Genomic DNA, 72089 nt, shown 5'->3' with positions numbered 1-72089 from the left:
ATTTCCCAGACGATCAAGGACAAGTCATGTTTGAAAATCTTACTGACACAGTCCTCATTTTACCAAATAAGGATGCATAAATTGAAAATTTAAAAAATATATGAGAACTGGCTTCATTACTACTATTTACACTAGGGCACTGAATGAGCTGTATGGTGTCTCTGAATGAAATATTCCATTTCAGATGTAGATGAATAGAAATATCTATCTCCGAGTTAACTGAGGATCACGTTAGATAATATCCACCTCTAAAGTTGGAGAGGTAATTTTATCTAGCATACCTAAGCATTTAATTAACAGTATTGTTGCTACCTCTTCAGATGATCCTATTTAAAAAAAAATGGTGAATTAAAATCTGCCTCTGTCCGTTTGAGATTGACAAGTTGGTCCTTCAGTGAATTACTTAAGGAGATCTTCCGTCCTTCCTCCAGGTTAGCTTGTGCACAGGCTTAACTTGGGCATCATTCAAATGAAAGTATTATCCCGTAAGAGTATGAGTTTGTTAGAACAAATATTCTGATGCTATATTTTCTATATACCCTCAAAAACTGGCACAGAAGGTTGTGAAATTTTTCAATGAATATAATCTCTTAATCTTCTTGAAACTTGTCGATGTCATGGTGTCTGTTAACCCAGTTTGAAGGTCAAACATTTCGCTGATTCTTTCCTGATTTTGTATCATCACACAGAGATTCCTTCCTCATCACAGAACTACACGGATGGCAACTAGTATTCCAGTTTCTAAAAATTCAGGCACTATCACATAGATTTTAAAAATATGCACTATTTCTTTTCATCTTCACAGCTTTTATACTAAATAGTATTACTTCCTTCTTAAAGAAAAAAGAAGACAGATTTTATGTAACAGCTTGCAAAGCACACAGCAATATTTACGCCAAGGTGAATTATTGCTAAAAAGTGATTCCGACCACCTCTTTTATGGAGGCCTGTATTAACATTTTGAAGAATGGTTTCACTACATTGGCTAATTTCTTAGCTCTCTTCTGGTATACCTTTTCTCATTTCTCTATACTTACAAGTCCCTCTACAATCTCAACAGACTATTATTATGAACATTTCTACATATTAGCTTCAATTAACTTATCCTTTCCTCATAAAGCAACATAAGAATGACAGTTTCTTTAACGTTCCTGGATGCGAGAGGTGCATCTGATCTCTCCCAACTGACATGGGTCTGTCATATTCCATCTAACTGCATCTCAAGATCCCCCTTTTTCCCTCTCAAGGGACATACCATCAATTTATCCAGAAATTTCAAGACTGTCTTTGTTCCATCTCTGAAAAATATCACTGGCATAATCTCAAAGACTAATCAAATGCATTACTACAATTTCTAGTTAGAAAATCTGGTTAAAATTTTTAAGAAGCAGGCAGCCAATTGATGTGGAGAGATGGAGTGAATCCAGAAAAGGCAATGGAACTATAATGAAGATAACTGGAGATAAACTCAATCTCATCCTTTCTATTATTGATGGGCTTCCAAGTTGGTACTATAATCTCTCATACTAAAATTTCATGTATCTAAAAATGATGTTGAAGACTGAATGTGGTAATTAAAATGGGAGTGCTAACTGATGAAAATTATTGCATATGTAATCTTACATAGAATTTAATACTTCAAAATAAATATATTGAGGAAGATGGATGACTTTTAAGGTAATATCATAGCCAAAGTACAAGTTTTTTTCAAGAGAATGAAAAACTTTTGCTAGAATGGAAAAAATATTAGAAATTCCTGGTATATTTGCTAAATTTTCAAAATATATATATTTCTACTGTAGATTCAAAAGCATTATGAGGAGAATTACACTAAATTTAATCTAAAATTCATTTTGGAGATTATATAGTGATGATTATGTTATTCTAAAAAATAAATAAGTAAGAAGAATAATTACCTCAAGGGATACCAAAAATGTGTCAGAATTATAACAAATAAAATAATATTTTCATTTCAGAATATAGCAATAAAGAAGGAAAATAAAATACAGAAAGCAAAGAATTTCAAAATTTTCAAAAGCTAACATTTGAGCATAGCACAATCTAGAAATACAAGGCTAGTTCAATTAACCATTAAAAAATGAAATGATTCAATTGTGATCATCACATTTTTTCAGTTGAAAGAAAAATTTGTATACTCTATCTTCATTTGACTTGCAATATTAAATGTATTTTAGAAATTTGTGACTCCATCAATTACTTCAGTCTTATTGCGTTATACTTTATTTCGAGTACTTAGTTAAAATTAAAAACAAATGTCTCTCAGCTCAGGTCGTAGCCATAACCCAACAGCTCTTTCAAAACTCAGATATTACCACCATGGGAATTACCAACGAACCCAAATACCAGTCACTATAATACATATATCAGTCATTCTCATGTAGTAGTTGGTGATGACATCAACTTTGATGGTAGCCCAAACTCTCACACAAAAACACAAAACATGAAATCTAGATTGCCCAGATGCTGACTAGCACTGCCATTGCCTTCCTGAAGCTTGCTGCCTGTAATGACTCAGGATATCTCAGGTGTGTCTTGTCAGATTCATTCTGTATTAAATATGCTGCACATGGTATCATTTAAAACCACCTCTTCTCCACCTTTGCCAACATGAAAGATTTGTGTTACCTGATCGTATCATTTGCATACAGAGATATTCCACTTCTTCCTTTCCCTTATTTATTCCTCAGACTCTTCTTCTCTAATGCCTTTGGCTAAAACTTACAACACTACACTGAACATAACTGGAGAAAATGACAAAATTACCTGCTTATGTACGTCAATCGAGATTATTCCAATTTTGCCTCATTCAATATGATGCTGGCTTTGGGTTTGACTGTGTTGAGACATGTTGCTTCCATACACGTTTTCCTTAAGGTTTTGATTACGGAAAGATGTTGTATTTTATTTTTTTCTCCTGGGACAGGCTATATTTTAGGGTTCAGTTTAGCCTAATACTCCATCAAGGTTATCCACTGCAAATGTGTATGTTCAGAGCTTACTCTTTAGTTTGTCCAATCAGAATTTGAATATTTCTCTTCTAAGTGCCAGGACTAATCACATGCGTATCAATTATTGCTCTCTTAAAATTTCACCTTTGAAATGTATCTCAAACAGTTCACAAACACAGTAAAAACTACAAGCCAATTTCTGTAACTTTCTTTCTACACAGAATCCCTTCTTCTTAATTCAACCTTATAAATTCTAGGCATTTCAGTCTTCTCAAAGATATGTATTGTGTCTGATATATAGAGCGTGTCACTCCACTCTCAATGCCAGTTCTCAGTTCTTGCATCTGGGACCCACAAAGTGCTTCCAAGTAGAATCTAGGCAACTTGTTAGGCTTGCCTTATTTACTTTCCTTGTCTCAAGGAACATACACTTCTTCCTACATCTTAAAAAATATAGAAAATCCACAGTTTAATGCATTTTTACAGTTTTTCAGTTTTCAGAGTAGGGATTTAAGTTCAGTTTTGGTTTTTCCACTAGGGCAGAAGTAGTTTCTCAGTATTTATTATTTAATTTTTAACTCTCTATTTTTGTTCCTAGTCTCCTCAAGAGAATAGCTGATTCGCAGAGCTGTAATACCTTAAGAGTTGAAATCTGATGTTTTGTGTATGAGTCTCTGGAAAGCAGTCACCCAGTTTCTGTGTAAACATTTCATGCAGTGTTCATCTCATTGCCTCTCAAAAAGTCTTTTTCTTCTTTGAAACTTAAAAGGATTTAAAAGTACCTCCTTATAAATGGCATGATTTCATTTCCCAAAGACAAAAGCTGTACACAATAATCAATCTTAAATGTCAATCTCACGCATACAGAATTTTTCTGTATTCTGTGTTAGTTAGCAGGGGTCAATGAAAACATGATATTTGTCTTTTGATATTGGATTATTTCATTAAACACAGTGTTTTCAGGTGTATCCATTTGGCTTCAAAAGAAAAGATTTCATAATGTTTTAGGGCTAAATAGTATTCCATATATATATATATATGTTCATATGTATATATGTATATATATATGAGCTGTATATATCACATTTTCTGTATCTAGTAACCTGTTCATGCATATCTGAATTGATATCCTATTTCGGTTGTTGTGAACTGAGCTGCAATAAGCATGGGTATGCAAATAGCTGTCTCAGTGGAATAATTTTTGGGGGCAGGGGGATGAATTCCTAACAGTTGGACAGCTGGAATGTTCAGGAGATCTATATTCAGATCTTAAAGGAATCAACAAACCGCCCCCTGTATTGGTTGTACTAATTCATACTCCCACCAATTGTGAATTAGAGTACCATTTTCCCTACATCCTTGTAAGCATTTGTTGTTTTTTGAATTTCAAATAAAAACCATTCTGGGTGGGATGAGGCAAAATTTCATCATGTTTGTTATTTGTTTTTTGTTTTGTTTTGTTTTGTTTTGTTTTTCTAATGGCAGTGATGCTGAGAACTTTTTGATGTGTAGTGACTACTTGTATTTCATCCATGAAAATTGACAATGTATGTTCCTTGCCCACTTATGAATTGGATTCTTATTTTTACTGTTCATTTCTTTCGATCTTATACATCCGTTGTATTAAGTCTCTCTTAGCTGCAAAATTTGCAAGTATTTTCTCCCCTTCTGGTTGATGCATCCTCACTTTTTTGATGGTTTCTTTGCAGAGAAGGAGCGTCTCAGCTTATTGTGATCCCATGGGTGACTATTGTTGACTGTGCATCTGGGATCTTTTCTGAGGTGATTTTGACCAAACACACATCTTGCAAAATGTTGCTAGCATTTTCCTCTAGTAGTTGGATGGCATCAAGTTCTAGGCTTAAATATTTGATCTACTTGAAATCCATTCTTGTAGAAGTAACTTATTTCATACCGCTGCACTTGTAGATCTAATTTTCTCAGCACCAATTGTTCAAAAGATTGCTCCTTCTGACTGGCTTCATTTCAGTTCATTTATCAAATATCAGTTGGCTGGAGATTAGATTCTGCATGGATTAATTTCTGAGATCTCCATCCTGTTTCATCGATCGTCAGGTCTGATTTTCTGTCAGTTTCAGGTTATTTGGATCACAATCTCCCTTTATTGAAGTCAGAATTCTGGTCATGTGATGCTTCCAGCTTTCAGTTTGCTATTTCAATTATCTTAGTTATCCAGGGAATCTTAGATTTCCTTTGGAAATTTAGGATCATATTTTTTAGATCTGAGATAAAATGTCATTGTTTTGTTGATTGGGATGGCATTGAACTTATATATTGTTTTTGATAATATTGATTTCTACCAACCCAAGATAATGGAAGATATTTTCCATTTTTTGTTGCCTTCTATTCACTTATTTAATGCTTTCTAATCTTCATTATATAGATCTCTTGCCTCCTGGCGAGAGATTTATTTATTCTAAAGTACTTCATTTCTTTGCAACTGTTATGAATAGGAATGATCTTACAAGTTCTTTCTAGCCATAGCATTGCTTGTTTATACAACAGTTACTGGGTTTTGTGTGTTGATTCTATATCTTGCAAATTTCCCAAAGTCTCGTGTGCTTACAGCAGTTTCTTAGTGGAGTCTTTTGATCCTGCTACATAAGCAGGTCTTCTGTAAAAAGGAATAGCTTACACTTCTCACTGTCAATTTGTACCCTGCTCCTTTTTGGCAATTTATTAATTTACTATAATTGAAAATACAGATAGATATACCGAGAGGAGAGAGGAACAGATTTCCCACTTGCTGGTTCATTCCCAAGTGGCTGCAGGACCAGAGCTGAGCCTATCAAAAGCCTGGAGCCAGGAGCTAGGAGCCAAGAACCTCTTCTGGGCCTCCCACGTAGACATAGGAACCCATGACCTTGAGCCATCCTCCACCGCCTTTCCAGGCCACAAACATTGCTCAATGGGAAGTGAAACAGCCAGGACATGAACCAGCACCATTATAGGATCCTGGCATTTTCAGAGGTCAAGATTATCCAACTGAACCTTTTGGAAGGTCTTCAATTTGTATCACTTTGAACTATTTTTCTTGCCTAATGGATCTCGCTAGAACTCCCTAAATTATAATGAATGGCAGTGAAGAGACAGAACCTTTGTCCTGTTCTGAGTCTCAGTGGAATATCTCCCAAGTTTCATGCATTCAATATGATATTCGTTATAGTTTTAAATATATTACCAGATTATTTTGAACAATGTTCTTTCTATACTCAACTTACTTAAAGTTTTTTTTTTTTTCATGAACGGATGCTGTATTTTAACAATTGCTTTCTTTGCATCTAACTGACATAATCATATGGATTATTCTTCAGCTTGTTAATGTGATGTTTCAAATTTATTGATTTTATGTATGCAGAATCATATCTGCATACCAGAGATAAATCCCATTGATTCTGGATCAATGATTTTTTTTAATTCGATTGTCAATATCTTGTTGATCAAATAGAGGAATACAAAGTCTCTTAACATTTCTATAAATTTTCTGTGAACCTAAAACCATTCAAAAAATAAATTCCATTAGTTATTATGTGAAATCTTAGATCAAGCCACTTCCATGCAGATCCCTGCCTATAACTGGAAAGGTGGAGGCAGATCAAAGCATTTGGGGCCTGCCATTCAACAGGGAGACTTGGATGCAGTTCTCAGCTCCAGGCTCTAACCGAACACAGCTGTGACTGCTCTGGCCATTTGGGAAGTGAATCTGAGTTTGAAAGATTTCTATTTCTCTCTGTCTCTCTGTACAAATAAATAGATAAAGAATAAGTCCCTTTAAAAAGAGAAAAAACACACAAGTATTGTATGTTTTTAGATGATGTTACTATTAGATGATCCGGGTGAGAAGGATCGAGGGATAGGGAAAAGTGAGTGTGATCCTTGTTTCCAAATTTTCTATTTCTTCTTCCTGCTTCTGCATTGTGGTGATAGGGAAGGGAGGTCGTCTAGTGGAGAAACCATACCAAGCCTCCCAACTGCCCTAGTACCCAGCAATGGGGAATGGCTCCCCAACAGCAACCCAGGGACGCATTGTGGTGTACACTGCAAGGGTTATGCTCAGGTGGTTTCGATAGCTCTGAAATGTTGTAAATCTCACCGATCCAAGGAAAGAGGGAGGGAGGGAAGGAGAAAGAGAAAGAGAGAGAAAGGAAGGGAGGAAGGAGAAAGGAAGAAAGAAAGAAAGAAAGAAAGAAAGAAAGAAAGAAAGAAAGAAAGAAAGAAAGAAAGAAAGAAAGAAAGAAAGAAGAGAAAGAAAGAAAGAAAGGAAAAGAAAAAAGAAAGGAAAACAAAAGAAAAGAAAAGAAAAAAGAAAAGAAAAGAAAAGAAAACAAAACAAAACAAAACAAAACAAAAGTTAGATGTTTAGAAATACAAACTGACATAACCAGAAGCTCAATAAAACTTAGAGGACTAGACAGAAAGGAAATTACATATCAGAGATATGATAGCAAATTCCAGAAGCAGGTATAAAATAATTCTGGAAATTGAAGAACCAGAAAAAAGACAAACTATATATGCAGTATTAAAGTGTGCAGTCTCAGAGGCTTTTTACCTGAAACCCAGACAATAATGGAACAATTTGCATCAGAAAGAGAGAAAGCAACAGGAAGAGAAACAACCCAGAACCCAGCAAGGCACATCTTTTCTTTCAGACACTGAAAGCTGAGAGGATTTTGTCATCAGCTAACTTGATCTAAAAGAAGTTTCAAAGATGTTTTTTAGACAGAGGAAAATGATATGACAAAGCATGGGTCCACACATAGATTGGAGATCACCAGGAATAGCAAATAAATGGGCAAACATGAACAATAAACTTGGGTTCTATTATCAGGTAATGGCACAGTCCATTATACAGGACTGAATGTCCAGATAATAGCAGTGAAAATGTCTGGGAAAAAAATAACCATGAGATGCCACAATGCAGTCAAAATAAACAGAAGCTAGACAGGATTTGTATTTCAAAAGAAAAGACAGAAAAAGAAAAAAAAATCTTAAAAGCAATAAGGGAAAATGAGACTTTACATATAAGAGAATAATAATAAAAATAATGACAACAATGATAATAATAATAAGCTGACATTTTGCTGCAGAAAAAGTAAGCTGAAAGATAACAGAATGCCTGGAAAATCTAAGAGAACGAAAAGCAATGCCAACGTAGCACTCTATTCATAACAAAAACGTATTTCAAAATATGGAGATAAAATGTTTTCAGATAAACAAACAAAAAGTTCTGTAGAAGATGCATGCTATGTGAAGTATTGAAATTTTCAGGTTTCATGGAGATACAAAGTATCTATCAGCAGGCAAAAAGAATCACACTTATGTGATACAAATAGTAATTAACACAAGATATTTTCTCAATTTCACTTACAGTCATTTATCTAAAGCAAAAATAGCATATGACAATAACGAAAGAGAAAACATTGTGCAATACACTATTACATTACATGTAAAGTCACATGTGATTAATTCAAACTACACCATGATGAGTCAAACAAATATTATACTACCAAAAGCAGTGAATAAATGTTATACTTCTACAAGTATGCAAGGAAAGTATTTAAAAGATCGTGGAAAGTATACATTTTCTTTCAATTCAATTATCTCAATGAACTTTTTGCAGTATCCTCACACAACAGAAATAAGAGGATAGGTAAAGTAAATAAGGTGTGTTCATCTCACTGAAAGCAGGAAAAATGGCCTGATAAATGTAAACCACAATCATGCCTTCACCAAAGCAGAACTTGAAATCAAAAGTTTCAGTTTGAGATGGGGTCTGCACAGACGACAGCAACGCCCAGGTGCAATGTTGGACACACACTGCCTGTGGTTGGGAGTGAGGGGAAGCTGATTTCATCACCACCGTTTAAAGTGATATTTGGAATCCAGCACAAGTGACGTAAGAACTGACACCACGGAGCTGCATACCAAGTGGAAGACCAAAGACTTGAACCGCCTCTCGTAGAAGAAACCATTGAGGCAGGAGGTCGTTTAGTCCCTTGCACGACAGCATTGATACCATAAGATGTGACAAAATTCTAGCAACAATTGAGGAAGTAAGTTTAAAATATACTTCATAATTAGCATGAAATAGAAAATATTTAAGAAAATACATAATGAAAATTCCTTAGGACCTCTTCATAAAAACAAAATACAATGTAGAAAGAAAGTTAAAGGCAGTGTAGGAGGCAGAAGGGTTGTTCATAGCCGAAGCTCAGATTGTCTTCAGATTTATAAAAAAAAGGAGCTAGAATAATCAGCACAGCCATAAATAAATCAAAAACATACAGGCTTGGAGGACTTGGGGTCTTAGATGTTTTGATTTACTATAAATCCTCAGTAATCAAGATGATTTTCTATTAGAAACAGAGCAGAAAGGAAGCCTTACAACCACCAGAAACCCATATGGACACTGTTTCTTATCTTGGTTGCTCCACTTCCCATCCAGCTCCCTGCCTGTGGCCTGGGAAAGCAGTCGAGGACGGCCCAAAGCTTTGGAATCTCACCTGCGTGGGAGACCCGGATGAAGCTCCTGGCTCCTGGCTTCGGATTAGCTCAGCTTTGGCCATTACAGCCACTTGGGGAATGAACCAGTGGATACAAGATCTTTCTCGCTGTCTCCTTGTCTCTAAATCTGACTTTCCAATAATAAATAAATCTTTAAAAAAAAATGAAATTCTACCATTTTCAGTAGAGTGGTCCCTACTGGATACCAATATGCTCAGTGAGACATGATACTTCCAAAAGGGCAGATATCATATGTTTTCTCTGATATAAGCCAACCTCTTTGCAAAATACAAGACCAACAGACCTCTCAACATTGTTTTTGCTACATCTCATGGGGTTTGATATTTTTTTTTTCTTTTAGTTGTTTTTAAAATAGTTTTTTCTTCCTCATTAAATTCTTCACTGACTCCATAGGTCACACAGTACCACTGCTTTCTTTAGGAAGGACTTTGACTTTTTTTTTCACTTCTTCAGTGACACATTAGTCATTCAGTGGCATGTTATTTAACTTCATGTCATCGTGCATTTTCTATTTTTTCCTCTTGTCGATTTTCTTTAATGGACTTTCATTTAAGGAAAATATGGTAACTGGAATAAAGAGTATCATAATGTCAAATCAGTGATGGACTCCCAACTAAACTATCAAATATATCTCAGCAATAGGATGCTGGACTCTGTCGTTGTCCATTCCTACAACGTCAGTATTCACTTAAATAGCAGAATGGTGAACTTAAAGCTGCTGATAAAGGACTATACTACTGCAATCACATAGAGGAGATCAATGCGGGAGAAGGAGGGGACTTGAGGAGGGGACAATATAAATCCCAAAATCTGTGGAGCAGTATCATAAAATAATAAAAAGAAATATTTTTTAAAAAATGTGTTATCTCAAAAATTAAAGCATTGACAAAGCAAAGAACAAAAGGAGGTGGAAAGTGTCCTACATTCTTAAAATTATATCTTTGGAACATATCAAATGTGTTTTTAATGTACTAATAAAACTATTTTTAAAATAAGTGAAAAAAAAAGAAAAAAGTAGCAATGCACTGCACAGAATCTCTTATACGTCACTCTGTACTAACTAGAGTGCCTAAAATTCGAAGGACTCAGACTATAAAACATAGATGCAAATTCAAATTTGCTGCACTTCAAATTCTTCCTTGCCGGAACGATAGCATGGCTTCCGTCATTTTGAAATGACTTGGTAACTTCTTGCAAAGTTAAGCATACACTTACATGGCGATTTCATACTTTAGTACTACCCAAGATTGATTAGAAATATATCTGGAACTATCACATAGAACGCCCACTGCAACATCTTTCATAATTGCAAGCCAATCATGGTAACCCAACATAATCAACAACAATCACAAATTTTAACTTATGGATATAACCGAATAGAATGCATCAATAAAACATATCAAGAAGACTGGCACATGCAAAGTCACACATGAATTTTATTATCTTCATATTTAGTTTAAGAAATGTGCCAGACACCAGAGAGAGCACGCTTCATGATACAGTGTGTTCCAAAGGATAAGCCAGAACGTTGCATGAATAGAGAGATCCATGCTTTGTACTGAGTGTGGGGTGACTTCTAAGGGGATACGCAAACTGCTCATCAGGTTGTTGATAACAAAGACTCCATTTCTCTCCATACACAGCAAATGGCACAGTTGATCCTTTTAGGTGAAATTTGTGTCAATTAGTCTGAAAAGTATACAGAATTATTATTTATTTTTAAGAAAAAAAACCTAGAAATACATTTTTCACAGCTCCTTTAGGAAAGCTACATTTCTAATGGAAATAAAGCTATATTTCAAAAGTTATGTTTTTCTCATGGGAGTCATTCCTCATTCTCTAATCCTGCGATTTCAGTAACCCTGGAGATGTTTACCCTCAGCCCCTGCCAACCCTTTGATATGATGCTGGCTTTGATTATATCACATAGAAACAAGAATTGAATCTGAATAGAATGCCATATTTGGTGATAGCAGAATTTTTATTTTATTTTACTGGATTTCACAATATCCAATCTTATTATTCAGGTTTTTTTGGGGGGGAAATGTTCCCACTTTTAAAACTGTATACCTAATATAAGTGCTAAAATACGTAAAGGTATCTTTTTCTATCTTAGTGTCTTGAGTTGAAATCAGATAAATAAAATAAGGAAAATACTGCGATTCATAAATTCAGAAGCTGATTATCCCGATGTCCGTTGTATCATTCTATCAATATTTTATTGATGCATAGAAACTAAACTTTGAAATTCTCTTTAAGATCTTGTTGTACTAATAATTTTGGACCCTTTGGCAATTTATAAAAATGCCTAAGCAATGAATTTCTTTCACCACTGACAGTAGCACAGATAATTTTTCTTCAGAAATAAATGTTAAAATTCCCACTTTACTTCATCATATGTCATATTAGGTTTCCTTTTTAACTGTCACCTCTAGGAAACTCAAATTAGACGTTATGCATCAATTCAGTATTTTCAGCTTCTGCCCCTAAGGTCTCTGGGGATAGGTACTAGAAACAAACAGAGTTTCTAAATTATTCTCTAGCAAAGATTCTGTTACACTTTTCAGAGAAGGAATACTTTTTTCTCTGATAGGGTAATATATATCTTTAGAAGGAAAAAAAAAAAAAAACCCTCCTGTTTAGCACAGGAATTTCCTCCCCATTCATTGGTAAAGAATTAGCAAGTTAAGCCCAGTCCTTCAAAAAACACAGTCCATGGAACATGTTATCTTCTATTCCATGGGGTTGTCTATGCATTTCTTTAAAAATATTTTTGGGTCAAACTAGACAAGTACAAAAGTTTGGACAAAACCAGAAAACTCTAAGACCAGGTGGAACATAACTGAAATCTTTGACCGAACGTCAGGTCATGGAAATCCTGGCTATAATCTCTCCCTGATACTTACACACTGTTACAAAATGTGTTTTTAATGCCTTCAGTCATTTTATCCCTAACAGAATAGAAGCCTTCCAGCTCCAGAGGGTTGTAAGACAAGATTTCTCAGCCTATCCTGGTGAATTATGTGATCAGCGCTTCAGATCACATAAAGCAATCCTTCCTAAGGCCACTCTCCATTGTCACAGGACGCACAGGAAAAGAAGAATGCTCAGCAGCAGATCTACATTCATATGACAACTCTAAGCAAATAGAGATGATATGGCATGGGGTAAGTGGGTAACTAGCTTAAGGTTACACGGTAAAAATCACAGCTTCCCTACTCCATGTGATCCTTGCTGTCCACACGTCAATCCAATGACCCCCTCCTCAGGGTGTATTTCTCTATTCCAGCTCATAAGAAGCCTGAGAATGAGTCTCTCTCTCTCTCTCTCTCTCTCTCTCTCTCTCTCTCTCTCTCTCCCTCCTTCTCTCTCTCTCTTTCCAAACATACACACAGAGGACAGAGTATAGAAACCTCTCATTTGCTTTCCCAACTTGCCCTCCTCTGTTTTTGATCATGGGCCATATGTGTTTGTTATTTACTCATTTGTTTACATAAACACTATTGTTTTGCATGTTGCATTTGTGCCTGTACTTAGAGAACTTTTTTTTTTTAAAGAGGGGAGAGCTAGTAAAGGAGCATAAAGGATAAGGACATTGATAAAGACATATATAAAAAGTCACCATAAATACAGGCAGTCAAAGACAAATAAACATGTGGGAATACTCAAAGAAGAAGTTTCTGTACAGCTAAGGAAATGATCAATGAAACAAAGAAACAACCAAGAAAATGGGAGAACATTTTTGCACATTATAAAACAGATAGGAGACTAATATCCATAACTACAAGCCTCAGTAGCTGAACGACAGCAAAACAAACAAGCCTGTGAAGAAATGGGTGAAGGAAATGAGCAGGAATTCATAAAAAAATGCAAATGGTTAATAGACTTGTGGAACAAATCCTCAGGTGCCCTAGCTGTCAGGGAAAAACCAGTGAGAGCCGCATTGAGGTTCCACTTATTTCCAGTGAGATTGGCCTACGTTCAGAAATCTAATAACACCTGCTGGCGTGGATGTGGATAAACAGATACTCTGTCACAGCTGATGGGAGTGTCACTACAGAAATCAGTATGGAGGATGATCAGACAACTAAAAATGGATCCACTGTATAACCCAGCAATCCCATTCCTGTGAACATATCCAAAGGAAGTGAAATCTGCATATGAGAAAGTATGAGAAAACAATGAGTGTAGCCATTGCAGCACAATCTACAAAAGTGAAGACATGGAAACAACTCAGATGCCCATCCAAAAGGGAATCCCAAAAGGAAAAATCTCTTGTGTTCTCTCTGAAATCAAGCAACCTTCATGCAGAAAATAAGATAAGCAGATGTATAAATAAACAGGTATACACACGTATTCTCATAGGTGAACTGTATAATAGAGATTAGCATACAGGAAAGTGCAGATATGTTGCACTAAGTACCTCTATTACTGGATAAAAGGAGGACTCCCAATAGAATTGTTAAATATATCTTGACTATAAGATACTAGACTTTCTATCATTGTCTATACATTCAATGCCATTATACACTTGAACAGCAGAATGATGTACTTGTGATTGTTACTGAAGGACTATGTTATTCTAATAATACTGGGGGAACATGCAGGTGGAGGGTAGAAGGAAGAACCCCTGTGCCTATGGAACCATATCATGAAAAACGATATATATGTGAAAGCAAGACGGAGAGAGACAGAAAGAAAGAGTGAAGTGGTAAAACAAGACAATACATGATTGAATAACTTTATGAGTCTTATTTTTCTTGCTGTGTTCTACTGAAAATATTATTAATCTTCTATGAAGACAATAAAGTTTTCAGGGCAGCATTTGGTGCAGTGGTTAAAGCAATTATTGATAATGTCCACATTACAATTCAAATTGTTTGGGTTTGAGTCTTTGTTCTTCATCTGACCCAGTTTCCCAGTAAGTTCCTCCTTAGAAAAACGGTAAGTCATGTGTCCTTGCTAATAATGTGGGAGGCTTGAACTGCTGGCTCCTGGATTCAGCCTGCCTTGGCCGTTACTATTACAGGGTCTTTGAGTAGTGAACTGGTTGATAGAAAAATATCTCATTTCTCCTCTATCTCCCTTTCAAACAAAATGTGCATAAGCAGATAAATAGTTTTAAATGAAGAATTTTGACCAGAAGGGTTAACAATTTCTTACTTAGGAAATTAGCTTTATTTTATTCCACACATGCCAGAATTGCAGTTGAAAAATCATGTAACTCAGCAAAATGTAATGTTTGTGTCCTGATTTTCTTTTCCATTAGTTTCCCTGTGTTGTGTTGAAACATTTTCCCAGTTTCCACCCCAATAAAAGCCATTTTCCTCAGCACTGTGTCTGGGCCCAGGTATGTCTGACATCAGATTCTTCTCTCTCCTTGCAAGCGCAGAATGGCAACGTGAACGTGCCAGAAGGAGGATGCCATGAGCACTTTCATCTTTAATCATCATCAGCGCCAGGAGGCATTCGGCTGACCATGGCAAAGCCAGCCTTCAGGAGCAGGACGACTCTCGAGTCGCCAACATACCCAGGGGTGACGTCTTTTGAAAGATGTGCCTGTAGGCATACCGGAGACGAGGCACTGGCACGTTAATCAGAGCTCTGTTAGATAATGCATGTGACTGTGGCACACCGTGCAAAGTGCAAGGGGAAGCAAGATACGGGTTTGTCAAGAGCCAGACATCACTACAATGTGAAAAAAAATGCTTTCGTATGATTCCAAGATAGATAAGTTGGAAAGTTAAACAAAGATAATTGCAGTATATAAAAATGATCCAAGACTCGATGTTGAAGTCAGACATATCTGGATCTAAATCATGATTCTGACACTAGTGACTTGAGAAAAGTAGACCGTTCCTCTGGAGGATCAGGATTCTCGTGCTGTAAAGGGGAAGATCACACATAACCAAATAAGACATGAAAATTAGAACAGCGTGCCAAGTATCCGTGATACAATAATGTTATAAATGATGATAATAATAATAATGATAATTTGGCTCTTTTTTCACACATGCTGGAGAAGCAAAAGTGAATCACACAGTGAACTTGCACCAGCAGAAGTCCAGTATCACTGGAGATAGCCCAGGCAGGTGGTATTCGATTTTGAAAGCAACTGTGGATTAAATAGAAAAAAAAATGCATGAGAAAACGCAGCCAATGTATGACAGCTATTCCTGAGTTACACAGAAACTACACATGTTGAAAAATGCTCATTTCGTGAAGACATTCAAATAATGGGCTTTGGAAAATTAGAGGGAGAACGGTAACTTCCACCTTGAAGAATGAAGAGCGTGAGTAGAATGCAATTTTTTTTTTTTTTTGGTGCAGCATGATGTGGGGAGATGACTTTGTATTTGGGAATTCAGATTTTATGGAGTCACTTTTGTGGCAAGTATCAGCAATGTGCCGGGGGTATTTGGTAGTGGTATAAGTGATTTAAGAGAGAACCCTCTGTCTTAAAAACATCACTACCTTACATATTTATCTGTTTTTCTAAATTAACTTATTTATCAGAAAGACAAATTGACAGAAACAAAGAAAGAGATAAAAGACAGAGAAGAAGAGACCAAGAAAGAGTTTTCCTTTAATTCACTGATTCACTCTCCAAAAGGCCCCATCAGCTAGATCTGGACAGGGAGAAGTCAGAAGCCAGAAACTCAATCCTGGCTTCCCACAGAGATGGGGAGCAGTACTTGAGGAAGCTTTCTGCGACTCCAACGGCTCTTAAAGGGAAAGCCATAGGATAAGCATGGCAACTGGGACTTGAATCAGCACTCAAACCCAGGATGCCAGTGCCGCAAGCTGCAAACTAACCTGCTGGAAAACAATGCCAGTCCATGAATATGCATTTAAAAACACATATGGTTCTAGGCCTGGTGTGATAGCATAGTGGTTAAAGTCCTCACCTTGCACACCCGGGATCCCATATGGTCACAGGCTCTAATCCCAGCAGCCCTGCTTCCCATCCAGCTTCCTGCCTATGGCCAGGGACAGCAGTTGAGGACAGCTTGAAACCTTGGGACATGGCACCCATGTGGGAGACCCAGAAGAGTTCCTGGCTCCTGGCTTTGGATTGGCACAGCTCCAGCCATTGCGGTCACTTGGGGAGTGAACTATCAGATGGAAGACCTTCCTCGCTGTCTCTCCTCCTCTCTGTACATCTGCCTTTCCAATAAAAAAAATAAATCTTAATATATATATGGTTCTTTCACACATGATTATGATAAAATAGTCACAAATTGAACACATTTAGTTTCCAAATTATTTCCATTAGGAATACTAACTTCTAAGTTTATCACTCGCCTTATCAACTGTACTTGGGGCTCTGGTTTATTCTGGGTTTCCAAAGATCAAAGATGATGTAGCCAACTACTCCAATTCCAAATCAGTGGCCAGGGTCCAAAGTATTTGTCTGTCTCTATATTTGCACTTATTTCTTTTGAAATCTGTATACGTATACATATATATGTACACATGTCTGAAATCAAAGACTTAGCAAGAAAGAGAGAGAATGAAAGAGCAAGGCTTCATCCATTGATTCACTTTCTAAATGCCTTCAGTAGCTGAGGCTGGCCAGACTCAAGGCAAAAGGATGAAACTCACCCGTGGTCTCCCATTTGCCCAAGGTGTGAAGGTGGAGTCCTTGAGCACTTGAGCATCAGTATAAAGCAGAATGAGAAATAGGACTGGGACTTAACCACAGGCACTGTGGTATGAAATCGAGACTTCACCGGTGCCACAAAGGTTGTCATCTCTTCTGTTCAGCTTGCATTATGACGACACCTATCTGCTGGTTCTCAATTTCGACCTAGGAAGTTTGCTGGGTGTATTTCTTATAAAGTGATACTCCCCTACTCTAGGAACATAGTGCTACAAGTTAAATATATTAACATTTTTCTTTCCTACAAATTTACTTGATATTTAACAAGTATGAACCCTGACAGCTGTTTGTTGAACAGATAAAACTTTCTGTGAACATTTTCCGTGTCATTAAGTGTTCCTCTACAGCATTATTTTTATAGCTAGAATGTTTAAGCAAACGCAGGCATTAGAACTGTTTAACTGATTCTCAAATGTCGGACAAATGAATCGTTGTATACAAGAGTCAGTTTTGAGATTTTAGCATATTTTTCTATTCGATGGGGGTAAAACGACATGCCACTGTTATTTTATTCATGCCTGTTTCCTTTTGTTTTCCAGTCATTCTAAACATTTTCTAATTACTTTCTCATTTAAATTTCAGTCTTCCATTCCATCAATCTTACTAGCTCTGATTTCAAAATGTGCAATAAATTTCTATGCACTGTTGCACTATTGCTGCCAAGCTAGCTTGGTCACATCACCTTCTAACTGGGTTCCCTGAAATTTGTCTTCTTGCAAGAATTTCACTTCATAACGTTACAAATGTGATAAAGCCTCAATCCAGCTTCATACAACTCAAGGATTTCCCTTTCATTTTGCATTGTGTATACTGTAACCCCAGTTCCACCTGCCTCATGATTTTTTTGTGGCAAAGACCTTCCCTGACTTCTAATCTCACCAAGTGGGAGCTTCCACATCTTCATACTCTGTACTTCAACCAAACAAATGGGCATTCTATTTAAAACAAAACAAAACAGAGCAAAGCAAAACAAGACAAAGAAAAAAAAATCTTTACACTTTCTTTTCTCTCAGCCTGGACCCTTCACACCCTAATATCTTCAGGTGGGTGGTGCACTGCACCTGATTCTCCAAGTTCCTGTTCACAGAGGAATTTCTCTGACACCTAACTAGATCAACATGCACATCTTGAGAGCTGGAGTAACACAGGTAAAGTTCCTACGATACACATTGCTACTTCTTTGAGAATTCTTAGTTTGCCAAGCAAGTGTACACGTATGAGAGGACTGCACAACTAGCCAAATGTATATCAAAGAACATTATAAATCAGCTAATTATCTCAAATGTGGTTCTGTAGAAATCTACGCAAACTTGTCAGATCTCTGTACAGTTCCACTGCTATGATTTATTAATTCACTATGCATATACTCATTCATATTTACTGTGTTCTAGACACTGACGGGTATTAGCGTGTGAAGATTATCCAAACGTTAAGTTTTTGCCTTTAAGAGACTGGCAGTTAATATGAAATATCCAAAATTCTCAGTTTTTCCAAGATAGGCTTTCAGAATATACAAGAAACTTGATACATGCTTCCTTCTATTATCTATCTATCTATCTATCTATCTATCTATCTATCTATCTATCTATCTATCTATCTGTCTTTCTCCCTCAGTAGACTGCTATTCATTATGGAAATACCTCTTAAACAGTTAAGGTACCACAGGATCTTTGCTGAGCTTGCAAGTCCTCTGACCTAAGGACATCTATTTTCTCTCTATCAGAATGAACCTACCCCTGTGCCAAACCATCTTATGGTTTCAGGCTATAAACAATCAGGTTAAAATAATTAGCTTTAGATCCAGTTAAAAATATTACCCAAAGATGTCATCAATATATACTTCAAGTCTTTCTCACCTAAAATCTTTTCCCATCTATGGAAAGAGGTGAGAGGCAAAGAGATGAGAGTCAGCGAGGAGAATGGTTGTCAGCTTTTGTCTTTCTCTCCATGATCAGGGAAGAGGCCCTGTACAGCAACGAGCTTGCCGTCTCACAGAGTATTTCCACTCCGGATGTCTTAGTGATGGGAGATGTCGGTTTCCATCTCTCTGATTCCTCATTGCAGCATGTTTGAAAGGGGGCTGGAGGGCCTCTATGTTTTTCTTTCCCATCTGTTTTAATTACAGTCAACACCGCAAGACATGTTACATCTCCCCCAAAAGCAAGACTCTTTCATGTTATGAAACTATTGGCTTGCTTGCCTAGTGCGGGGATAAACTATGTTTGCCATTTTTGACCCATGAAGGTTAAATATGCCCTTTTTGTTTGTTTGTTTCTCACACACAGTGGTGTATCACAACTCGGAAGACTTACATAAAGCCTAGTAGCCAACTACTGCCTCAGACACCCTCAAAACTAACACTACATGAAAACGCTTCTCTTCTTAACAGAATAAACTCTTCAGCAAGTTCTCCAGATCAGGCATTTTCTTATGCTATGAACATCTGGGACAGTCTAGCAGAGTGTACATAACCCTTATGTAGAAAATTAGACATCCATACCTTCTGTGACTCTGCTGCAGAAAAGAGAAGGGAATTATTTCACTTTCCCTTGACTTGGGTATGTATTTAATGCTTCATTGTAACCAAGAGAAGGAATTAGAGGCGTCCCTGTGTGTCTAAGGTTAGAGGTCACAGAAACAGTATTGTTGTTCCTCAATCTCTTGAAACACTCTCTTCCCTGACTGCTACATCCTGAGTTGTTCCATCTTGGAACGCTTTCATTGTGGATTGAGAAGGATAACTATAGCCCAGTCTGAACTTCCAGGCATCCAGGTGACCCAAGTCAGGTCTCCTGAGGCTGAAGCCACAGCCAATAATGAGCTACGACAGGATAAAACATCACATGAGAACTTTCTCCAGCCAGAATCTTCTCAAATTCCTGACCACATGCTCATGAGAAAATAAGATGTTATTGTAAATTGCCAAACACTAAAATATTTTGTTACTCCACAGTAAAGAACACTTTTTCCGAATGATTTTTGTAACATTATTATTATTATTATTATCATTTTAAAGCAGAATGGCAAAAGGGAGAGACAGATTGAGAAACCTTCTGTCGCCTGTTTCACGCCTCAGTTATTTGCAACAGAAGGAACTGTGTGATGCCAACATCAGGATTCAAGAATTGCATCTGAGACTCCTGAGAGGTCTACAGGGACCCAAGGACTTGGAGAATCACGCTCTGCCTCCCAGACACATGAACAGGAAGCTGAATTGGAAGTGTGAGTGAAGCAGATGAGATTTTGACCAGAACCTCAGTATGAGATACAGGTAATATAAGCTGCAGCTTAACCCACTGAACTGTGATCTCCAGCAAAACACTTTTAATGCATAGAACAACATAGGTATACACAAAGGAAATGTATAAAAATAGTTCTGATATTTTTAGAAGCACACATTTAATCGTGATGCAATAACCTCGTTGTTGACTCATTAAATACTAAGAAGTAGCAGAGGGTCCAGAATTTTGAATGAGAACAGACTATTTATTACAACCAAGACACATCCAGTTGCAACTGGAAATTAAATTTTCTGGTGTCACCAACTCGGCTGCAGTTTTTGGTTGGGAATGAAGAACTGACTGTATTTCCATCAGCTGCCTGAACAGATTTTAGACAAGTTCTGACCAGCTCTTCAGGGTGCAACACAGAACTATGAAAATCAAGTGCAGGGTCTCAGGGAGCAAGTTTTCATTTATGAAAAACATTTCACAAGCCCCAGCTGTCCTGTCTGTTGGGTGAATGCTATGACCAAAGACAGCAATGAGTGCAGGGAGAATTTGCCCCAAGCAGGCCGATCAGAAGTGTTTACCCAGGATAATGGGACCTGAAGATGAAGGCGAAGTGTCTACTTTCCTAGTGATTTGAGGAATGTGGTGATTCCAGGGTCGCTGCTGACTTTGGTCTCTATGAGTTAGAGGGAGACAATGTAATTAGAGGGAGGAGAATGTAAAACAAGTAAAGTGAGAAAACAGACATTGTGATGGTGACTCAGAGCCCACTTCTAATTGTTGTCACTGCCATCAGTGCCTCTCCCTTCCCATCGACGTACAGTTTATATCGGGTAGTTGACATTCCACTGAACCCGCCTTCCGGGCTAAGCGGGTTCAGGCTGTGCTCCAAGTAGGAGGACCAAGAATGTCCTCATGCTGAAATCTCCTTTCTCACATCTCAATCCAACAACCCATTAAAATATGTCCTCCTGTTTTGCTGGTTGGTGTAGAAGCCTAGTCTGTTTTAACAGCTTGAGCCTGTTGTGATACTTAGTGGTCGCAAAATACTGTGTAGCCTTGATCATCTGTACAATACACACTGGCAGATTTATCTGTGCGTTTTGCACTGATTTCTTATTGTCCCAAATTCAACTAATGATATTTTGAGGTTTTATTTAACTGTACCAGTTTATACCTAGAAAGAACATTCGGGCCTTCTAACTGAACTATCCCATTTATACAATAAACAATGACACTTACAGCAAAGTGACTTCCTTTAAAATAACGTGAAATTTCTTAAAGGAAGGGCCTGGTGCAATGGATCAGTGGCTAAAATCCTTACCTTGTAAGTGCCAGGATCCCGTCTGGGTGCTGGTTTGTGTCCTGGCTGCTCCATTTCCCATCCAGCTCCCTGCCTGTGGCCTACAAAAGTAGCAGAAAATCGCCCAAAGTCTTGAGTTCCTGCACTCATGTGGGAGACCCAGAAGAAGGTCCTGGCTCCAGGGTGCTAGCTTGGGCTCAGCTCAGCTTTGGCTGTTGGGGCCACTTCGGGGGGCTGAACAAGCGGACAGAAGATCTTTCCCTCTGTCTCTTTTCTCTCTGTAAATCCACCTTTCCAATTAAACCAAATAAGTCTTTTTTAAAAGTTCAAAACAATTTCTTTTTTAAAAAAATACATACAATTAGAAGGTTTTAATAGATCAGGTTACTGGTTCTTTTTTTAAATGTATTTATTTAATTTCATTTTATGACACCATTTCATAGCTCTGGGATTCCACCAACCCCCCCCCCCAGGCCCGCCCCCCCATGATGGATTCCTCCACATTATTGCAGCAGTACAGTTCTTAAAAGTAAGTTCTAATTGAGCAAAACAGCAGTAAAAAAATGAAACGTTTTTATATATATATATATAAAAAACATGTTATATATATAGACTCATTATATATAACATATAATATATGTGTTATATAACACACATATATAAACTTGTTTTATATATATATTATATATATAACTTGAAAACCACGTTATGAAGAATTACACATTCTACATGTTTTAGCAATTGATATTGCATAGTAAAGCTTGTGAGCAACTCTGTCGAAAATCTTAAGTCACTTCTTAGCTTTTTGGCTACGTGAAAAGTTGCTGAAAATGTCTGAATGTCTTTTGACAAAATTTTGACTGTGGAAACTCTTTTTCTGCAGTCAAAATGCTCTACCACTGAGCTCTACCCCCTCTGGAAACTCTTTTTCTAATACCTATCAATGTGATATTGAACCATTTGCCTGGAAATACACTTTGGTAACCCCATTCTACACAATGTTGACTTTGTCATCTTGTCCTGAATAAAAGAACATGTCAATGATGTTACTGTATGATTTATGAGTCAGTAAAAATTTTAATTAAAAAGCTATTTAGAATAAATGAAAATAAAAGCAAAAATATCAAAACCCATATTTGCAGCAAAAACAGTTTTGAAACAGCTTCTGTTCTTATCATTTGCATGAAGATTGGCTTATATTAGAGAACATGTGATATTTGTCCTTTTCTGATTGATTCATTTCACTGAACATAATGGTCTATAGATGCCTTTTAATAATATAAAACTATGAGTATATAGGAGTAATAGAAACTAGAATAAACAAATCCACCCACCATGGTCATTTGTACCATCAAAGGGAAATGAAAGTAAGAGTTGTCAAAGATAATTTCTTAAAACTATTTATATATAATTTTATAAATATATATATATATAGTACAAAGGTAAGTCTGTGTAAAAATGAAACCAAAAACCATGATTCTTTTGAAACATCCTGGTACACAAGTATAATTGCATTATGTACAGCTACGCTCTAATAAAAGAAGGTCCCTAATAAACTGTAAAATATACCTGGACAACGAATACTTGATTCTCTACCACTGCTTCTACTTGCACTGTAAAGAGCAGCATTTTGGAGTTGTGACTGCAGCTGAAATTGTTGTGAAATACAGAGGACAGTGGGAATGGGATAAGGGGAAAGAACAAAACTGGATTGTAGAAAATAGGATGTAAAGAAAGAACAGAAGCTGTGCAGACCCTGGAGCAGGAGGAACATATATAATAAAAAGGAAACCATCACTTAAAGTACTAATAAAACTTTGCAATAAGAGCATGTCTAAACAATGAATTTTTAACATCATTTTTTCCTAGTTTCCATTGACTCCATTGAAAGCTATAACCTGTCGGGATTTGGTTTTGTCATTGGGCTATTTGGCTTAGTTTCCTTCTCTAGGTGCTACTTTTATATTCCTATTTAAGGATAAAATATAGAAGGATGACCTTGCATTGACCATGTATTCTGAATGAGACACTCTGCTTAGGAATATACTGGCATTACCTCATGTGATGTTTTGTTGTAGCCCCATATAATAGGTATTAGAGTGATTATCATCTTTAGACGAGGAAATGATAAAGTGAGAAACAAATGCATACTGTTGGACTCTACGTATTGTGCACATAGTCTCGGATATTATGTCTCTGTGGGATATAAGCATATATACCATACAGACATATATTCAAATGCTTCATAATTCAGTTGATGCATCCATTTGGCTCAGCCCCAGTTTCTGTCTGTGCCACATGCAGATGTTTTGCCAGAATAATCTTCATCACCTCTTGAGAAATACAAAAATGTGGTCCTGGTATAGTTGACTGCAAAAAGACAACAACTCCTTCTCTCCCTACCACTTCCCTAGGTGATGTTGAAACAATTCCTACCAAAGGTAGAGTCAGCTACGTGCTGTGAGCAATGAATACAGAAGAATGGATGTTGTTCTAAATATTGAGCCTAAGCATTAAGAGAGCTTGAATACTTTTATGCCCTCTGAAATCTCTGTGGTTGCCTGTGAATAACCTAGACTAGCCTGTGGAATGAGAGCTGGGTGGGTCAGCCACCACTGAAGTACCAGCCAAGCTGCAGCCACTGACAATGAGATTTTCTGCAGCCTACAGGAGCCCTGTCACGTCAAGCTGCCAGCTGAACATAGACACACAAGCAGACTCATCTGAGACCCGTCTGTCAGACTCAGATCAGGAGAACCAGTCTCGCAAGCATTAAATGAAGCTTGTTTTAAACTTTAGTTTCCTGAGAGTGATTTCTAATGTGACAACAAAAGCAAGAACAGAATCACGCATTTTATTGTGTGTTATCCAATTTTGTTTCTTTTGTTATTTGCTCATTGAATATCCATCTAATAAATGACTACTCAGAGTCCCTATCTGTAATAAACCATGTAAGAAGCAATGATTTGGAACCCTAAGTAGCTTCTGTTGTAATAACGCATCGGGATCAGCCACAGAGAGCAGGACACAAAGCACTCCTTCAAATAAAGCACCTTTGCTATGTGGCATTAGAAAAATCTCTTACTGAGTTTATCAAGCCTTATTTGCCACTCTGAGTAAAATCCTATTCACGAATTCAATGCCTGGGTGCCTGAACCTTCTTGTCCAGCCATAATTTGGTTCATGATTCTGCAGCCTTTGCACATTTTCCAGTACCTATTTCTATCCTCCTAGACTTAAATCAATACAGCTAACTTTTAAGTCTATCTTCCACCTGATCTATTTAATTTCTGCCCCAGTTCTTCATTCAGATATGCCTGTGCCTTAACTTACCCTGAGACAAGTTCTAGCATGATGAATGGGACCCCATCCCTACCATCACACAGCTTCCTTTGAGGCATAAAATACTAAAAGCGATGGTGGAAAAGAAATTGACAGATATGAAAATGCTATAAATATACCTGCCCACTCATAAATCAATACCAATAGAAAATTGTATTCGAGTACTATTTAATTCTTTGTGGTCATCAATAACGATATAACACGTTCATTCCCAATACCTTTCTTGCGGTTACCCTCTTAGCACCTCCGTGCGACTATCTTCACTGTTACGATTCTGTTCAGGTTTTCTGATGGTCTGTGACATTTATGGAAGCATTTTATAATGGAATACGGTTTGGAGGTGGTTGAAAAAAAGAAGTTGCTTCTCCTACAGCCTGTGAAAAAATCGGTACAGCAAGCACTTGTTCTGGTGAAATTCAGACCTGGGGTGTCTTTTTGTTTGCTGGTATCGTGCATTGTTTAATTCCCCATGCAACTTGTAGGGAGTTCTTGTGGGAGTTTAGCAGGATGAAACCCACCCTCCAACATCTACCTCACTTACTCCTCAACACTCTCATGTCAACATCTCTTGTCTCCTCACCAACCTCTTCTCAGATTCATAATTAGACTCTGCAACCTCAAGGACCAGACAATAAAGTAATGAGTTACTAAAAATACAACTTTACAGGAACCTGCTCAGCTTTTATTTCTGTTATTATTTTTAATACCACTTTCAGATGAACAAAGCTGTTTTTTTTTTTTAAGGGAGACGGACTGTGCTACGATTGTGAATGTGGAATATTGACGACATGTACTTTTATTCATTTTAATTACCTGAAGTCATCATCTAGCAGAAGTCCAAGGATGTCGCAGAGTAAAAGCCATCACAGACCTCCGCTCTTTTGATGGTTTCCATTTAGAGTCTTTTCCAATGATTCTGAACATAAATGCCTTCATTGTAACCTTGAACATCCCATGAAACAGGGACTGCTGCTTTTAAGGTGCGGGGAAGGCTGGATGTAATTGGACCACTCTGCTAATGAGACCTATTTCTATCACTCCGCTGTCTCATGACATTTAAGATAAGCCTTTCAAAACTGGGTTACAGAAATAAGTGTAGAGCTGAAGGATGCTATGTGCAGAATCACCAAATACACTAGAAATTCTCAGCCTTCACAAACAGTACACAAAATCAGGAAGAATAAGTGAGGAGAAAAAGGAAAAAAAATCTTGCTTATGTGAGAAATGCATTTTTCCTACTTATACACTGACACTCAGCAACTATTATTTTAAAAATCCATATGGTGATAATGAACTGGTGGCTCAACATTTTAAAATATCAATGATTTCTTATTTATTAGTAATTATTTAACATTATTTTTGAATTATTTTTATTGGAAAGGAAGATCAGAATTATGGAGAGAAGCAGAGATAGAAAGATATTCCATCATCTGGCTCATTCCCCAAATGGCCGCAGCAGCCAGAGCTGTTGCAATCCAAAGCCAGGAGCCAGGAGCTTCTTCCTGGTCCCCCATATGGGTTAAATGTCTCAAGGCTTTGAGCCATCCTCTGTTATTTTTCCAGGTAATAAGCAGGGAACTGGATGGGATGTGGAGCAGCCTGGACACAAACCAGCACTCATATGAGATTCTGGTACTGACGAGGTTAGGATTCAGCCATTGACCCATTGCGCTGGACCGAATTTAGAATACATTAAAATCAGGCGTGTTGAGGAAAAATTCATGTAAAATAGCATTTGAATCTACACAACATGATTATGAGGAAGTGCTATGTGCCCTCTGTTGTGTAAAGATAAGGTGGTTTGCTTTGACTCAGAGTAGAGTGATGTAAAGAATGTACAAACGAGCCTGGATTTAAAAGTCTAGGACATCATTAACACAGCCCCCAATTGAGGAGTGTAGCCTGTGAAGCTGGACTCAGTCCCTCAAGATGACAAGTCATACATTCATTTCCTTAATGAATATTTTACTTATTTCTATGCAACAGCCAATGTTAGAAAGGAAGTTGACCAGATGAATCAGACACAATGTTGTCCTTTTGCATTGCTAATCAATCTGGGCTTGGGAAATGTGTTTCCATAAAGTATCTGTCATTTGGCATAATATGTAAATATTAGATATATGTGCTCAAAACAAGGGAGTCACAGTAGGAGGGAAAGTGAATTGACTGGCCAGCAGGAAGAAAGAGTATCCTGGGAGGAGGGCTCACTCCCTTTGTTGGTCTGTTGTATCTCTATATTTGTCATAACGACTGTGATCCCAGGTATAAGTTGGTGTTTGGTAAATATTGGTTTAATGTGTTAAAGGTAAATAGTTGACTAATTTAATGAAAGAGTGCACAAATATGATTTTTAAATGTAATTCTTCGGGAAATTTGATCATTCTCCAGGTGGACAAGAGGGAAATTAAGCTTTCAAAATCCAGGAAGTAAGAAAGAGTATGACTCATTTGGAGACAGAAAGAAATCAAGGAAACCCTATTCTAGGAAAATTAAATGGCTATATGGTAGGAAATTAACTGGAAATCATTAGGTACTTTTAACCAATGGAGAGATTTTAATGTGATTTTTTAATGTGATTTTTTTTCCTCCCAGATACTAAATTGTGTTCACCATGTGACACCTCTTGTAATGAAAGAAACTTATTAATGTTCAGCATTTCCATAAACATACCCATGTTGCCATGTGATCTGTGATCATGACAATTAGCCTAATATTTTTTGATCTGTAAAATGACTCCATTGATTTCAACACAAGTATTAAAGTGCAATAACATTTATGATATGATTTAGTAAATCATGAATTGATGATTCCAGTTATTACCATTATAATTACTGTAATTAGTACAAACGTCAATATGAGTAATAAAAGCTGAGGTAGTACTTATGCTAACACTGCTACGGTGGGTTTCTACCTTAACAGTCTGGTAAAAAATAACAATCCCTATTCTTTTGTTTCTGCGGACCGCTCAGGGATCTCAGCTGTTGTTCCAATGACATTAGATCCTGTGGGGAAGGACCTGGGCTTCTTCCATCCCGTGGGGGAGATCCAAAAGGGAGTGGTTGACCTCAGATTTCTTAGCCTATGGGGGCACTCCGATTCCCAGTGGTCTCCTTGGCAGCTGGGATACAGCCCTTGGTGTCCTTGCTGGTAGTCCTAGATGAGGATCCAGGAGTCTCCAGGGTGGGGATACAAGCCTCCTCCTGTCCTCCTATTCCACTCTGAGGTTCCTTGCCCTCCCGCCTTGTGCGTATGACCTCCTGTTAAGAGGTTGTCAGAATTGCTCTTGATTCCTACCGTATGTCTTCATAGTTTCGCTAATGTCTAATGCAGATTCGAGTCTGTTGTCTATAAGTTGCCTGCTATTTTCTTGCTAGATTATAGTTAATATCTTCCTCACACATTCTAAGAAGGTGGAAGATTGCTCTCCTCTCTCAACCCACTACAGAATAACATAGGGTATTAAAAGCATATTCGGTTTTACAGTTTTTTGATGTAGATCATAAGCAGTCTGACTCACACTGCTTGTTGATTCAATATCTTATTGCATGTGAGAGGAGCTTTCTCTGGTCCTTAGTTCCAACTCTGGATCCCCACCCTGTCTTGCAATGAGCATCAGGGTCACTCCCGAGGCCCTCACCCCCCACCTCCCCAAAAAAATTAGGCAAATATAACTGTGAGCATTAGTTTTCCTATACCCAGAATTCTGTGACAATAGGCTCTGTTTTTTTCTTAATATATATTTATCTGTTTTTTAGGAGGGTCAGATTTACAGAAAGAAGGAGAAACAGAAAGAAATATCTTCCATCGCTGGTTCAATACCCAAGTGGCCGCAATCTCCAGAGCTGAGCCAATTCAAATCCAAGATCCAGGAGTTTCTTCCAGGTCTCCCACGAGGATGCACGTTCCAAGGCTTTGGGCCATCCTAGACTGCTTTCCAAGGCCACAAGCAGGGAGTTGGAAGTGAAGTAGAGCAGCCGGTATATGAACCAGCACCCACATGGTATCCCCATACATACAAGATGAGGATTTGAATCACTAGGCTATGACGTTGGGTCAGGGTCTTTATCTACAATCATAAAGAAGTTACATATACTTCTTTGTTACCTATCCCCTTTATCCACAGGTCTGAGTTGGTCACTTTGGATCTTCATTTGGCCAGGAGAGTATAACAGGATTAATATTTTGTCAGCTATAACTTTCAACCCTTGAAGATTGGTAAGTACGTTTCCATTCTTTCTCTGAAAACTTAAAACCACCATACAAATAAGTAGAGACTGCCTTGCTCATGATAAATGTTATGTAGATTTATCACCATTGTCACTCTATACAATATGCAGAAAATTACAGAGGCAGGGAACCTAGCTGAGGAATTGCATCAAGGATCCCAGGCAACACTTTTACATTCATCTGATTTAGTTCATTCTAAATTTCCAACCAACAGAACATTTGCAAGTCACTATCCTGGTAGTACATAGAGAACCATGGGGAAGTACCAGGCTCACTCTCCTTGTGTGTGCTGGACTTTGTAAAAAAATCATCTGATTTGCATTCATAGCAGAATATGTAGTATCTAATTCATAAGGCCTGGAGCAGGCATTTGGCCTGGTGGCCAGGATGCCCACACCCTACATTAGAATGTCTGGGTTTAATACCCAGCTCTGGCTTCTGACTCTAGTTTGCTACTAATTCTGATAAGACATCTAGAAGTTATCATCTCCATCTTAACCAGAGTTAACAAGCGAGTTAGACAATGAACGAAGATGAAGGTGCTTCAATTGCAGAATATACAAGAAAGATTTTGAAATCCATGCTTTAAACATTCCAAGGCTGCCTACACCCTCATTACATTTCACTATAACACCAGTCCAGGAGGCTAATGTTTTTTTTTTATAATCTTTTGTCAAATTTCACACATTTTTTTCTGTGTATGCTACTGTTCTCTATTGACCATACCTGTTATGGTCATCTACTGTAGTCAGCTGACTCTTCATAAATTCTGATGCTATACAAATGCAGAAGATTGCCATCCCCCAAGGGACTCATGACTTAGCAGAGAGTATTTTAGAAAATGTTTGCAATGTATTAACAAAACTATCCAGGTGGAGTTTGTTTTATTCAGTAGGTGTTTATATTCTTGGAACCAAGACAGTCAATAGAATTTTGCAACATAAATCTTACAGAGAATACACCCCCAAAAAGTCATAAATGACATCTATGATTTATTGTAGAAGTGAAGATTCACCTCTTGACTTGATTTGCATCATTTTATTGAATTTTTAAAACCCTGCATGAGGTTGACACTACTGTCAATGCAACTGTGAGAAAACTGAAGTTTAGAGAAGTGAGGTAAAATGCCCCCAAACTGTTTACCCAGAAATAAGAAACCAACTTGTTTCTTACAGAATCCAAAGCTTTCTCTTCTTGTAACTTCCTTATGCGTCACATTTTACTGAGGTCCCAGGTGCCTTCAGATGTCACTTTTGTGCATAATCACTTCAGTCTTCAAAGGACAAGGTATGGAGATTTTAAACATCCATGCCATAGACATCATCAGATATGGTGGTTTCTCCACATTACTAGGAAGTGCCAGGTCTTTTCCTTTCCTTGCTGTTCCTTGTGGGTGTTGCCTTCTGCTCCCTCAAGTGGCAGTTTAGAGAATATTTTCTCATTTTGTTTTGTGCTGCCTTCCTGATCTATAATGCATGCAAAAAGAATCATAAGTCAGGATTATATATGGGTAAATGATTTTGTCAAGGAACCAGATAATAAAGAGATTTATTCTACAATGCAAACATAAGCACACAAATTTTAAAACATTCCTCTGTTTTTGAAAAGCACTACCCATGCTGTTTAACTTGTTGATAAGTCTCTCCCAAAGTCTTTCTGGCTTCCCTTTTCTCAATCCTTAAACTCATCCTCCTATCTTTTCATTTTTCATTTCTTCATAATCCCATAATTACTGTGTAGGAGCATTTAGTAATTCACATGTTTCAAAAATTCTGTAACCATTTTACCTTTAGAATCCTACTGATAAACCTAGGAAGATTTTTAATCACCTCTTTCTCCTAACAGGATTTCTGAAACTACTTTTTATAAGTATCACTTCAACCCAGTGGTAATTTCCCAAAGAAGCGCATTAAATAGCATAGCATCTGACATGTGAAGGCAGGTGGGAAAATGATTCCTTGTTAAAATGAAACAGACTTTGTGGTTCAAATCCAGTTATTCAGTTGAGTATGGTGTTTCCAGTGATACTTGTAATTATTGTTATTTTTATTGGAACTTCAGATCTACAGAGAGGAGGAGAGACAGAAAAAAAAATATATATATATTCTCACTTTGCATTTTCTAAGACTCAAGTTCAGGTTCATAGCCTGGTAACTATAGAGTATGATTCATCTCAAAGCCAGCTATATTGGGAGTGCTCCCAGGCAAGGTTCACTGGTCCGGTACAGCCATCAGGGTAGGGAAATCATGCCAAGGGATTGTGGGGAAAAGATACCAGAAATATAGGCAGTGGGAGAAGAAAGAGAGAATCTGATATTCTACTTCCTGGTGGAAGACAGCCTGGGGCCACTTCCATATGGCAGAATGACAGTGTAAGGGACACAGCCACATAGGCTACACAGCACTTGGCTTTTATACATTTTAGCTGTGGGGATGGAGTCAGGCAGCAGCTCCTTGGTTGGCACGCGCTCGTGACTGTGACATGTTATCATGGTGAGTGTTGACCTGTGAAGACTCGACATTTGAAGCATTTCTGGACGGGAGTTTCTGCTAGATCCCAGCAAAGGTAGCGCCGAGGCCAGCGAAGCTTTCTTCTGGTACTGGAGGCCAGAGGGAGGCAGGAAAGAGAGATGGCACTGGGATTCGGTCTGCTGCTTGGTGTTCCAAGGCTACCGGTATGCTTGGCTTCTGATGAGGTTCCTCGTCTTTAGATAACACTCCGTTCCTTCAGGAGTTGCTTCTGCTCAGCCTAATGCATATACTATTGCTATGATGCAGAGACTGAACAGCTGGAGAAGGCCACACTCTCAGCTGGGAGAGCCAGTGCATGAATCTAGCTCTTCCTCCATGGAGTATGTCTTTTAGGACAAGCCACTTTCTTTGACTGGTTAATTTGCTCATGAGTTTAACTATCAGAACAGTCAAAATCAGTAGTGTCAACCATTGTGGTTTGTACTCAAGAAGCAAAGACTGACACAATATACGGTTAAATCATGGATACAGAAAGTAGCCAGGTGATCTGAGCCAAATAGCCAAATAGCAAGTAAAATAGCAGAGGGGTACCGTGTGCCAAGAGGGTATTAGATCAGGCTGTCTCAGAGGGACAGGTTAGATGCCAAGCAGGACACTCTGAGGTGCTGGTTCTACGTTTCGCAAACTGAGGAAAATGGACCTATTTTTAGCAAGAATATCAGCGTGATGAAAGCTCTTTAAGAAATCCTAGATTTCTAGGCTCCTCAATTATGAAATGTTAACCCAGTACAATGTAAGCAGCGATGCATCTGGCCTCCCTGTGAAGCTGAACGTGTCTCCATTTGTCAAGAGCCACAAGCCATGGAGATGTTGACCTTTCTGCAGAAGTGGACAAGGATTAGAGGTCAGGGATTTTGTTTAAGTGGGTCACTTTTGAAGTCCTCAAGTTTCAGGAGATAAAAAGAGGTGCTTATAGGTCTGTCTTCTGGGCCGTGCCTTTGATTCTGAGACAAGGTTATGAGAAATAAGATCATTGTGTCAGAAGACAAATTCTCGCTTCCTGGAATTTCCAAAAAGCTTAATATCTCTCTATATTTTAAGGCAAAGTAAAGGGGACTTAACCTTTCTCTATCATCTGTTATTTATAGAATTGATTGACAGCAACACACAAAATTCCCTCTACCTCTCTTCTCTCTCATCATCTCTCTGTCTTTCCTCTCACTGTAGTGTGTTAAAATGATTAATGACTTCTGTTTACTTGATATTCACTGCATCGCTATGACTTTGTGCCATAAATTGTACACACACACACACACACACACAAATTAGGTCATTTGATTCCCAAGACAGTTCAGTAAGGGTCAGAGAACGCAAGTAATCAGAAAAGACTGACAGCTGAAAACAACACACGTGCCTGACTCAAGGGATCGCTTCTCTAGACTGAATCATTTCTCATTCCATAATCCTTTTACTCATTGTGAATAAAGTGATGGACTAAAGGGAAATTGGAACACTTTTTTGCTAAAGCATTGCTATTTGAGAAATGTCAGTATCAGTCATACAGAAATATATTTCTGATTAAATTTTACTTGTGTTGGAAATTTCCACTACAAGAACTGTTTCAGTCAGTGCATATTTACATCCACTATGTATATACATTTTGCATTGAAACCTAAAGAGATCAACCATAACCAGTGTAACTCAGCCCATTTTCCAAATTCATGAAGTCATTTGCTGGTTGTTTTGATCTTACAGCAAGCAAAAGGAGTAGATTTGTGATTTGAATACCAGACCCACTTGCTCAAAATCAATGATTTTCCTTAAATCACCAAGTTGGAACAGTCAGAAACTTTATTTTCCCAGAATTAAGAACTAAGAATTCACTAGCGTATTAGTTGAGTTCTGTTTCTAAAGTACCTGATCTAGATGAAAAGTTTGCTAATGGGTGACAATTAGGGACAAAAGTAAAGTTCTCAATTCTTTTCTATAGCTTTCATTTTCCGTGGGGAATTTGAGATCCAAAGAAATTAAGAAACTATGCAAATATGGCAGCTAGCCTGAAACCTTACTTCTTTTGGCTCCAAAAGCAATGTTCCCTCTTTATAATATCCCAACACAAAGGACATACATTGGAACCCCCTTGACACCCAAAGTGCATTTATGTAAACATTAAAAACTGGTATCTGCAGAGCCCACACCAATCCATCTTTTAAATCGTATTTCTCACGGCTTTGTTATGGGAGCAAGCTTCACAAAGAGCTCTCCGTAGATGCTATTACCCAACACAGTAGCTTTGGAAACTGGGCTGAAGATGCGAAGAGTTTGTGCTACAGCACATGTTAACATGAGTTATAATATGTCAGGGGTCCCATGCTAACGATCGGAGAACCCATTCAGCTCCTTTAAGGTTAATCAACTCAGCATTTGTGCCAGGTGTAATGTCTAATTAAAATGATGGATGGACATAGAATGCCTCCAGGCAGAGGTAGGAGATGGCACAAGGAGGGAGCACCCGTGCCATATTGGTTTGGAAAATCAATAAGAGGAGCTCATTTTATTCCAGTGTTATCTGTGCATTTGCCATTCAGTGGCTCATTTGAAAGTATGCCAACTGGCTGATGAGGAGGCTCAGCAGTGCTGTGTTTTCAGCACTTAAGGATGCTTTGGTTGTAAGAAGCTCAGCAGTTGCCCAGGACATCTCTGAAAGGGTCCAGAGAGACGGATGCACTGTGATGAATGTCCAGGACACCATATGGGGTTTCAATTTGAGAAATCACCAGAACTAAGGGAAAGAAACCAGTGAAAAGGGCCAAAGGGTCCAAGCAGGGGAATCAAGCTTCAGCTTCTGTTCTATCACTTCCTAGAATTTTATTGTCAGGAAATTACAAATTTCAGTCCTAAATTGCATCACTTGCAAATGCTCAAAATAATGTTAGATGCCTTGCTACTCACAAAATGTTATTGTCCGGATGGGAAGAATTTGGGGTGTGAAAATATCAGATAATCATACAAAATTTTAAAAACATATTTAACATATACCTGTGCCTTTGTTTATACATTTATATTTGTATGTTCTAATGCGTTTAATAAACATTTATCTTTTAAAACATCTCAAAGTATTTGGCTAGGGTCTAATGGGATAAAATGTACTCATCTCCCCTTTTCTTGGGAAAATCATCTCCAGGTGGATCAAGCTGACAATCTATTTGAATCAAAAGTATCCAGGGCATCAGCAAATGCAGGGGGAAATTTTTACAACCTGATTCATTCAAGAAGGAAACCGGTTATTTCATTAAGTTACAATAGATAAATACACAGTGATACAAATGATTGCTATTGAATATTCTGGTGACAGTAGAATGGCTCACAAAGAAAATAGTATGAGCATCAGTAGGCTGACCAAAAAATGATAAATTAAAGGAAACATGGCAGCACTTAGGAACCACAGCTTCTCTATAATAAGAGTGACACAAAATACACAGCTTCTCCACAACTCTAGCTGTATGAAGTTTTGGGGTATATATATATATATATATATATATGTATATAATATATATGTATGTATATATATAATATATATGGCTGTATATCTTTTAGTGTGTATATATATATTCATATATATATATATATATATAAATGTATGAAATTTCCATCACTGGCAGTAGGCACAGGCAATGAGAAACCTTTACAGACTTACGAAACAAAGTCATCCACAAATTTTATCTTGTGTCAACCTTTAACTTCTTAATATTCAGCATTGGTAGCCCTCATATCTTTTGTGGAAAATAATTCATAAAAGCATCATGAAATAAATGAATATGTTCATCATTCACTTTGAGGTAGTTAACAATGGAAAAATAAATGACATTTTCTTTGGCTCATTTTATGGCCCACCCAAAGTACTTTGGCAGCCCATCAAGAGGATACACTATAATTTCAGAATCAAGTATAATTATACTCTAACAAGGCTTCTTGAAAATTATTCTCTAATTTCAATTTGAGCACCTCCTCATGACACATCATTGTTTCTCAGAATCATCAGTATGACGGCTAGATAGCCACCAAGACATATAAACTACTAAATTTCTGACAGTTTATACAATCCATGAATATATTGGGTATAAAATGTTTGTTTCACACATGTGGCAACTGTTTTGCTAAAGATTAGGAAAAGATAGCATATGGTGTTCCATGGAATAAATTTATTTTAAGTATCACATGACAGACTGTTAGCTGTTTATCTTGTAATATGGGATAAATAACATTTTGACACGATGGCAGAGGAAAAGTGAGTTAGTATGTGAATATACTTACCAATGGATGGCTCCAAAAGTAAGTCACTTGTAGAGGATGTTACTGTCCATTTTGCCTGCCATACCAAAATGTCATCAATGAGATGACATATAAATAGTGGAAACTTACTTCTCACAATGAGGAGTCTCCAAGGGCAAGAAATCTGTTAATTCGGTATTTGCAGAAGGATGAAATCCCACTTGCAAAACAGTGCTTCTTTGCTGTGACCTCATGTGATGGACAGAGCAAAAGACTCTAGGGCCCATTTTATAAGGACATAAATCCTCTCATAGTCCAATTTACAAAGGCTCTGCCATCATAACCTAATTCATGTACTAAAGGCTCTATCTCTTGAACATCACCTCAGGGAATAAAATTTCCTTTTTTTTTTTCAAAAAAAAATCCATTTGGATTTGGGGGAATACAACTTTTAGAATAGAATAGATCCTATATGTGCTGTAAGAATTTTCTGCCATAACAATGATCTTACAATAATATTATGGAAAAACAAAACAAAACAAAAACTAACAATCATATCATTGATCATATTATAGCAAAATCTAAAAGGTAAAGTTTATGCACTAAGACCCAATTCGTCAAGTAAATGCTTCAACTATGAAATCTTATTAATGAATTTCAGAAAAAAAAATAGCTACGGTTTGGCATTTGTTCTTCCTTTTGGTTTCACTATGTGGTTTGGATTTTGTTGATTTGGAGATAGGAATGCAGAAGAACAATTTCAAATTGCGCATGTGTAGACTTACACCCAATAATATTATAATTAAAGCAATTGAAATTATTAAGGGTGGCCCACAGTATTCTTGCTTACCTTTGAACTGGGTACTGTAAGTTCTACTGCTGAAAGCAAACTACTGTCTCATTTGTGACAGAGAAGTAGAGAAAAGAAACACAATTTATATAGATGATCCCTGATCAACCATGGCTCAGATGAACACGTTTTTAACTTTGGAATGGGATGAAAACACTACACACTTAGTACAAATCATGCTTCAAATTTAGAATTATAAATATTCTCCTGGGTTAACAACATGCATGACAGCCCTGCCTTGCGATGCTGGAATGTAACAAAACGTCATAGCTCTTGCTCACCCACAGGTGAATGAGCAGGTACTCCACACAGCAAAGTGCTGCTCAGCTGGGATGTGTGCTGGTCTGTAGCAAACGCAGTATTTCCAACTTCTGATGTTTTTATTGAGTCATAATCCTATTTTAAATTGAAGAACATCTATACTAATCATTCATTATGTGATATATCCATTTAAGGGAAGAGTACACAGCATTCCCAGAAATACAATTTTATGTCTGTTAAAAATTTTGACTAATTAAAAAGAATGAAATATAGCAACTATTCTGCCACCATGGTAATGATGTTTTGAAGAGGAACCAAGAGGTGGGGAAAGAGACCAGATGAAAGAAATCATACTATCTCAGATCGTGGCAATTCGAATATAAAAATTGACAGATTCTAGAAACATTTGATGCATTGTGTTACTTACACTGATGACGAACATCTGGTGGCACAGAAGTTTCACCCATGTGCCAAATATTTTTAAGTTCTATAGATAGCAAACTCAAAATTGGTGAAGCAATGTTTTTGCTGAGCTCATTGTCTTATAGCAGTTTCCCCTCAAATGGCATTTGTTGATTTGTTTTCGTCCCTTTGTGTGGATTACAACTTAGTTCAGTCCAAGGGATGTCTTCACAGATGTATGAACACAATGCAATGAGAACAGTTTTCAAACTCGACTTTATCTGCATAATTCAGAGCAAGAGGCTTGATTCATAAACTTGAGTTTAAAAATGGCAGGAGAAGAGAACTGTAAAGGGCTACGAACATGGCCAGTTAGAACTGTGTTTCTTGTAATGATATCAGATATCAGATATCAGATGTCTAGAGAGAAATAGCCACACGGGGAGATTACTCCCTCTTCACAAATATGGATGACTAAATGGCAACTCTTGCGCATTAGAATTCTATGGAGAGAAAGAATGAAAAATTGTACATAATTAGACAATTTCTCTATTTGCAGAGACTCAGCTGAGCATAAATAAAGAACGGCTCTGTTATCCATGCATGTGGTCATCATCTCCAAATGGAAAAGTCTGCTCATAATCATTACAGACACTTTCATGTCACTGGCTTCGAATCATTAACGTAAAGAAATCTACACTTGGAAAGAAGGATGCTGCTTCTCCCTTCTTCCCTGACTTCAGACTCAGATACAGCACAGAAACAAGGCATGGGTCTGTGAAATCACAGCGATCCTCTGGTGAGATCTCCAAAATGATATCCTCCAAACACCTTGTCCTCACAACTACATCTTAGGACCTCGATAATTCCAAGGTGAAAAGTTAGAGCCTTAGGAACCTCAGTCTAATCTGAAATCTGTGAGATGTCATAAGCATGCTTTAATAAGACCGAAATCAGGCAATTTATTATAAACCAATCTTAAAGAGGAGATCTTGTTACTTCTGCCAGACTCTGCACTCTCTGGATCTTTCTTTATTTGATTTCATAGCCATTATGGATCAAATCTATATATCAAATCTTTAACTATAGCCATGTCAAAATTAGGTATTTTATCTGAACCACCTCTGATGCACCTGACAATTGCAATAATTAGTGTCTGCACACTCAAAGTTCACAGATCAATAGAAGTTACTCACTGTTTATTGCCATTATCAATTTTATTTGGCAAGAGATTGAAAGTATGAGAGGGTTTCTTGTTCTTGGACTCATCTATGATGCAGAGCAGTCCTACTTCAAGAGCTCAAGTGACTAAATCCTTACCTTGAACTTGCCAATATCCCATATGGGTGCCAGTTCATGTCCTGGCTGCTCCACTTCCTATCCAACTCTCTGCTTGTGTCAAGGAAAGCAGAAGAAGATGGGAGATCCAGAGGAGACTCCTGGCTCCTGACTTTGGATCAGCTCAGCTCCAGCCATTACAATCATTTGAGGAGTAAACCAGTGGACAGAAGATCTTTTTCTCTTTCTCTCCTTCTCTCTGTAGACGTGTCTTTCCAATAAAAATAAATGCATCTTTTTTTTCTTTAACAGATTATTTAGAATTTATCTAAGCATAGCCACAGATATATCCAAATTACTATAATCAACCCTTCGGTATGTAGGCAAAATTGTACACCAAAAATCATCCAGAATTTTTATACAACTTCAACAAAAGAGCAAAATAAGGGGTCAGAAATCAAGCACCCAGACATTCAAATGTACAAATTTTTTATTGATTTTTTAAAAGTGCTTTCTATGCAAACTCAAAAAATTCAAGAAAACACAGATAAATATTTCAACATTCTGACAGAGATGTTTGCTGGAGTTGGGAGTGATTAGAACAAATTAAGCAAAAATACTTCAACAGAAATATTCTAAGTGAAGTAAAAAATATGAAAGAGGGGCCCAGCACAGTGGCCCCATATGGGCACTGGTTCTAATCCCAGCAGCTCCACTTCCCATCCAGCTCCCTGCTTGTGGCCTGTCAAAGCAGTCGAGGACGGCCCAAAGCCTTGGGACCCTGCACCCGCGTGGGAGACCCAGAAAGAAGTTCCTGGCTCCTGGCTTTGAATTGGCTCAGGACCAGCCATTTCAGCCACTTGGGGAGTGGATCATCAGATGGAAAATCTTCCTCTCTGTCTGTCCTCCATTCTGGACATCTGCCTTTGCAATAAGATAAATAAATCTTTTTTAAAAGTACCTTTAGGTACTCTTTGTGTCATTGGGCTCTCTTAATATTCTGTGATGCAACAGATTGGAAATGAAATGCCCCACCGTAATAATCAAAGTATTGAAATCTCAAAGTAGTGTTAGGAAGGCTGTGAACTCACACAGTCTACAGGTCCTGGTAAACTAACAATTTTTTTTATATTCTAAGTAGCTGGTACTCTTTGTTCTATATCATTGAGTAATATTGGAAACTTGTTATTGCAAACGCCATAGATTTGGTTGTCAGCTTTTCTTTTATCAAATATTTTTCCACTCTATTATTCAGAAAGTTCAAGAGGTATAATTTTTATGCAAATATCACATTTAATTTATGTATGTCTTAACACTTCTCTTTTCCTTAAGAGGTTATGTATGATGATTAAAGAACACAAGAGAATTCTAGTGTGAAATTAAGATTAAACCATTTAAAATGAATGATGATCATTCAAGTGCTTGTTAAATCAAATCTGAGCACCGCAGTTTGAACAGCCGCACTGCCACTTAGGATAATGCGAAAACAGAGATATTCCAAAATGTGGCTATTCAAGTGAGTTATTTTTTTTCTCGTGGAAAATTCAGAGATCAATAGACTAGAGTTATCATGGCAGCCTTCCAAACGACAATTTACAAATCCAAATATTAACTGAATGAATAAAATCGGCATCATGGTTACTGACACTGAGCGTGTGTTGGACATAGTGCAGTGCTTATCCACATCTATAAAATGTAGACTATATACTATGCGAAGGTGATTAGAGAATTAACTGGAATAACATTAGCAAAATAACATTTATCTTACACAGACTATGCACTTGCTAAAGTTTATTTTGTAGCCCTAGAATTTTTGTTGTCCTAACAAAAGTTGTGATTGTCTTCTTTATTCTTTTTTCCTTTTTCGTTTTCGTTTTAGAGTTTTCAGCACTTAAAACTAAATCGAGAAAATAAACTTCTTTGGATAAGTATTGTAGCATCCGAGACAGAATAAGACAATTAGGTAGGCAAGAAATTATTTACAGTCAACTTTTAACTGGATTTTCTATTATCAGCAATTATCATCCTTCCATAATTAAATAATAGGTACTATTCAATACTCCAGAGTTATAGTAGCTTTAATACTCCATGGGTCAAATTCTGCTATTTTTATTAGACATATCTACAATGGCTCTTCAAAATGTATTTTAAAAATAACTGCATCTCCTAAATCAGCAAGATAAAAAGCACAGACAGCAACATATATGTGTTTGTCAGCTGTGTGTTATTCACTCCAGTAGATGTTCAGGATAAGATCTGCCTTGCTTTTCTAAGCACATCATAAAATCTGTGATTGAAAAAAAAAATCATTTCAGTATCTCTTGTTGTTTGCATAATCTATTCTTCCAGGTGAAATAAATTCTTCTCTCTGCCTACATCACCTTCTCCAGACCTCTTTTCCATCCTTTGCTCTTCTTTTCTTTCTTTTTTTAAAAATATGTGTGTATTTATTTGAAAGGCAGAGCTACAGAGACAGAGAGAAAGACAGAAAGAGAGATTTTCCTTCTGCTGGTTAAACTCTCCAAATGGCCTCAATATCTGTTGCAGGACCAGATGCTCAGCCAGCACATCTGTCAAGGTCTACCAAGTGGGTGTTGCAGCCTGAGGATTTAGATCATCTTCCAACACTTTTCTAGGTGCATGAGCAGAAAGCTGAATCAGAAATGGTGCAGACAACTCCAGCCCGCACTGCTATGGCATACTGGGATCACAGGACATAACCTGACCCGCTTCACTGCAGAGCCTATCCAAATGTTTGTACAGTTAAATCTAACAGCATGCTTTCTTTGAATGAACCTCATCTTTCTCTTTGCTTCATAAAAGGAGTCAGATTCATATAATGATAATAGGGAGTCTGCTTAAAATAACAGCAAATAGATCTATTTGCAAATACTTCTTGGCAATATTAATTAATTCTGGAGTCCAGGAATTCCCAAAGATTCTATTATTGTCCTTCTAAAATGCATATGCTGAAATCTTACCCCTGGTATCCTCAAAGCAATGGTACTAAGCAGTATGGGTTGTGAATCTGACCATGAAAGAGAATCCCACAGTAACGTTAGAGCACTTTCCAAGAATCCCTAAGGGAAAGGCTTTGCTGCTGCACAGTGTGAGAGCAGAGCAAGAACGGAACGTATATGAGCCAGTGTGCAAGCTTCCAGAAGGCAGGACCTACTAGTGACTGAGGTCCTTTTCTCTTTCTCTCTTTTTTTCTTTCTTTCTTTCTTTTTCATGAAACAGTATCAGAGACTTATGGATTTTCCCTTCCACCCTCCCCGTTCTATTCCCCCCAAAATTTGCTATATTATTATAATAGTATATTCCCGTCTTCTTTTTATTTTTTAAACCATTTATTCATTTTTATTGGAAAGTCAGATATACAGATAGGAGGAGAGACAAAGAGGAGGAGAGACAAAGATCTTTCATCCACTGATTCATTCCCCAAGTGCCCACAATGGCCCGCAGCTGAGCCAATCCAAAACCAGGAGAAAAGGAGCCTCTTCTGGGTCTCCCACATGGGTGCAGGGTCCCAAGGCTTTGGGCTGTCCTCCACTGCTTTCCCAGGCCACAAGCAAGGAGCTGGGTGGGAAGTGGGTCTGCTGGGATTTACAGCTCCTATATGGAATACCTACACATGCAAGCAGAGGTCATTAGCCATTAGGCTCCAGGCTCAATTATATAGTACTTCAACAACAGTTACAATTCTGTAATTGTGCTATTTAGTATATTGTGACATTGTAGGTATAGACCCCAGCAACTTACTGTTAGGATATGTTTGATAGTTTCATTGGGAGTCCATCTTTTATCCAATATTGGAGATCTTTATTGTCATGTATCTTCTTGGTGTGCTAGTCTCCAATATACAGTTTTCTAGATGACTGTATGTACATGAATGTTTACCCATGTATCTGTTGATCTTGTATTTTGTTTGAATGTTGCCTTATAGCAAAGAACTTGTCATATTTGTCTTTTGGTTATTGGCTTTTTTCACCAATATTCATAATGGCATCCAGTTAGGATCATTTTGTTGCAACTGGTATAAATTTTTTAGGAAATTTTTATTTATTTGTTTGTTTGTTTGTTTATTACATTATGTGACCAGTTTCATAGGCTCTGGGATTCCCCCAACCCCTCCTTGTGCCTTCCTCCCATGGTGGATTCCTCCAGCTTGTTACAGTATTATAGTTCAAATTCAGTCAAGATTTTTTCTTTGCAAACATATACCAAGCATAGTTTCATTCTTACCTGAGTGGCTTTCCAAACTGAAAACACCTTTTGAGAATTCAATCTTATTGATGATTGTAACTCATGTTACTATGCAATTATTTTCTTCATTGTCCTTAATAAAAGAAGCAATGGCTGTTTTATTTATTGACCTGTCTACAGAAAAGATTCAAGAAGAGAGGTCACACAGCTTTGTTTTATTGAGCATTCTATCCCTAAGCACCTTTCATTGAATCTGCAACGTGGCTGCATTTCAATAAATATTGTGAAGAACTAATGCAGCTTTCCTCTGCCTAGGCGTGGGTGGATGATTTGACCTTGAGGCAAATTACAACAGTAAATAACATTCATCAGATGTATTATATAAGATAATCCCAAGTATCCATTTTATTATTGACAAGGCAGAGGTATTAATAAATAACCAACAAGCTTATAGAATGAGTAAGACAAACCCAGGTATGTAAACAGAGGTTTTAGCTCTATCAATTGTTTACCAACACTTAGCATATGCAGAAATGTGGGAAATGGCTGTAATTCGAAGTCTCTTTTATATCACTGGAATAAAATGCTTGATATACAGGGTGGAGCCAACTCTAATGGCTATCACATGCATTAAACATATACATGAATTATCTTACTGGTTCAATAAAAGCAACCCAACTCAAGATCTAAAACAAACCACCCCTAAAATGAGCAAATGTTACTTAAAATTCATTTTCTGAATCCACAACTTTATTTCCAGGTCCTTGAAAGAAATGATGCATTTACTTTATTCCTTTGGGTTGTCATAATTAGAAATTATTTTGAAGTTGCTTATTTTGGAGTCTCCACATTATGGATGTTTGTGCTCATTGAGATGCAAAGATTCACACAGATAAAGTTCGTTTTTCAAGACTTAAGATTCACTTTTCCAAAACAGTAATTTCTTTGTGATTTTGCTTAAATCAGTGCTGCAGTTAAACCAGCAGACATCTCGACTTCAAAATCATCTCTAGGTACTGTGTCACGCAGACCTGAGGCCTCCGTCTACCTAGCTTCACTGCTTGCATGTATCTGCTGACTTAAATGACTCCAACTTAAGCACTGAATTTCTTATAAAGTTGCCTCCTGTGTAGACGAAATCGCACATTCCTTACCATGTACCGTCCACAGGTCTATGTTGCATGTTGAGTGTATTGTGTCACTCAAATGTCTAGGTCTTGAAATTCCCTAATCTCTATTTGGTTATTATCATTCCATACCAGCATTTTAGTTTTTATTTCCTAAAAAAATCATTTATTTTTATTGGCAAATCAAATTAACAAAGAGGAGAGACAGAGAGAAGGCTCTTCCATCCACTGGTTCACTCTGAAAGTTGCCGCAATGGCTGGAACTGAGGCAATTCAAAGCCAGGGGCTTCTTCAGGGTTTCCTATGAAGGGTCCCACGGCTTTGGGCCATCCCCCACTGTTTTCCCAGGGAGGGAAAGCAGGGAACTACATGCAACCACCAGGTTATGAATCAACGTCCTTATGGGATCCCAGCATGTTCAAGATGGGGACTTTAGACACTAGGCTACCGCACCAGGTCCCACACCAACATTTTATGTCCATAACCAAAATCTCATGGATTGCAATTTCATGGATAAGAAAGCTTTGTCTATTTGGTTTCTTCTTGACTCTAAAATAACTTGATCAGTGGCTAGCACAGAGTAAAACCAGTAAATATTTGTGTAATAGAAAAAAAAATGAAATAATTCTATGACGAAAACTTCCCATAATGGTAATGACCTAACTCTCAATTAATATTCAAACAAGTAGCTTAGTACCACCTTCCCTATCTTTACCAAAGTAGTTGGTAAATCACATTGTAAATCTAGATTATATAGATTTTTGATCTTGCCTTCACTATTATTTGATATGTGAAAGAGATCATGTCAAATAATCCCTCTTGGGCCCTGCACAGTAGCCTAGCAGCTAAAGCTTTCACCTTGCACATCCAAGGGTCCAATATGGGTGCCGCTTCGTATCCCACTAGTTTCCCATCCAGCTCCCTGTTTGTGGCCTGGGAAAGCAGTGGAGGACGGCCCAAAGTCTTGGGACCCTGTACCCACATGGGACACCTGGAAGAAACTCCTGGCTCCTGACTTTGGATTAGTGCAGCTCCAGTATTTGCGGTGATTTCGGGAGTGATTCAGTGGATGGAAGATCTTCCTCTTTGTCTCTCCTCTCTGTCTCTCCTCCTCTCTGTATGTCTGCCTTTCCAATAAAAATAATCTTTAAGAAATGTTTGGCTTTCTGCCACCTATGTGGGGATCTGGATGGATTTCTAGGCTCCTGCATTCAGCCCTCGTGCTTATAGATAATTGAGAATCAGTGGGTACTCTTACAGTGCAAGAACATAACAAAAATAAGCATTTAAAATAAATGCATCTTACATTGATTAATATATACTGTGATATCTGACCACGATCAGTATTACTTCGAATGTGAGAGCACACATAAATCTTTAAAAATAATTATTGTTTTTTTATTGGAAAGTCAGATTTACAGAGAGAAGGAGAGACAGAGAATAATATCCCACGTGGCTGGTGGCTTCCCAAGTGGTCACAACATATGTAGATAAGCCAATCTGAAGCCAGGAGCCAGTAGCCTCGCCCAACGCTCCGACGCTGATGCAGGGTCCCAAGGCCTTGAGCTGTAATCAACTGCCCTCCCAGGCTACAAGCAGGGAACTGGAAAGGAAATGGAACAGCGAAAATCGGAACCAGCATGGCATCCTAGGGCATGCAAGGCAAGGACTGCAGCCATGGGCCCTAGCACACGTAATTGAGAATAAATGATTAAACTTAACCAATTTAGCACTTAACTTCCCTCCCATGTCCCATCAAGCAAGGAAGGGCATCAGTACACACGAATCCTTAGAGAACTGTGTCATTGTTTCCCTCTAACCAATGTGGAGAAGAGAAAGCATTTCTTTGCTGTTCTCTTTTCTTCCCCAAGTTTTCCCTTGTCACAGCACTTGGCTTCTGGTAAACTCTTCAGAAATATATATATATATAAATATATATATATATATAAATATATATATATATATAAAATGCAGTACTAATTGTAGCTACACTTTGATGGATATTCATGACATTGTACATTGATACTCTATATTTTATAATCTTTCTTTCATCAGGTTTACACAATGGTTCTCCAAGATGAGTGCAATTATCAACATTTTAAAAGGCAAAAATTTGGAAGTTCAGTATTTCCCCCATGACCCCTCAGCCACTAAGTGGCATTATTGTGATTTAAACAAGCCTAGTGACCCCAAAACAAGACTCTATTTTATCCAGAATTAAGCAGGAAAGAACATCAAGTTGAATATTGAAGCATCAATCTAATTTGTCAAAGACGCCACAGAAAATGTAACACTCAACATAGCAGGTGTGTAATCAATTTGTGTTCTCTCTCTCTCTTTCCTGACTATGTCTTGCCATGGACAAAATAGAAATAATTGAGTGTCAATAAGTAAAGTTTATTCCTGGCAAACAGCTGATGAGTCTTTTTCAGAGGCTCCTGTTTTTTGACCTTTGCGTGCCCTAGACAATGACGGAATCTTGTTGAAAGCTCTTTAAGCTGAAATTAATTTATGCTCGACAGTGATTAAAAGAGAAAGTGAGAAGGGGATGGAAATTAACAAATCCATCTTTATTGCTGAGATCCCATTATGATTATAAGGAGAAGGGAAAATCAACGTGGCCAGTGCCAGCTGCAGTCTGGTAAAGAGTTTAAGCAGCTTGTCCCGCTTGGGAAGTGTCCTTGGGTGGACAGATGTAGCTGTCACTGAGACACTCAGAGAGAGGAATTTGAATACAGAGGTCCTTGACTTGCTTTTGGTACAAGAGGCTGATGCCAGAAAGAGAGCAACCAAAGGGATAGGCTTCAAAATTGACAGGCAAGGCTTCCTGAGAAAAGATTCTGAGTATGCTTACAAATCACAGTTGACTGAATTGCCGTTTCCTGCCCTGGGTTCCTATTGGATGATCTTTCTCTTTGACTCTGCCTTGGAGAGCTGATGTACATACACCTGCAATATGAAATCTGTGGAAAGGTTAAGAATTTTGTTCGGGATCTTCTGTATCTATTATGCTCATTGGACCATGTACTGAATACATAGGAAGGCAAACTAGCACTGAAGGGCCCGATGCCATTGTCTAGCAGCTAAAGTCCTCACCTTGAAGGTCCGGGGTCCCATATTGTTGCCAGTTCTAATCCTGACAGACTGGCACCCTGTCCTGCTCCCTGCAGTGGCCTTGGAAAGCAGTCGAGGATGACCCAAAGCCTTCGGACCCTGTACCTACCTGTGAGACCCAGAAGTGGCTCCTGGCTTTGGATCGATGCAGATCCAGCCATTGTGGCCACTTGGGGAGTGAATCAATGGACAGAAGATCACATCGTCACTGTCTCTTCTCTCTCTTATATATTATTTTCCAATAAAAATAAATAAATCTTTTTACAAAAAAGTACTGAAGAAAATGTTACCACCATTCCTCAATTCATCCTTCAAAAATAATATGTGTTAAGTGCTTTGTACTTTACCACGGTCAATGTTAGGCAATAGAAGTAAAGAATTCAAGTTATAAAATGCTTCTGTCCTCTGAGAGTCAAGCAGAGAATGCAAGGCCCAGTTCCTTATGTTCTGGAAGCTTGCTATTGCATGAGAAAGCAAAACTAGAAGCAAGCTATTGCATGAAAATTAGCACATACTCAGAGGAGAACATCTGGCATATGATATCTTATTTCATACTGAAAATAATGGAAATATGTATTGTTTCTCTGCTTTTATGGATAAGTGAATGGAGGCTGACAAAGGAGAAGTGACTTCCTTTAGGTTACAGTAGCTAGTACAGTAGGCACAGACCCATTATCCACCAAAGACTGATTTTTCACTGTTGCACTGACCCCGTTGCACATATGAGGGTAAAATAAGGGCATGGATCTATTAAGTCTGACTTAACATTTTGTCTCAAAATCTTACTGGATTCATGTTTCTATAGAATTATTTTACGTTCTATTCCATTGACTCTTTAGTCTTCCAAACAGGATAAGATGTCGTGTCTTGGTCCTTGGGTTAATCTAAGGCTCAGAGAAGAAAATGTGTATAAAGGCTCTTTCTGATTATATGCTATTATCATTATCTGTTATCAGTATCATTTTATCTTTAAGCCTCTACTAAAACACTAACGTTTTCCATAATTGTGCTTAATGTATTCCATAATCACTTGTATTTAAAAAGAATGAAACCAGCAATGTAGAAGAACACGGAAGATGGATATGTAAACTCTACTCCAATTTGTTTAATTATCATTGAAGATGTTCTTCAGACCTGAAACCACTTTATCTCCCAGCAGACATGGATATAATAAGCTGAATATCTAAAAACATTAATGATAAATATAATAATTGTGACATAATCTGTAACTTGATTCTGACTATGTTCTCATGGAAACCAGTACTGAATTAAATGAGGAAAGGAAGAGTTTATTCAGTTCCTTCGGGAAAATCTATTATTTAATCCATATGGAAAGGTATAGTGATTGCCTAGGAATCAGATTTGGGACGGTTGAGTCCCCCAATTTCTGCAATATCCATCTATCCCTCTGAGAATCAGCTCCCTCCCTTGCTGGGAGATTCAAAGTCACCACTACTTCTCTGTTTTACAAGTTGAACAATATAATGAAAATCAATTACTCAAGGTGTTTGTTCCAAGTTTATCATCAAGTTTAATCCATTCTGAGATGAATATGTCAGGCCTCATTCAAACATGATAATTTATGCAAAGGGCTATAGGCACTGAAGTTTCTTTACCTGAAATATAATCTGGACTGCTGAGTCTACAAAGTTCGTGGAAAACAGAGCCCATGTGTCAAATAACCATTAGTAGAAGCAGCTAATATCCTAAAGTGAATTTGATTTGTATTGTACGGTGTGTGAGTCTGAGAAGTAAATCATTTTCCTACATGTTCATTTTGCTACCAAAGTACATAGAATGGAATTCTCTGAAATTCTTGTCAAGAAGACAATCATTCTAACAAGCAAGCATAGCCAAACAAAGATTTTGAAATCTGAATCAGATTACAAAATTAGCCAAGTTAAGATCAAAATGATCATGGGATAAAATTCCAATGCATATAGAGAAGTAACTAAATCTTGCCTCTTGGTAAGGTTATCATTGCTTTCTGTAACTTGTCACTTTCCTTGGGTTCGTGTGCACAAAAGCATATTTCTCCATGTTGTTTGATGTAAACGTGAGCTTCTTAAGAAACCATAGACGCTACTAAAAGGAGATTGTGTAGAGAAAGAAAAGTTTGTGAAACATTACATTAAATCATTTCCATGTTTATTTATTGCAGAATATACCAACATTCCAAATTCCATACCAAATTCCTTTACATATTCATATGTATTAATGAACCTCTAAGAAAAAATGTAATATACAGAACACTTAGACATGTTTAACAGCAGCACCAAAAAGGAAATATTCAGTAAAGAATATTCCTGTTCTTTCAAAGTTATAGAAAATATTGTTTCCAAATTTCTAGTCTGGGCTTAGCACAATGGTTCCATTGGCTAAATATCTACCCTCACCAGTACCTTATGGGCACTGTTCTAATCCCAGGAGCCCCTCTTCCCATTCACCTTCCTGCTTGGGGCCTGAGAAAACAGTAGAGGATGGTCCAAAGTCTTGGGACCCTGAACCCACATGAGAGACCCAGAGGAAGTTCTTGGCTCCTGGTTTCAAATGCCTCAGCCCTGGCCATTATGAAATCTTCAGGATTGAACCAGTGGAATTGAAGTCCTGTTTCTACGTGCAGCTGACTTTTCAATAAAAAATAAGAGATTCTTTAAAAAGAAGCACAGAAAAGAAAAAGAAGGAAGAAAGAAAGAAAGAAAGGAAGGAAGGAAGGAAGGAAGGAAGGAAGGAAGGAAGGAAGGAAGGAAGGAAGGAAGGAAGGAAGGAAGGAAGGAAGGAAGGAAGGAAGGAAGGAAGGAAAAAGAAAGAAAGAAAGAAAGAAAGAAAGAAAGAAAGAAAGAAAGAAAGAAAGAAAGAAAGAAAGAAAGAAAGAAAGAAAGAATGAATTAATTCCCATCCAAATTATAAAAAATCCAAAATTTGGTTTGAATCCTTCATTACCAGTGCTGACACTTCTGGATCATGAAAATTCTTAGTTGGTTCGTTTCCCTGGACATTGTAATGCTAATATATATATATATATATATATATATATATATATATATATATGAACACATGGAATCTATTTAATGCTAGGATCTCTCTCTCTTTCTCTCTTTCTCTCCAGAACTTTATTTGTTGCCACATTGACTGCAAAAAGAAAGGACGTGGCTGGGGAAGGAACCAAGTTATCGCACAGAAAGACCTCAAAGGTGCACATATCATGTCTTGCACATTCCACTGGCCAACAGTCCAGTACCTTGTCCTACGTAGACACAAAGTGGGCTGGAAAATGTATTTTGCTTTCTCTAGAAATAACATGAACTAAACATATTGCTGTCTTACCTTTACTTGTCACTTTGAAGCTGCTTATGCTGTCTCCCAAAGAGTCAACTTCAACTCACTTTTTATTCTGCTCACCTGCTTCTGTTCCTGGCATTTGGATATTGTTCATTTCTACTGCTTTTTCTTTAGTTCTTTATTCCCTAAAGAAAACTTCATTCATCCTAAAATGCTCCGTTGCAATGTTAATTGACCGTGATGATCATTCTGTTATGCAGACTCAGTGTAGGAATCCTCTTTCCTTACCAAATTATTTATGTATCTTTGATTTGAAATATAATGATTGATACTTATTGGGTATTTTCAACACCATTATTACTACTGTTTGGTGGCATATGACCTGATATAGATGGAATAGGAGAGTTTGGGGAATAAAATACATCTGAGTTTAAATCCCAGCTTTTTCATTTTTGTAGACATTACCTTGGGCATGGACCATCGCCCTTTTCCAGTGTTCCTTCTCTTAGAAATTAGAGGTTTAAAATATTTGTAAATCAGTTTGTTGAAAGGTTCACATGACAGCATGTCCAATGGCCCACATCATGGCATGCTTTCCACATAACATGCTGTCTAGGACTTGTTCTGCTTCATTATGGGCATTGCTTTTATCTCAGAGTCAGCAGAACCTGCTCTCCATCTTACCACTTACCAACCTGAATTGGAGAAAGTTACTTCCTCCTTGTGAATCTCAGTTTCTTTATCTCCTGGAAAGAGAAAAGGATGGGCATGAACCTTTCTGAGTGTGTGGTTAGAAAACTGCATATAATGTATCGCAGTATCTGACACACAGCAGAATGGTGTTAATGATTTTATTTTTACAAATACTCATTCTGGACCTCAGGCATAAGAACTCTATGTACACAATCATTCCATCTCAGAAGGGAGAATAAGAGCCTCCTCCATAAAGCCTGCTTTTGTGGCTAAGGACCTACAGCCAGGCAGTTCTTCATTAATTCCCCTCTAACTCTTTGACAGTGTAATCGTAGCCCAGCTCTTTTCTGTCCTGAACTTTCTCACCTTGCTTCTTATACTGTCATCTTAGGCACTTGAAGACTGCTAAGTTAGCCCCTCATCTTTCTTTTTCTATGCTGAGTTCCTTTGATCTCTCATCCCTATTTCCTCTTCCCAACACTTAAAACATTTCTTATTAAATCTCTCCTCTGTTTCTGATCAAAAAGCTCTATGATGCTCTTCACAGAATACTATGAGCTTATGCCACTGACCAATCAATCGAGGGTCAAGTTGATATGCATGGAGGATGAAGTATAATCAACTCAAGAAATTTTACTTCACTCCCTACTAGCAAAACAACCACTAGTATCATTGTCAGAATCAAAAGCAGGTGGTATTTTTCAGGTATTTCTTCATCTATACAGTAAAAAAATGTGTAGCTATGTGTGTCTGGATGTTCAGCTCAATATCAATATGCCAGAAACTCTACGGACAGAGAGCTTCCTGCATGTACTTCTTTTCCTGTGAATACAAAGCAATCAATGTTTAAGCACACTCAGTGAACAACACATAATTTTAAAATGATTACTGTTATTGATATTAGACTGTTTGCAAAGGCATTTAACCGAATGGTTGAGACATCCGAATTCCATATTAGAGTGCCTCAGTTCAGTTTCCACCATCTCAGTTTCCTGCCATGCTGATGGCTCAAGCAATTGGGTTCCTGCCCAAATGTAGTAGATACGGATGGCATTCCAGGATCCTGGCTCAGTCCTGGCACCAACCACCGTTGACTTTTATGAACATTCGTGGTGTGAGCCAGCAGATGCTTCTCTCTCACTCCACCTGACAATACCCTCTTTTACACACCTCCCACAAGCCCTTAACAAAAAAAAAAAAAAAACTTATGCATGAAAAAACTTAACATTTGTCTCACTTGTAATATACATTTCCCACTTACTAGCTGCTGTAAATATTGCATGGCTAGAGCCTTTTTAGCCACAGTTTGTATAATTTGTGGCATTAGATCTGCTAGAAACTTTCTCAGAGCTTTCTTGGAAATTAAGTAAGCAGCAACACAGAGAGCATGTAGAGCATTCACAATCTCTCCTCAGTTTCTTGTCATTGTAAATAAGTATCTTAAAGTAATATTTCATAAGAAAAGCATCTGGGCAGAATGCCTTTTCTAAATATTCTATTTTCATTCGTTGATGAACATCCATTCATAGTAAATCATTTAAGAATGAATTCATATTTTTCTAATGGCAAATGGTATGGAACCCTAACTTATATCAAAATAGCTCTGTTGCACAGCCTCTGCCTTTTCTTCATTCCATGTAAATATCTTTTCTCTCACTCATAATGACCTGTCTGCCCCAATCTCTTATATTTCTTCTTTCCCATCATATAATCTACTTTTGCCATCATGTTCCTCCTTTTTGTCTCGATGTCATTTCTACCCCCTCTGTAACCAAAAGTGATGTTGGAAGAAGTGAGCAAATGTAATTGACTTGATGAAGGCATAGCATGCTGATCAGAGATATGGGCTTTTATGTCCATGAACTCTAGGCTTCCACCTATGTTCTGTTATTTATTAGTGAATAATAATCTACTAGGTGCTAGTTAATAACTTTGACAATGTCACTTAAATTTTGCAAACTCCAGTTCTTGATCAACAAAACCAATATGATAATGTATTCCTCACAGAACAACTTAAAGTTATTCAGCAATAAAATAGTGTGTAAAGCATTTAATTCACAATTCATCCAAAATGAGCACCTACTATTTCTTATATTGTAAATCCAACTCAAAAAATAGTCCATTAAGTGCCAAGTGTTATGGGGATCACAGCGAACAGAAAGCAACTAGGGCCCAAATCCCGGTCTTCAAAGTGTTAAGGTTCACGAACACCTGCATATAAAAAGGCTTAACAACAGTGGAAGCCAAAAAGCAAGATTTTCTGTCAAGTGATTGTATTAAAGATTTATAAACAAGGCTTTGTTTGAAAATTTAACTCTAATATATTGGTCTTAGCTGCCCAGACAATTGTACTCAGAAAAAATTCCAAGGTCTGTATCAGAATGAGCAGAAAATAAATGGTTGTGATCGATTAACAATATCTGCCAAGGATTTAGAGGCAAGATGTCTATCTGAGGGAAGAGTGTTTTAGCAGGCACATTGGAAGAAAGTAAGATGCATTTTCCAGTATTTTTATGAGACTTATATTTCATGAGTGTTATTCACTCTCTGACATGGATATTGTTATATCCATTACAACTGAAACTGAAACTCAGAGAGGTTAAGTAATCTGTCCAGGGCACACAATTAGAAAAGTGGCTTGGAACAAACATAAAATCAAGATGGATTTATGTACTCGCACCCATTGTAGTTCTATGCTGTCTACAAAAATAGGGATGAATTGCCCCTGACGGGAGTGGTGAAGAAGACAGATAGCTCTCAGTCGCTTTCATTTTTACTTATTTACTTTTTTTCCTTTTTGCTTTGCTTCATTTAGTGCATATTTTATATTCTTAGCAATACGAACACATCCAGAATGGCCCCGGCCTGGGGAACAGTTCTTGGCATACAGTAATTACTTAATGGTGAATCAAGTCAGTACAACATCTAGACAGAAGTGGCAAAATGTATTTCATGTGTAGGAGAAGGGACACTTACAAAACACCAGTTGCTGCTGAATATGACGAGTTCTTTCCATTTTCCTGAAACCTTGGTTTGGTTGAGGTTGGGTTACCAGTTCCAGATAATGATCTATGAGGAAAATATGTATGTTACTATCAGTTATGGTTTCTACAATTGCCCATGAAATCTTTGACTCACCTGTGATTATGTTTCATTTATCCTAATTCAATGCATCTCTTGGAAAATATCAAAAATCCCCTAGGGGACAGAGCAGCAGTCCAAAGAGTTTAGAAATTTTGAATACTGTCATGTCTCTTGGAGGGGAGCAGCGCCTGAGAAAGTTCTAGTTTCACAAATGATGAGAAAGAATGACTATTTGTTCGGCCATGTTAATATTATTGCTAAGCTGTATTTTAAAACTGATATTACTTATCTGGACCGGCAGTGCTACCAACATTTATTTAATAAATGAGATTTCCATGGCTACATAATGATATCCAAATGGGTCGTCTAGACAGGGAGTCAATCTCTGTAGAAGTATATGTTATGCAAAATATTCAGGAAACGGGTGTTAAAAATGCAGACAGTGGTTTAGACTGAAACTCAAGTTCTCCCATCTGTGCTTCCCATTTTACTAATGTAAAGCTATCTGGCACTCCAATTATCCATTGCTGTGTAACAAATTATCCAAAATGTAATGACTTAGAATATCAACCCTTTTATTATGTATTAGCGTATATCAAGAGTTTGGGCATGGTTCATTTGGTTGAGACATCTGTTCTACATGACATCAACTAATGATACTTGGTACCATTTGGTTGTCAGATGGCTATTATGAAAGAATCTAGATGGTTTTACTCCTATGCTAATCTAAATGTGACCTCAGCCAGGACTGTCAGTCGGAATTTATACACACAGTTTCCTTTCTTAAAGAAATTACTTATTTTATTGGAAAGGCAGATTTGCAGAGAGAAAGAAAGAGAGAGAAAGATCCTCCATTCATGGGTTTACTTCCCAAGTGGGCACAGCGGCTGGAGCTGAGACAATCCAAAGCAGGGAGCCAGATGATTCTTCAGGGTCTCCCATGTGGGTGCAGGGTTCCATGGCTTTGGGACATCCTCCACCATCTTCTAAGGCCACAAGTTGGGAGCTGGATGAGAAGTGAAGTAGCCAGGACATGAGCTGGCACCCATCTGTTGATCCCAGCACTTGCAAGGTGAGGATTTAGTCACTGAACCATCACACTGGTCCAAATATACGTGCTATTTCTAAAATTTAGACCAAGAGAGAGGTACAAATTGTCGGTCTTGAGACTTACATAGCACAATTTCCTCTCTGCTCTGTTGATCAAGAACAACATCGGTGGTATGAGACTCCACATTTTACTGGTATCAGATTCCCTCTGTCAATGCTTGAATACCAAAGAAGTTAAAACAACTAAGGCTGACACCATGGTGCAGTACATTAGGCTGATGTTTGTGAACAAGTCCATTCTAATACACCTGGGAAAGAAGTGGGTGATGACTCAACTGCTTAGGAACCTACACCACGTGGGAGACCTAGATGGAGTTCTTAGCTCCTGGCTTCAGACCAGACTAGACTTGCGTGCTTGATCACTGCAAGCATTTGTGAGTAAACAAACTGATGGAAATCCCCCTCCTCTGTCTCTTTCCCTTTGTCTGTCTCTGTCTACCCCTCTGCTACCCTGACATTCAACACGTAAGTATGTATTTAAAAATAACGTTCAGCTTCTTCAGTGTCCTCTGTCTAGAATGTGTAGAGCTATGTCTTTAAGGATAATGATCGGCTGAGTCTAAGCACTTATCCCACAGTAACAGAGACATGGACAAGGTTACTGAATTTTGATGAATATAAACTCGTGTTCCCAATGTTCTACTTTCACTTATATCAGGAACCAAAATGGTGGCTGATTAAGAGTTTACATAGATCATGTCCTGAGAGAAAAATCAGTATGAACACAGAGACACACACCAAGTCGTCTTTACAGGATTTAAGGAAGACAGGTGAGAGGCCATCTTGTCTTATTCAGTTATAATTATAAATATCCATGAAAATGGCAAGCAGTTTGGTAGAGAGAGAACAACTATTCCACTGAGAGAGAGAGAGAGAGAGAGAGAGAGAGAGAGAGAAAGAATGAATCAGTGTCAGATCCACTGCAAAAGTATTTCAGGGACCTGAGACACCTGCCTTCGCCTTAGGCCCACCCATGTGGAGTGAGTATTTAGGAAATAGTGATATCTAAAATAAAACTGAAAAAGCAATTAAATATTTAATTTAATATTTAGTTTAATGTTTAATTTTAATTTAATATTTAATTTAATTTAAGTATTTGGAAGATTTATAAGTTGGAAATAGTTACGCAAAATTCAAGCAGAAATTTTTTAACTGAAAAATACGTTGAGTTAAATCAAAAAACAAGGCAGAAAACATCACTAGCAGAATAGCCAAAACAGAAGGAAAAGATTGAACTATAAGCTAGGTTTCTGGGTCCTTAGGCCCACACAATTACTGTGGTGCCAGATTCATGAGCACCCAGAGGTGCAGGCTGTCTGACCTGGGTCCTTGGGCCTGCCTGTGTGGTTGATGCCTGGTCTGTGAATCCCAGGACACCTGGCCCAGTTCCTTAGCCCACCTAAAAGAACTGTTCCCTTTCAGTGGAAAAGATAGGGTTATGAATGGCTGGCCAAGATGCACATGGAGCATACAGCAGCCCATTGAGGCCCTCAGAGAACATCTTGTACCATAACAGAGGAAGAAAAGCAGAACAAAGTGGACAACTAGCCCAGCCATGTGATGACAGCAGAAATCTGGGAGAATGGAGACTCTATGGTTGACTGTGTCAGCCAATGACATGAAAGGCATCAGTGAGTACAACAGCATTTCAGAACTATCACAACTACCTGAACCGAACCCTCAGAGCCTGGGCTAAATTGGGACCCTGGGTTAATATCCATTGGCTAGTCTTAGTCCCCAGGTATTAGGACAGTTGGGAGGCCGCATATGGCTACTCCTCTTTTTTTTTTTTTTTTTGTCCTTCTCCCCAGAAGCAGGAAGAACAAATAGAAAATTCAGAAACAATGATCACACACACTTTTCCATAAGCATTGATCCTTCCCACCCTGATCAACTATGCAAATATCTTCTAAAATTATTTTAAAAAAAATTGGTTCCATGAAAACAGACAGTTGGAAAAATTAAGAGGAATGAAGAAAACTGTGGAGAGTTTGGGCTAGCATGAAAAGTTGAATTTTAGGATTCGACAGAGATTTGAGGTTCCAGTGGGATAGATTGCATATTACAACATAGACTGATGGAAACCAAAAATCTAAAGAAAGATATAAATATCAAGGTATAAAAAGGTCAGACATGAACGACTATATTCAACTCAGTCAAGTCTACCCTAAGCCATGTTAGAGTCAAGATTTCCAATTCACAGACACAAGAGCAAACAATCAAGTTATACATACAAATGCCCTAATCTTCCTGAATATGTACCTAACGAGGCTATCCTTTAGATGTGAGAGATGAGAGAGAAGGTCATTATCAAAAAAGAGTTGTGCTCATTTTTCATCATCATATTTGCTGCCACAAATGTTAAACAGAGCTCTTCACACTGAAATACAGAGAGGATGCGAGAAGGTAGATATGTTTCTGATAGTGTCTATACCAACAAACTCATCAGATTCTAATACTGTAAACATGGTACATAAACTCTATCACGATAACTTAGAAACATAATTACTGCAGTAACAAGTTAAAATAGCAAAAGACAGATAATAGACAAAGGCATCAAGTGCGGCATCAAGGATTAACAATGTAGAGATATATGAGAAGTGCAAATGTACTGTTTTTTGTTTTAACTAGGATTTCTCATCTATTTTTATCTGTCTGTTCTCCTACTCTTATAATCAGTATTAAATTAATACTATTTCCATAGAGTGTGTTATAGCCCAAAGAAATGCTTTTGTAACTTTCATAGTAACTACAGAGCAAAAACCTAGGACAGATATCCAAAATAATAAATAAGGAATGGAGGTATTGCAAGAGAAATCACTCAAACATAAGAGAAGAGAGAAAAAAAGAATCAGCAATAAAGTGCAAAATATGTTTCAAAATTATATTAATAGGACATTGCCTATTAATCATTATTAATGGAATAAACTTTAACTGAAAAGTGCAAAGTGACTGAATGAATTAAAAAAGAATTCCAACTAACGCATCTTTCAAGGCACTTCACCTAAAAGGACACATTCAGACGGAAAGACAGAGTGGAGGAAGATATTCCAGTAGTGCAACCCCTAAATACAGCAGTAGCAGCCATATGTATAACAGATGAAATAGACTTTAAATGAAAAGAAGCAAAATGAAACCAGGAAGGTCATTTTGTAACGACACATGCTTTAATCGAGCAAAAAGAAATAACACTTAGAAATACACATGCATTCAATTTATAACACTTATAAATACATATGTACTGTATATATTTGGAACATTCAAATATATAAAGAAACTTTCAGGAGACATGGAGCAAGGAATGGATTGCAAAAAAATAATAGTAGGGAATTTACCACCCAATTTTCAGAAATAAAGAGAACATCAACATAGAAAAAAAGATCAACTTAGAAAAAAAGTATTAAGTTTTACCTCAAAGTAATTCACTCCAACAGACATCTGTATAATTTTTCGTACAAAGCTTTGGAATATGTGTTCCTCTACACAATATATTGAACATATTTTAGGTTAGGTTACATAGTAAGTCACAAAATGAATATCAACAAACTAGAAAATAGAAATCTTGATGCATAATTATCCAATGCAAGACAAATACCGATACAATACAAAAACCACGCAAATTTGTGGAAATCAACCTACTCATTCCTGCAAAAAAAATTAATCAGGCTAAAATTAACAAGGACATTTCTTTCAAATGTCGTAGACTTGCTGGAAATGGAAAGACAGCATCATCAAGCAGCCTTAAGGGAGAATTGTAGAGCAATCAAAGCCTATACAAAACAAAAACAACAACAACAACAACAACAAATGTAAGCAACTCAAAGAAACAATGTAACAGTACTTCAAAGAAGTAGAAATCATAGAACAAATCAAACTCAAAATTGGTAGGAAGAAGTAAATAATAAAATACAATAATATAGAGATTAAAAGTACAAAAAGGGATTCAGTGAGGTAAAATTGAAAAGGTCCTAGGAGACGAACTGATAAAAAGAAACAATTCGAACAGATAGGATCAGAGATGAAATGGTGGCCACAGAAGTGCAAACATTTTTCAGAGGTGAACTATAAACTACTATGTGGCAACTAAAATGATAATGTGATAAAAGTAGTTGGTCACTTATATTTTAGCAAGATTGAATCACAAGAAAAGAAAACTCCTAGATAGAAAGTTGGCTCAATAATAATAGCCTAAATCTCGCATCCAAGTAAATCCTAGTGCTAATGACATCACTGTTAAATTCTACCAACTTTTCAGGCAGGATCAACAAGGATTCTCCTCAAAGGGTTGAGAAAAATGGACGAGGAGGGACTCTTCCACATTCATTCCATGAAGTCCACACCGTTCTCACACCCAAAGCAAACGAGGAGAAAACAATAAATAAAAGAGCAACAGGTTAGCATTCAAGATGCAAAATCCTCAGCTAAACCCTAACAAAATGAAGGGAAAGTTTGGTGCAACATGCACAAATCCATAGGCGCAATACACTCCATCCACAGAAAGAAGGACACGGTCACATGTTCTCAACACGTAGAAAGAGCACAGGACAAGATTCCAAATTCCTTCATGATAGAAACTTTGAAACTAGGAGTTGTAGAACATTCCTTGGCGTAATATAGGCCACATGTAACAAGCCAGTAGCTACAGTCATATTGACTGGGGAAATGTTTAAATTTAACATCTTAAACTAGTTGAGAATGCTCACTTTCACAACCTTCACTCAACACAGTATGGGAAGTCCTCGTTAGAGCAATTAGGTAAAAATAAAATTAAAAAGGGAAAATATGAAGAAGTCAGATTGTTATTATTTGTCAGTAGCATGGTTTTACATATGGAAAACCACTAAGTCTCCAGCAAAAAGCTGATAGAACCAATAAGTAACTCAGAAAAGTGGTAGGATGCAAAGTCCATGAACAAAAATCAGCAGCATGTTTATACATCAATAGGGAGACGTTTGCAAAAGTAAGTCAAGAAAGCAATTGCATTTGCAGTAATGACAAAAAGCAGCACAAAGGAAGAGTGAGTGACGTTGCATAACAAGCTAAGCTTCTGCCTGTGGCACTAGCATTCCCAGTGGTGCCAGTTTTAGTCCCAGCCATTCCTCTTCCAATCTACTGCCCAACTAATGCCCTGGAAAGGCAGAGGAGAAAGGTTCCAGTTCTTGGGCCTCGGAGCCCACATGTGAGAGACCCAAAAGAAGCTCCTAGCTCTGAACTACAGAATGAGGTGAACTGGTTCTCTCCTCCCTCTGTAAGTGTGCCTTTTAATGAAAAGAAAACAAATTGTTTTTTTAAAAAAGAGAAAGTACCTGAGCATAATCTTAAAAGGATAGATGCTCTCCATAGTAAAAATCCATCATACACTAAGAAATAGAAAAACATCTGTGTTCATGGGTTGTAAGAACCATGTAATTAAAATCTGCATAATATTCAAAGTAATTCAGATCCAAGGTAATGCTTATTAAAATCCCAGTGATAATTTTCAAAGAGCTAGAAAATACAGTACTAAAATGTGTGGGTAGCTACAAAAGACATCAAACAACTAAAGTGATTATGAGTTAAAACAACAAAGCAGGAAGCATTACATTACTTGACTTTAAAATATATTACAAAGACACAGTAATTAAAACAGTGTGGTATTGTAAAAACAGCTACAGGTCAAAGGGATGGAGAAGATATCCTAGAACTAAACCCACAGATTTAAAAAAAAAAAAAGGAAAAGGATAGAGTTTTTCTTAATAAATTACTCAGGAAAATTGAGTATCCACATTAAATGGAACATCTACTTTTCATACTATACAAAAGCTTTCTCAAAATTGGCTTTTTAAGAGCAATACATGATTCCTTAAACTTTGAAACTATGTGAAGATGACATTGGGTCAAAAATTTAGGGTATTGGGATAAGCAAAGTGTTTTAGATCAGACTTGAGAATAGAAGAGAAATAAAAGTAAAAATATACAAGTGGAAATTGTCAATCCAGAGTGCTTGTGCAGCGAAGAAAGTCGTGAGATGAGTAAACAAACAGCCTACACAACTGGAGAACATTTCCAAAATTTCCATATGAGAAGATGTTGACAACCACAACATATAGCGAATTCAACTCAATGGCTAAAAAATAGGCAGGGATGGGCAAGTAGCTGCAAGCAGACACTTTCCAAAGAAAGACCGACAGATTAGATACAGGAAAAGTAGTGCTCAATACTGATCATTGTAAGGGGCATACAAAGCAAAACCTCAATGAGAAATCGCTCCAGTAAGACTGGCTGTTAAGAAAACAAAGCAAACAAAAAACAAATGCAAATGTTGGCAAGGGTTGCAGAAACAAGGAAACTACTTCACAGTGTTGATAGCCATGTGAATTAGTACAGTAGTGGTAAAAGCTCAAGGGGGAAAAAAGGCAAAACTACCGTATGATTGAACATCTCCACCGTGGTGAGCATCCAGGGCAAGTTAGTCCCACTGTCACCGAAACATCTGCATCGCCATGTTTACGGCAACCTCTACATGAGCCAAGAAATGGAAGCAACATGAGTCTGTATCCATCAATGAAGGCATATCATTCATGAGGTGCGTATTATGTGCTAGAAAACTGCCCAGCCATGAAGAGACTGGAATCTTGCCATTTCAATAAAGTGGGAGAGACTGGCGGTCACTGAAATTACATATAAGCCAGATACAGAAAAACAACAAAGATCAAATTATCTTACTCACGTATGGAGTTTAAGATATAAATGACTTTACAGAAGTTAAAAACACTGTGATGCTTACCTGGAATATGGGGACAGACATTAACGACATTGGTTGTGGATAGATAGAAGTAAGCAATCTTAGAGTCTATTAAGAGTAGAGTAAAAGAGATCATTTTAAATTATCATATATTTTTCTATTAAAAATCCTAGAGGATTGTAGTTTGAATGGTTTCACAATAAACCACTATAGTATTTCACAACTATGTGTATTTTTTTTTTAAATTTAGAACATTCTTAGAGAAAAAAACAGAGTGATGTTAAGGTTAAAATACATATTCTCAAAGTGACTCTACTTTGTAGTATAGGTTTTATGATACTAACATATCACTGGAGTGACAACCAAAATTCGTTTAAGAAATTATATAATTTGTGACTAGATGATCCCAACTAGAGATCATTAGACTCAGTGAAATAAGTCAGTCCCCAAAAGACAAATAACGTATGCTCTCTCTAATATAAGGAAACCATCATGCAAATTGGAATGTATAGTGATGGAGTAACAGAGACTGCCATGTCCAGATGTGAAGACACAATGGAACACGCATCGCTGCTTCCAAACAAAAGAGGGACTCCCAGTGAGAGTGTTGGGCAGATCTAGACAGTGGGATGATGCACTATCTCACATGGTCTGTGTCAGGAGTATCGGGCACGTTTAAACAGCAGGCTGATGGAGTTGTAACCCTCATGAAGAAATGTGCTGTTGCGACAATATGGGAAAAATCCGTTGGAAGAGGATTAGAAGTTGGAGGGAGGGAAATCTCAGACTATACAGAATTATATGATAAAACTCAAAAATGAAAAGAGAAACAGCTTCCCTACGCATCCTGGCGGAACTCTGAAAGCAGTTCTCGTTACAATGAAGCATGTATTCTCCCCCCCTGCAGGTCCGAACGAACATCCGCTGGGCAAATGCATGACTTTCAACATGGCGCATGTTCTGTGGCACAGTCTGGATCAACTGTTGAATCCATCTGGATCCATTCATCTCTGTAAAACCAGAGGAGGTCCCTGTCTAGTCTCCCTCACCGTGGGGTTGTGAGCAATTGCTAATAAAACGAACCCTAAGCACTTTGCAAATATAAATGCTAAATAATAACAGAATGAAGAATGAGAGCAATAATGCTGCCTCACATGATGTTTAAAAGCTGGGAATGAGAGGCCTTAGAAGAACTGTTATTATCGCCGCAGATTAAAGTCTCTATCCCTTCTCGTTTTTTACACTCTGTCTCTGAAATGCTTGATTAAAGCTTCTTTCTCAGCTTATTTTACTTTTTTATTGTTTTTCTTTTTTCTATGTTGAGAAACACTTCACTGTAACACTGAAAACAATTTGCCCTTTCATACCATTTGAAGAAAGCAATGGACGCAGGCTTATTTCAAAGAAGGGACAAAAATCTAACGGGGATCAGAGAACGAGGGAGGAAACTCCACTTTGTTTTCAAACAGGGGTATGAAATTAGTCTATAAATTGTACAAGGCATCGGGGGAGGGCGTGAGCAAAAGACAAACGCAAGTTAAAAAAAAAAACAATGCCAGTCGCATGGCGAATGCCCTGGGCTCCAATTCAGATTCGCAGAAGCAGGTGACTTTGGAACACACAGACACCTTAACACAACTCACCATTCCACACAGCCATCATTATTAAAGAGTAGCTATCTTGGAGACTTTAAAAAATAATCCTGTACCCAAGGAGCTCATCAGCTCAGACTAAAGCACTTATGCAGAGATGTTCAAAGGGTACGTCTTGTCTTCCCTAAGTCAGAACCATATTTGTTGCTTTTTCTTGATTGGATTGTCACCGACTTCACCCAGCAAATCATTCACTTCCTTTTCCAGAGAAATTTAGGAGTTTGGGGTTGGTTTAGCATGGGTCACACCCATAAATCCTTCAACGGTTACTCAAATATATATATATACATATATATTTTATGAAACTAGTCTCCCATGAGACTATGAGAATCAGAGAAAATAGAGAAAAATACAAATGAAAAGAAATTTGATTTTCTGACCAAAGCTGGAAAACATCTTAATGGGCGGGGAAACAGGTGATGGCTGGAAAGTGGTTTCCAAGCAGCGGCCCTGAGCTCACAGGAGACACAGCAGGGAACAGAGAGCAGGGCAGCCACAGGCTCAGAGCAGGCAGACCGCTAAGACTGCTGGAGGTCTGGAAGCCAGAGTACAGCGGGGGCAATTAACACAGCTTTCCAGGAGGCCGCAGTAGGTGATTGCTTTCATTATGTGGGTGGGGACAGATTAGAGGAATAATCGAGGAGGAGGGCTCAGTGAGCACTGCAGCTCTGGAAGAGGCTCAGGTAGAGGAGTGAGGAGAACGAAGTAGGAGGTTAATGGATAACATGGGAGAGCAAAGGCAAGCAACAGCTTAGCAGAAAGCTCGAAAATTAAATTCATTACTCAAAAGTCTGTGTGTGTGTTCTGTGACAGTTTCCAGGGAAATCTTCTTCCCTCCCACTCTGTATTTCCTTTATTGGATGTAATTTAACTAAGTTTATGTGGCTTATCTTTCCTCAAATATATATATATATATACTGATTTTATTTTGCTTTCATAACTACTTAATTTAGCTACTAGTCCTTAAGTCTCTAAGTCGTTTATGCAGCAGAGTTGGGAATGGGCCATTCTGGGGGAACAATGGCACATGTTTAAGATTTCTCTCTCAGGAACAGCAAGAGGCTCTGGCTTCAACATTGGTCTAAGAGGTTATTCCTACCATGGCTTGTCAGAAGCTACTCACAAAATGTCATCCAACAAAGAGAAAACACACAGCATAATTCAAGTAAGTACTGCTTGCACTTAAAGCTAAAAGTAGACATAAGTGGTCTCCAGATTGTAGGTAAGAGCAAAGTGAAGAAAAACAATCGGCAAATGATGATTGGAGAATTTATTACCATCTAAAAATAGCCCGTTTAATTACAAAACTTACATAATGTAATTGTTCCTAATGATCTTACTTGATTGGCTTGCAAAATTTCTTAAAACTCACAGGTCTGCTTATGAACCTGCGCCCTCGGGTCCATTTCGTCTGTGTTATCAATATGAGGTTGTGTTTCCTCTCATCAAATTGTGAGCAAAATTTTGGTTTTATATGGCTTAGATAACACGAAGCTCCGGTTGACAGACTTTACAAAGACAAATGAGACATATCTATTTTAAATCAGCATCACTACTCTGTGCTTCTATAGGACAACATTTGTGTTTCTGGTGGTGAACATACATGTAAAGGGTGAATAAGTGTGTATGTCTGTAGGGACACATATGCCTGCTGGACATGTGTATGTGGAATACAATATACACAGGTTGCATATCCCTCATCTGAAATGCTGGAGAAGAGAATCAGTGTTGGCTTCAGTATTCAGATGTTGTAATATTTACATATATGTCATACGGAATCTCAACCTTGGGGTCCAAGTCTAAACACAACATCTATTTGTGTCCCACGTGCACTGGAGAAATATAGCTTGGAGATTTTTAGCTACTGCGGGAGATTGTCCCTGGATCTCTGCCTGCTGAGCCCATGTGCAAGGCTGTAGGCATAGAGCACATCGTGTGCCCAAGGAAACCCCTAACAGAAGTCTCAGCTAACCGAGACCCCAACCTGGCCTGTTCACTGGGTATGCAGCAAGAGCAGCGGACTGCACCCCAGCATCTCTTGTCTGTCCTTGGATAAGCTGTGCTAGGACTTCCCTGATAAACAAGGAAGTCAAATGGTACACTCATCCTGTCTTTCAGCCACATGTAATGAGTTTGCCCAAAGTGTAGCTTCCCGCTTGTGTGCAAAGAATGACCTATGACTTTATTGAGGGACTCAGAGAAATAGACACATCTACCAGTCAGTCACAATGTTGTTGTGAGGTAGGAATGCTTTCGGGACCACCCTACTGCCTGTTCGCTTTAATGCCCTATATAAGCTTGTAACTTCTTCCAAATAAACAGATATCACTCATCAGTTTGTTTCTGGTGGTTGCGTGAATGAAGAGCCCCATTCCCTAACCCATTGGTGTTCTCCAGAACAACTGGACAGAACTCTCAGAATCCACATTTTCATTGGCACTGGATACACAAGGTCAGTTGCAGAATACTCCATTTCTGGTTTCCTATTCGGGTTCAAGGTCATGGATGTTTGGATGACAGGGCACAATCTATAATAGATTTTATATTCACAGGCAGTTTTCATATAAGAGTAGAACTTACATCATTTCCATCTTAGAATAGGATCACTGTTTTAGGGAACATTGTGCTCTTTTTCCCAGAAAAATGCAGATATTGTATGAACAAAAGTGATTCATTTAGAAGTCTGACTCCAGCGCAGAATGGGATCAAATAATTCTTTCGCAAATTGAGCTATGTATTTCAGAACACGAGTGTTTATTAAGTTCCAAAGAAGAAATCACTTCTTGAGCTTCACACAGGGTGAGATGCTTGGCAGTTTTGAGACCAAATCTTTTAAAGATTTATTTATTTTTATTGGAAAGGCAAATATACAGAGAAGAAGAGAGTCAGAAAGAAAAATCTTCCGTCTGATGATTCACGCCCCAAGTGACCAGAATGGCCGGTGCTGCATTGATCCAAAGCCAGGAGCCAGGAATTTCCTCCAGGTCTCCCACGCGGGTGCAGGGTCCCAAGGCTTTGCGTTGTCCTCAACTGCTTTCCCAGACCACAAGCAGGGAGCTGAATGGGAAGCGGAGCTGCCAGGATTAGAACCGGTGCCCATACTGGATTCTGGTGCTTTCAAGGCAAGGACTTTAGCTGCTAGGCCACTTTGCAGTGCCTTAAAGCAAATTTTGAGTTATACTTTGTAAAAGGAAAAAAGAGTTGAAGTCAATTAGAGAGATATAATTGCTATGTACAATGCTCCTGGTAATTTGATATATGCAGTGAAATAGGCTTCTAAATAAACTTAAAGCATACTGTAATGACAATGCTAACATGCATTGCTATTCTGCACTGGACTTTTATGAGCACTTTAAAAAAATACATTTTTTTTTTTACAATTATTCCATGAAAATGCATGAAGCTTTTTTTCCACTTACGTGGAAACTAAGTGACTTGTGACTAAGTGATTGTTACTACATGACTTGCTGAAAGTTATCCAGATGTTGTTTGGCAAAATTGTGCAATGATTTGCAAAGTTCATGTTCTTTGAACGTATTTCTACCTTCCTCCACTATAATATAATTATCACAATGCTGATAACTTACCATATAAACTATCTTTTCACTTTCATGCAAATGCCATCACTGGTTAGAATGGTGAATTGTATATTGTGTGTGTTTTTCTTCCACCCCCTAGCTCAACTTTCCTAAGAAATACTGATACCTATTTACTGGGGCCTTTGTTACTATTCTCACAAATTTGAAGTCTCACCCTAAGGATCTCCTTCTCTTTCCCTTTTTTTCACTTTACAAATTGTCTCAGACCTCTCCACTCCCGATTATTCTTCTTCTTATTTGTGTATTCCATTTATTTTTTTACCTTTCTTTTTTAATTCAGTGTGTTACTGAAGGTTTGCAAGTCGTTGCCAAGCATTTAATGTTTTTCAAATTTTGCTGAAAATACCGTCCTTTCCTTTTTCATATTACCTATTTCATTTAGGAATTGAACATCATATTGCATCACAAACTTCTGCATTCATTTCTTAGTTTATTTTTAAAGAAATGAATTTAATTCCATCTATGTGCCAAACAGACTGTGGAACACCTGGGAGACAGGGATTAAAAATAAAAATAGAACATACTTAGCCTTAAGAAGTTAGTCTCTGAGTTGCCTGCACACTACAATCACTGAGATTTTCTGTTAAACTCTTGATGTATAAGCTACAATGCATAGCAATTAAACTCAGAAACAGGAAGTAGGTGATTCAGGCTCTAGCTTTGCATTGTTTTAGCTCCCAGGTGGTTTCAAGGAGCAGCCAGGATGCACTAGATTAGGGACATGAGCGTGTATAGAAGTTAATAATAGAATGGACACAGGATATGGAGGTAGCAGATGCGAAAGAAGCTCTCCTCCTTGATGGGCCTTGCATTAAGGGATAAGTTTGATCTAATGAAGAAGTCAAGGAGAGCATCAGGACAACTGTAAGCATATTCCTGCTGCATAAAAATAAATCAGCAAATCAGCTGTCAGAAGATTCCAGACACAAATGCGAGAAGTCAAAGAAACCCATCCATACCATTTAGAAAACTCATATCATGGTTTCTAGCTAATAGGTTACATTTAAAATATTTCAGAAAGATCCAGCCATGCTTAAATGAATTGAAACTGAAATAATTAATATATGGAGAGATACTAAGGATTGCAATACCAGTTAGGAAAGACTTCAATATTCCACTGAGAGTTAAAAGAGGGTGTGACGTGGATAGTGTCAGTGAAGGAGGAAAGACGGAAGAGATTTACGATTCACACTACAAGAGATTATGTGCCCAAAATTTGATAATAGACTGGATAGTTGGAAACAAAGAGAAAATAGAAAGGGAGAGATGGAGATACAGAGAGCACACGGAGATTGAGAAGCAAGTCTCGGAGAATCACAGACAGACAAATGTTTGCTTCTGAGTTAAGAACCCAGGTATATGGAAGTCATTTCTAGAAACAACGAGTCTGAAAAAAATATGCATATGTGTGTGGACTCCATATAATATGGGCACCATGTGTGTTTAATGGGTAATGATTAATGTAAATATATTACATAATAAGATAACACAAATCATACGTTTTATGATATACCATATATATTATATGTGTAATATATAGTAATATATAATGGATATACATAGTATCTATTATGTACTATAAATCCATTATACTAAGTTGTATCATATAATTATACATATTAAATTATATAACTAAATAGCATAAACATATAATACATACATTGCATGTTATACTATATATTTTATCTCATCTATGTGCATATACGTGAACACATATACCTGCACATATACACACACAGGGGAAGGAATCTTGTTCAATTCTCCCAAAATATTAAGTTCAGGATGCTCAACATTATGCTTGAGGTACATCGGGAAATGGAGGGACAAGAGTATGTTTAAAGTACAGTCACTGATTGTGTTAAAAAATACGGAGGCAGATAAAGACAACATACACCCATGGGTTGTGACAGCATGAAGATGTATAAGTGATTTTCACCACATATATTCTAGTGTGAAGACAACTTAAACGGAATGGTTTAAAGAATGAATGGAAGTTGTGGAAGCTGAATTAGTAAGTGAATAATGTTGGGAGAGCGAAGAAGTAAGACAGCAGAGCGAGGGGAATATGAGGTCAAAAGAGAGTTTCTTTTATATAATGGGCAATGCTGTATTATATTTGCTGCTAAAACTGATCCAGGGGCCAGTGTGATGGCTCAATGCACTAATCCTCCCCGTGGAAGTGTGGGATCCCCCATGGTACCAGTGGGTATCCCAGCTGCTCCAGTTCCCATCCGGCTCCCTGCTTATGGCCTGAAAAGGCAATGGAGCATGATCCAAAGCAGTGGCACCTCGCACCTGCATGGGATACCAGGAAGAAGCTCTTGGTTCCTGACTTCGGGCTGGCTCAGCCCTGGTACTTTTGGCCATCTGGGGAAATGAACCAGTGATGCAAGATCTTTTTGTCTCTCTCTTCTGCAAATCTGCCTTTGCAAGTAAAATAAAGAAAAATTTAAAACTGATCCAGTAGGCAGGGAGTGATTGATGATTCCAAGAGAAAAAAGAGGGAAGATGTAGCACAGAAAAGTCCTTGGAATGTTGACAGGATAAGGCGTGGAGCTCGTACAGGGGGACTGACTTTTGACAGAAGACAGATATGGAAGCAGAGGTTTGGGAATTTGTGGTTCGTGAAAGAAAAGGCTGCTTAGAAATCGCTTCCGTGTTCTCAATGAAGGGTTTGCTTCTAACGTACCTCGTTTGTCAATCTCTTCTGTGATGTTAAATGGTACACCACTGCTGCTTTATCACTTTTGGAAAAAAAAAACACTGAGGGAAGCTAGCAATATGCATTGGAAAAAAAAAAAAACACTCCATATTATCAGGAAAACCACTGCTTCTGTTGGTCTTGCTACTATGCCCACCACTGTTTCTTTTACTGTCATTTGTTGAGTATTACTAGTTTCAGCAACTAACCAACAATTGAGATGTGTTTCTTGCAATCCCCATATCATGAATTTCTGTATAGTACATGCCGTTTCCTCACATTTTAGATACAAGGACCATGAGGGCAGAACATGGACACAAAGGAGGATTCGGTCTCTGAACCTGAGGAAGGTTTTTAAACTAAGTATAGTTACCTGTGCAAAACATTGCTATAAAAACCAGAAATACCTTCTTTGGACTTCCTTCCCCCCTGTGCTCTAGTGTGGCTTTTCATTGAGTAAATCCAATGGATTCATTGTAAACCCAATGAATGAAAGAATGAGCAGTTAAATATCACCTAATGTGTGTGTCACAGTGCTGATGTGCCTGTCTGCTAGTCCACAGGTCATCTGATGGGACTTACTCCGTGACAGAAGACAATAGATATTTGCATCTGTATTTTTTCTTTTGCTTATTTTGTCCAGTGGGACAAAGGAAATTTGCAAGTTCCTTGCAACTACTGAGAGCTTCACACTGAGACATGACACGAAAAACACGTATTGTGGTAATAGAGGTAAACTTGGAATACAGCCAATGCATTTATTTCCTTTCTGTTTTATACCTATGACCAATATGACCAATAATGGGAGTCAGTGAGGAACGCTTGAAAATTAAATCAAATAAAAAAATGACACAAGTATCTCTTGAGTGCCTATTATATTCAAATCAAATATTTTATATTTGAAGAGGTAATTTCAGCCATTTGGGCTTTTTATTTGGTTTTCTTTCTAAATTTGACTCTAACGAGTGCTCATTTATATCTCTTTTTCTGGGGGGAAAAATGACCAATTTTGGATTTGACTAGTGGCAGAATGAGGACCTAATGATTAGACTTCTCATTTTGCGTCGCAGAGGTTATAGGACTCTGGATCAGTCTTTCTCCCTTCCTCTTCACCTTTTGTACAGTGATGACACGCCAATACTGCATTTTCACTCTGGTGTATTTTGGACGACACTCCTGGCACTAAACAGCAGGAATGGCTTTGTGGGAATTCGGGAGTGTCTGTAACTGCTTCCTCTCCTTGAGGAGTTTTCTGCTTGCCTTTCCATCTGTACTGAGTTCCTCCCACATTCCAAATAAAAAATATTTCTATTTTTTACTCTCTCTACTTTATTGGAATGACAAAGCCCTTTACTTGAGTGTTTTGAGATAACATAGCTAGAAACTGCACTGGGCAGAGGTCACCCTTTCCCTTGATGCAGCCTTAAAATTAAAATGTGCTTCTTTTACTTTTCTCTCTTTTTTTTCTCTCTCTCTCTCTAAAACTTCCTTTATTTCATGTACACTTTGGACTAGGATCTTGAGTAAAAAACAGAAACAAAATCAAAAAGCATAATCTTTCACTAGGTGAATACCATGTCTTCAGCATTATAGATACATGGCCTTTTGTTTTTCGGTACTCTTGAAGTTCATCATTGCTATGCCCATTGAGACAGGTGTAGAGACTAATTCTCAGAAGATTTAGGAACATGTTCAAGGTCAACCACATCACGAGCAAATGAACTGTAGTTCCAACCAGGTCTGAGGAACTCTGAAAGGCAAATTCTTTCTACTATCCCAACCTGCTTCCCAAAGAAGACTACGGACTCAGGATTGTCTTCAAGATTGTCAGGACTGAAAAAGTGAGTCTCATATGTGAGCCATCATTATTGACACTTTTTACATGATCACCTTGGATAACTTTAAGTTGCATAGGTGTGGAAGTCAGAGGGATCAGAATAATCATCCAGAATTTGCCACTCTCTAGTAATGTGGCTTTGTAT

This window comes from Ochotona curzoniae, unplaced genomic scaffold (genome assembly GCF_017591425.1).
Source record: "Ochotona curzoniae isolate NIBS_2020 unplaced genomic scaffold, NIBS_Ocur_1.0 scaffold_3208, whole genome shotgun sequence".
NCBI classification, from domain to species: domain Eukaryota; kingdom Metazoa; phylum Chordata; class Mammalia; order Lagomorpha; family Ochotonidae; genus Ochotona; species Ochotona curzoniae.
Note: the sequence above shows the minus strand (reverse complement) of the source record.